This window comes from Myotis myotis, unplaced genomic scaffold (assembly GCF_014108235.1).
Source record: "Myotis myotis isolate mMyoMyo1 unplaced genomic scaffold, mMyoMyo1.p scaffold_m19_p_18, whole genome shotgun sequence".
NCBI lineage: Eukaryota > Metazoa > Chordata > Mammalia > Chiroptera > Vespertilionidae > Myotis > Myotis myotis.
The window spans coordinates 6,247,353-6,308,300 of NW_023416322.1; the positions used below are offsets into that span (position 1 = coordinate 6,247,353).

Sequence of the window (60,948 nt, forward strand, 5' to 3'; positions counted from 1 at the left end):
GAGGGGGCAGTTAGGGGTGACCAGGCAGGCAGGTGAGCGATTAGGAGCCAGCTGTCCAGGATTGTGAGGAGGATGTCTGACTGCTGGTCTAGACCGGCAGTCAGACATCCCCTGAGGGAGCCCGGATTGGAGAGATTGCAGGCTGGGCTGAGGGGACCCCCCCCCCCTCCCACCATCCATGAATTTTGTGCACCGGGCCTCTAGTATGATTATAATTGTCATATTTATGAAGCATCACCATAGAGCAGGTGTTTGCATACATTGGGTTATATCATTTTATCCTCTCAACCATTTTGAAAATCAGGCACTTTTTTCTTTTTTATCGATGAGGGCACTGAGGCTTAGAGAGATGGCAGACTTGCCCAGTGCCTCGCACTTGTGCGAAGGAGCTGGCAGCAAACCCAAGTGGTAGCTCCACACTCTGCTCCTTCGATCAGACACCTGCCTGCCAAGACCTGCCCCTGGTCCCAGTTACACGGGGAAGTCCCCCTTCATGCTCAAAGTTTAGCTTCATCAAGCTGACTCTCAGGCCACTTCTGTTACGGCCACTATTGTCTGACTCAGAGCAAGTGGCTATCCTTACCTGGCAGGACAGGCTTAAGCACATGTGCTGTCCTTGAGCCCTCAAAATATCATTTTATGTCTCATGGTTTATTAAAAACTCTAAATCCGTCTGGTTTTGTTGTTGCCCTTAATGCATGGCAGGCACTATCCCCAGTACTTTATAGACATCATCTCTTTTAGTCTTCAAAAGAAGCCTAAGAATAGATCTTCCTGTAATGACCAGATGAGCGAGCTGGGGCCCAGAGAGTTTAAGAAACACGCCCAGAGTCACATAGCTAGAACAGGATTCAAACTTGAGTTTGTCTGACTATAAACTGCCTTCCCTCTTAGGAGCAGAGAGAAAAGACTTTGTTGTAATTGGAAAATATATAACAGCATCTTGTGTTCCCTGGAATCACAGCTCTGGGCTTGCAAGCTGTCAGGAGAGCCCCGTGATTGCCTGGCTCCCCTCCATCACCCCCACTCTCCCCCCAGCCCCTCAACAGGGACGCTCGACTTGCAGTATTGGGCTGCGGCGGCCATCAACCCGAACAGGCCTCTGCCTCCAGCCTCCTGCACCATCTAAAACATAGTCCCCTGTTGATTTTAAAATGAGTTACATAAGCACTCCTTCCATTACTTTAAAATTTTCTCTGGCTATTACGGATCCAAGGCATACTCCTGAGAAGGCCGCGTGTTTGTCCAAGCAAGCGGAAATCTGAGAGACGCTTTGGTGCACGTCCATGCCTGCAGTTGATGACTTATTTTCAACGTTGATAACTCCGTCCTTTCTGGCAATAAATTGCTTCAACCGCTCTCTCGCCCTGCTTTTTCCTTTACTCATTCTGTTGCCATGGACATTTGATAATGAAAGAAATTGCTGAGGACACCCCTGAGTTTTCACTATGTCTATGGCAAACAGTTCTGGGTTGTTTTCTCCTGGCTTTTATAGTAAACACAACGCTGTTTCTTCACCAGCATATATGGAGTAGCAGCTCTGTTCCATACCCAAGGTGGGCCATACCCAGGTGGCCCTGCTCACCTGCGTGGGTTTTATGTGTCCTTGGGCTCCTCCGAACACACCCCAAGAAAATGTACTGATCTGCATGTTTTCTGTAGGCGCCCTTTGTGAGATCTAGTTGGGGCTGGGTGCAGCCTAGGGCCATGAAATAGAATTAATAAAGTAACCACACTGGGAACAAGCCCACAGGCAGAACTAAGCCATTCTTGACTATCGCTTATAAGGCCCCGAGGAGCCCTTTCCCTTCCTCCAGCTCCTCCCTCGCCTCATGCTCTCCCCACCCCCATCGCCTTCGTTCTCTCTGCTCTACCTGTGTTGAGGTCTCCAAGACCACCCTCGGGTTTGATGATTTGCTAGAAAAACCCACAGAAAAGCTGTTCTACTCTCACTGATGGCTTATTGCAGTGAAAGGATGCACGTTAGAATCAGCAAAGGAGAAAGGCTCACGGGGCAGAGAGTGTCCGGGAGGAGCGGGCAGAGCGTCCAGGGGAGCTGACGGACAGCGCTTCGTTCTCCCAGCAGCAGGGTGTGACCGCGCTTAAAAAACATGGCCAACCAGGGAAGCTCCCCCAGGCCTTGGTGTCCAGGGCTTCTGCTGGGGCCACATAGGATGCAGCACCTGCACGGCTGACCTTAGCTAGTCAGTCTCCATGGAGGTCAGACTGAGAGAGCAGGGCCCCAGCTACCTGTGCACACCAAGTAGGCATTCACCACACCACGCTGTTAGCACAGACGACTGGCCTGGCCCACGCTCTCAGTACAAAGACCCTCCCATCATCAGGCAGGGTATTCTGAGAGCTCAGGAGCTGGTCAGGAGACAGCCCCAAAGGCCTTCGGAACATGGCAGGCCTGGGCAGCCTTTCCAGCACACGGCCAAATGCTCATGCTTTCCCCACTTAGGAGCCCAGCACACGCGATCTCAACTCATTGCCTAGCTCCCAACTCCTACCCCCCAGAGGTGTCAGTTTAACATTATTTCCTGGGAGAAAGGTCTCCCACCACCTCACACACACATATTCCCAAAGCATTTGTCATTCTACTATCTGGTTCTTTGCTCATCTATAATGACCCGTTTAGTTGCTTCATGTCTCTCTTTCCTCCTAGAGTCTTAAGGACCGGGCCCATGCAGGTGGCACCCCGTACAATGTCTGGCACATGGGTGCTCCATAAATATTTGGCAACTGACATGTGACATGCTGTCACCTGGCTGGGTGTCTGCACATCGATGCAGAAATGGGAAGAAAAGAATAAATGTAGTGGGGGAGACATGACACCATGCACCCCTCGAAGTGTGCATGCAAAGATGGGTACATACAGTTAGAAAAGATGCAATACATAAATACTCAGGCAATGCCGGGGTGATTCAAGAGAAATGAGGAGTGTGTCTGGTACAATTCCAAAAGTTGAACTCTCGATGGGATGTGGAGGGTGTGCTCAGATAGCCTAAAGCAGTGGTTCTCAGCCTTCTGGCCCTTTAAATACAGCTCCTCATGTTGTGACCCAACCATAACATTATTTTCGTTGCTACTTCATAACTGTAATGTTGCTACTGTTATGAATCGTAATGTAAATATCTGATATGCAGGATGGTCTTAGGCGACCCCTGTGAAAGGGTCATTCGACCGCCAAAGGGGTCGCGACCCACAGGTTGAGAACCCCTGGTAAGGGATAACAAAATGTTGGATGTGATTAAAATTACTAATATTATGTACTAGGTGCGGAGTCCACAGAGAGGGGCTTGGAAAGAGAGGTGGGCAAGATGAATGGGGGGCAGTGCGGGGAAGAGGAAGATATAAAGAACGTGCGTGCGTGCAGGATGATGGGGCAAATATGTCATCCGGTGGGAACAGAAAACACAGTGAGATAAGCTGGTGAAAGGGCAGCAGAGATTCAGACTAGGTTAGGATCGTATCCGATCAACAGGGTGGCGTTCACAGGCTCTGCGCAGAGGGCATGCCATGAGGCACCATTTTGGTTTGCTTCATTTTGTTTTGTTTGCCTGTTTTTCTTAACTTGCCCTCTGGCAGAATGGCCCCGTGACCTAGCAGCAGTCTGGCACTTCATGGTGTAATGCTGCCTAAAAGACCAGGTCTCATCGCTGCTGGTTGGGGAGACCTTCCAGAAGATGAAAGCTAAGAGACCCTGCTCTCCCTGCTTGCTGGAAGTCAGTGGCTTTAATGCCTTGCAGATGACAGTAAAGGGGTCAAGTTGGACTGCTTGCCCTCTGGACTTGCAGGTTATGACTTTTTCATGCTTTTGACGTGGGAAAGGGTCTCAGGTGAGTGCCACCCGCATGCGCTGGAACTGTGTCCTCCAGCCGGCGCTCCTCCTGCATCCCCGCTGCTCCGGGTGAATCACATTTGGAATCCTGGGCTGTTGCCATAGCCCAGTTGACCTGGTTCATAAGTCTGCAGGGGCGGCGACCCCTGGTGCTGGGTTCAGTCCAGAATCTTGGTATTTCTCCCTATTTTCCCCAAACCGAGGGGTGCCCTGTGGTTGCAAACCTTCTACTTCAGTTGCACTCCCATTCCCCACGCCTCTCTCCCATGATGTCTGACCTCTTACCTTTAAACTTGTCTTCTTTTCTCCAAGTAGTCATCGACGTGTCATGTACAGAGGAGCCAAACAGACCAGACCGTATGTTCTGTAAGTGAAGGGCAGGTGGTGTGTGCCAAGGAGGGACAGTACCAGGGACGCCAAAAACAGCTCCCACCATGAGAGCACGCGCGATATTCATCGGAGTTGAGGCAGCTGCAAATGCCAGAGCACCCTGAACCCCAAGGCTCTCCTGACTGGCACTGTCCAACTGGAGACCCCCAACATGCCCACATGGGCACCAGGGAGCCCTCTCCTGCTCCTCACAGGAGCCTTCAGAGCTCAAGGTGAGGCTGGGCAGGGAGGGTGACCCTGCATCTCCACACTTTGCTCCTCAGTCCTGAGGGCACTGGATCTGGCCTGGCACGTGTCCCCAAGACCCTTTAGGAGGGGAAGGAGGCCAGGAATGCGTGGAGAGCTCCAGGCCCGCACAGGAGTCAGGCTGCACCCCGGACAGTTTGAGAGTGACCCTCCACCCACCCCAACCCACTTCTGCTCATCTGATAACCGGAACCCACAAACCACAAAGGAAGTCAATGGGGTGGGGACAAAAAGGAACTAGGGAAATGGGAAGTAAAGCAACAATAAGAATAAGATACGACTGTATATTCATCAGGTTGGACACATGCACAGGGAAGTTGGTGAAAAAACAGGGAGAACTTCCAGGGTAACTGAATGTTTATTTCTTTTCTTTTCTAGAATAAACACCTTTCTTACATGAGCTAGGATAGGAGGGAAGAGGATTTATGTGCCTTTTCAGGACTTGATGCTCTCGGCTAGGGCTCCAGCTCCTTGCCCTCCGGCACACGGCTGTCCGTCTGCCTGGCCACACTGGCCTGGTGCTGGGGTAATGCGCGCAAGCATCGCTGGAACTGCTCCTCTGGGACACTGCTGATCGTGGCGTTGTTTCCTTTCATCATATTTCTTCTGAATTTTCTTGTATTGTTTTGTTTGTTTTTATTGATTTCAGAGAGGAAGGAAGAGAGAGAGAGACATAGAAACATCAATGATGAGAGAGGCTCATGGATCAGCTGCCTCCTGCAGGCCCCACACTGGGGATCAAGCTCCCAACCTGGGCATGTGGCCTTGACTGGAATAAAACCGTGACCTCCTGGTTCATAGGCCGGCACTCCACCTCTGAACCATGCCAGCCAGGCTCTTGGATTATTTTTTGTTTAAAGTCTCTTCCTCCTCAGCAGTCAGCTTGGCCCCCTTCTTGCGGCCCAGGTGCAGTGCCTACTGGACTCCAGCGCTGTCGGTACCGTGTGCTGTCCGTGACCATGAGGCAGTTCTTTGCTAGGGCCTCTGCATGGACCAGTTTGTTGTTGGATGCACTGTAGACAATGTCAATAATCTTTGTTTTGCACGTACAGCACTCCGAGCCCAGAGAAGTTGTCCAGGTCCAGCCTCAAGACTGGGCACTTGCCTCCCCACATGCAGACATGTATGTGGTGCAAGCCCATCTTAGTGTTGGCAGCAGGCATCCGGGCTCATAGTGGTACGGCTGTCACTTGCCCCTGTTTTCATGGCTTGATGTTGGCTGGAAGGAGTGTATGTTTTATTTCTTAAAAAGAAAACATCTGAAGCAAATATATATGTTAAAATGTTACCATTGTGTATTCTGATGTAAGCATACAGATGTTTGTTTTACCAAGCTGGGTCCTTTTTAGTCTTAGTTCAGGATGGGCAAGTTGTTGTCTTGTATTGTTTTCAAATTTTAAAAAGAGTTGGGTGAGAGGTGGGGTAAGACTACATGTCCCAGTGACCCAGGGGAAGGACCCTGCCCTAAACACATCTCTGGGATTCATTCTCAACAATGACTATCTGCCCAGCCAGTGGACCTCAAGCAAGGAGATAGGTGCCCAAGGAGGTGTATACAAAGGGTCCTTGCAGCGGCGTTTTAATGGTCAAAAATCGAAAATGGGACCATTATCTATCACTATGAGGACAAATAAAGTGAGTCTATATGTATCCCATGAAATACTAAGCCACCGTGGAAATGAGTCATAGCCACATGTGTTAGTATGGATTCAACTCACAAACTGTGCTGAGGAGCAGGATGAATTGCAGAATCCTCCCACAATAAAATGCCATTTACATAAGATTTAAATATGTCAACCTCATTCATTTCCAGCCTCTAGGCAAGGATGTCCTATCTGAACCACAATGGAAAAAAATGTGAACATGCTACATAGGATGATACATGCAAGACAGAAAGTAATTATATGTATAAAATCAAAAGTAAGGAAACAGAGATGGGGGTGGAGTTGTGACTCAAAGGAATGCCATGGATTAAATGGCAGGTCCTCCAAGATATAGTCCAAAGACAATCTCCCAGTGCCACTGAGGAAGGAATAAAGGTACTGAATTATGTGGATCTTAGACTAACTCAGAGTTTTAGGATATTCACCCTAAAATCCATTAATTTACAAATAAGAACATGGGAGGGTGAGAGGGCCTCGAGGAAGGCGGATGAGAATACAATTCAGCAGCCACCCCAGTACCAGGGGCCTCAGCTTCCTCTCAGGCTCCTCCTGCACACACTTGTTGAGCACATATGCTGTGCCGGGCACTGAAGGTTCGGCAAAGAACAAAACAAGCATGGCCGCGCCCTCAGGAAGCTTGAAATTCTGTGTGGGAATTAATGCCCGACGGATGTGCGAGGTGTTAGGACAGGATGTGTGTCCCCTGACCAAGCCCAGTGGAAGAGAGTGGCCACATACAACTGAATATAACGCACGTGGACACAGGTGCACACGCATACACGATGCCTGTTATGAAAAGGGGTCTTATTAATGGGAACATTTTGTTGGGATAATTTGCACTTTGGGGCGAGTCAGAATCATGGAAGCAAGATCTCTGATTGGAGAGGGTGCTGCTGACGAACACAGGAAACACCAGAGAGGACCAGGTCGGAGGCGGCAGAGGCTGGGCTCCGTCTTGACACATTAAGTTGAGGGCGCGTCTGAGACATCCACACGAGCTCTCAGGTGAGCAGTTTCCTACCTGAAACACCCGGTATGGTCTGTGCTGGAAAGGCAACTTTGGGGCAAACTTTTTGACTCGAGGGCCACAATGGGTTCTTAAACTGGACCGGAGGGCCGGAACAAAAGCATGGATGGAGTGTTTGTGTGAACTAATATAAATTCAAAGTAAACATCATTACATAAAAGGGTACGGCCTTTTTTTTCAATAGTTTTATTCATTTCAAACAGGCCGGATCCGGTCCGCGGGCCGTAGTTTGCCCACGGCTGGGCTAAACCATGGGCGCAGATGAGATTATTTAGGGAGAGACTGTAGAGTGAGTGAAAAGAGGAAAGGGCCTGGAATCAGGGACTAAAGAACTTCAAAGCCACTAGAGCAGCGGTTCTCAACCTGTGGGTCGTGACCCCTTTGGCGGTCGAATGACCCTTTCACTGGGGTCGCCTAAGACCATCCTGCATATCAGATATTTACATGACGATTCATAACAGTAGCAACATTACAGTTATGAAGTAGCAACAAAAATAATTTTATGGTTGGGTCACAACATGAGGACCTGTATTTAAAGGGCCAGAAGGTTGAGAACCACCGCACTAGAGGAAGGCAGCTGAATGGCAGAGAGCGGGAAGGAGAACCAGGAGAGGTGTCCTAGGGCAGGGGGCTTAAGGAAGTGAGGAGGAATCCGCAGTAACAATGTAGGCATCCATCAAACAGAATGAGGACCAAACCTGTCCATGGGGTAAATATGCTGGAGACGGGCATGAAGGAGGCTAAAGCCAAACTGGAATGGGTTGAGGAACGGGTGAGGGGGGGCAGATGGAGACAGGGAGTCAGGGAATGAACATTGGTGCTTCCAAACCTTTTCACTTGGTGGCTCATGTAGAAAATTATGTTGAAATGGAACATTGTATTAGAGCAAGGCTGCTTCCAGCTTCAAGTGTGGCCCCAACCAGCTGCCCCAAGGGCTAAGATCAGTATCTTATAACACTTGTAACCATTTGAGGCACAACAGTGAGTCTCAGAGCACCAACTGCTGACGGCCACCAGAGGCCGCTCTCAAGTAGCTCGTCTGTGAATGGGGCTCACGGGGGTGGGGGGGTGGGGGTGGGGTGTGGAGTCCAGAGCAGGGTTGCTGGCAGGGTTTGGTTTGGTTTTCAGATGGAGACTAGAGCATCTTTCAGAATCATCAATGAGAAAGACCCAGTTGAAATGGTGTGACTAAATTCAAAGGAGAGAAAGGTTAGGATAGCACTGGTAGTACTATCAGGCTCCTAAGAAGATACAAGGGTAGAATCCAATTTAACAAGATTCTGTGTGTGCAAAAGAAAAAGAAGTGTAATCCTTCCCATGATACTAGAAATCAGATGTCATTATTATGTCACAAATTTAAAACCTTACGCTAGTGAGATTAAGCCACTAACCCCAGCCCTCCAACTAGGAAGCAGTGAACTGGGATTTGAATCCAGATCTTTCTGACTCCAGAACTCCTAACATTATACTTGGGTGTATCTTAGAGCTCAGAATGTGCTAGGCCTGGAGACGCAAAGATTAATTAGACTTGGCCCTTGCCTTTGAGGAGATCACAAGCTAGAAGTAGAAAAAAGCAATAAAACATACAAGTGTGATAAAATATAATAATGGAGGCAAGAAAAATATTTTATGAAAAGACAATATTGAGTGTATGCCCATCTCTTCCTGAGCTCCTAGAGGCAGGGAGGGGTGGGCATCCAGAAAGAGTTTAAAAAACAACAACAACAAAAAAGCTGGCTGGATTGAGGGGTTGGTAGGGAAATGGAAAATGACATTTCAGTGCATATGAAGAGCACCTCCTTAGGGCAACTGCCGTCCATGAGCCACAAGGGGTCGCACCAGCTCTTTCAAGCGCCCTCCAGTTGTTTTCTAGAAACGAGAGGGAAAGAGGAGGTGAACAGACACCCCCCAGCATTTCCTGCGCCCGCAGGCAAGGCCCGCAACTTCATTCCCAGTCTGGCTCCAGGCCCTCTGGCTCCTGGTCTTTTCAGCTTCTGTCCTAAGTTCTAAGTTTTTGATCTGTTTCCCAGTTTGTTCTTTCCTTTGGACTTAACCCAGAGAAATGGTCTCAGGTCTTTCCTGGAGCCCCCAGTCCCATCTAGGGAGGTGATTCCAATCCCAGCAGGCCTTACGGTTGAGAACCTGTGCACAGATCACTTCCCCTCTCTGGGAGATACTGGGAAAAGCTGAGGTTGGGAGGAAGGCTCTGGTGGCTCAGGGTTTCTGACTCTTCCTCAACCACAGCTACGGTTCATCAAGCACTTTCTACTCGCCCAGCATTGTCAAAGCCTGCAATACCCAATAAGGCAGCCACTTGTCACATTAGCTATTTAAAGTAAGTACAATTAACAACAATGAACATTTTAGTTCCTCCATCCCACTAGCTGATTCAAGTGCTTGATAGCTCCATGTGGCTAGTAGCGACTGGACAGCCCAGACAACATTTCATCATCACAGAAAGTTCTATTAACATGTTTTTATCTCATTTACTTTTATAACAACCTTCTGATGCAGGTGTAATCATTAATCCACGTTAGAGATAAGGGCCTCAGGTGCAGAGAGGTTGGGAACTTAGCCAAACTCTCAGCCGATTAGTGTCCAAAGCAGCCGTGGGCAAACTACGGCCCGCGGGCCGGATCCGGCCGTTTGAAATGAATAAAACTATTGAAAAAAAAGACCATACCCTTTTATGTAATGCTGTTTACTTTGAATTTATATTAGTTCACACAAACACTCCATCCATGCTTTTGTTCCGGCCCTCCGGTCCAGTCTAAGAACCCATTGTGGCGCTCGAGTCAAAAAGTTTGCCCTCCCCTGGTCCAGAGTGAGGGCTCAAGCTCAGGTGGATGGCTCTGGAGCCCGCCATTCTGTGTCTACGCCGGGTGTTGCCCCATAACCCCAGCTACTCAGCTCGCTCTTCTTACCTCTCAGTAGTGGGACTGATTCTTCCCATCCCACAGCCATTGTCCCTCACAGCTCATCCCCTGCAGCTGACCTGAATGATGAGGGCACCTGGGCTTCCAGTCCCTTCTGGAAGAACATCCCCTCTATTGCCCTCCCCACTTCCTGTCAGGCCTGTTTTATTTAGAGCATTAGCATTAAGGGGTTTGATCCCTCTCCTAACACATCCCTGTTAGGTTCACGGAAGGAGGTACACACGAGGCCCAAAGGGTAAAGAATTGTAAATTTACTAGGTCATCTGGGAACCAGATGGGCCGAGCCCCAAAATGGCGCCAGCACCCAGGGACAGGGAGTCAGAGATTTTAAAGGATTCTAGATGGGCTTTGTTGGCGGGGAAATTCTCTGGGCAGGTCCGGATCCTGGGTAAGTCTGGAAGGGAAAGTTACTGGGTTTAGGAATGTGGTCTAAGCCCGTGGTTGGCAAACTGCGGCTCGAGAGCCACATACGGCTCTTTGGCCCCTTGAGTATGGCTCTCCCTAAGCCTTAGGAGTACCCTAATTAAGTTAATAACAATGTACCTACCTATATAGTTTAAGTTTAAAAAATTTGACTCTCAAAAAAAATTTCAATCGTTGTACTGTTAATATTTGGCTCTGTTGACTAATGAGTTTGCCGACCACTGGTCTAAGCGAAAGGGAATGCCGTTTGCGAAATGATCTAAAAGTCAGTTTCTCAGGGGAGTGGGGTATCGATTAGATGATTCAATTACTTTATCAGACCTAACATTCCAGCCTTTTTGTTTTATGGAATAGGGACAGAGGTCATTTCTTCCATAGTTATTTCCTGCTGAGAAGGGACATCGAGATCATAAGGGGATGGACTTTGATTGTAGTCGGCTGGAACGCTGTATCGATTTCTCCTGGTTGGAGTGAGGGGTTGCAGCAGCATGATTCCCTGAGAGACTGGTTGGTGAAGGCTTGCAAGCAGTCCTGTTGAGTGATTTTAGGGGGAAAGCTGGTCCTGAGGCCATCACAGTGTCACTTGTCTGGGCCTGGAGCTAAAATACCACTGAGGCCTCGATGTTATCTTTCGGGAGGAAAAAACAGGGGTCTCAGCTGCCTGACTACTGATATGAAAGGGGAGGATAGGTTACCCTGGGGGCGAGGTTCCCAGTTTTGCTGCTTGCTAGTATTATTGCGGCAAAAGCTAGAATGACAAGAATTTTGACAAATGATCTCATGGAAGGAAAGAGACACTAGTTTGGAGAGTTGTAGCCAAACATTATAAAGTTTATATTTTTAGGTCCATTGTAGAGTTTTAAATATATATATATATTAGAGGCCCAGTGCACGAAATTCATGTGTGGGAGGGGGGTTGTCCCTCAGCCAGGCCTGCTCTCTCTCGCAATCCAGGACCCCTTGGGTAGGGTCCCTAGGCCTGGCCGGTGATCAGGGCCTATCAAGGCTTTCCTTCATCCCCCCACGCCCCTGCTGCCGGCAGCTGGCCCCGGCCATGCCACTGCCACTGCCACTGCTTGCCATCTGTGCAGCACTGCTCCCCACTACCCTGCCACCAGTCGCCTCCCTCTGCAGGCAACAGGCATGGGGTGCTATTGCTTGGCTGGCCTGAGCCTCCCTCTGTGGGGTGATCGCTGGCCGGCCCTGCACACCTGCCACAGCATTGCTAGCCAGTGGCCTGGGCCTCCCTCTGTGGGGTGATGGCTGGCCGGCCCTGCACACCTGCCACAGCATTGCTAGCCAGTGGCCTGAGCCTCCCTCTGTGGGGTGATCGCTGGCCGGCCCTGCACACCTGCCACAACATTGCTAGCCAGTGGCCTGGGCCTCCCTCTGTGGGGTGATCGCTGGCCGCCCTGCACACCTGCCACAGCATTGCTAGCCAGTGGCCTGGGCCTCCCTCTGTGGGGTGATGGCTGGCCGGCCCTGCACACCTGCCACAGCATTGCTAGCCAGTGGCCTGGGCCTCCCTCTGTGAGGTGATCGCTGGCCGCCCTGCACACCTGCCACAGCATTGCTAGCCAGTGGCCTGAGCCTCCCTCTGTGGGGTGATGGCTGGCCGGCCCTGCACACCTGCCACAGCATTGCTAGCCAGTGGCCTGGGCCTCCCTCTGCAGGATGATAGATTGTGGGGTGATCGATTGCAGGGCTCTGCAATCGATCGTCGCACAGAGGGTGGCCTGGGCCTGCGCCTTTGTGGCAATCGCAGAGTCCCCCTTCCCCCCCTTGATCGCCCTGCTGGCCGGTGGTCTGGGCCTCCCTCTTAGGGGAGCTCGAACACGGAATCCCCCATCGATCACCCTGCAGAGGGTGGCCTGGGCCTCCCTCTGTGGGATGATCATGGGGCGATGGTGGCCCCCCGACCAATCACATCACACCCACCTTGGCTGGCCTGGCGCCAGTGGGTGTCATAGTGGGGTCATCCGGAAGGTCGTCCGGATGGTTGTTCTGCTGTTTGGTCGTTTTTCATATTATGCTTTTATTATTATAGATGAGTATGTGTATACATATATACATATATATGTGTGTGTATATATACATATATGTGTGTGTATATATATATATATTAACTGTATACACACACACACACACATATAAAACCCCTGTCCCACATGAGTGGGTACAAGAACTAACATTCATGTGTGTTCAACAGCTGCCTATTGAGCACAGACTGTGTTCTCAGCACAGATCCTGGCCAGAGGTCATATCTGGCCATGAGCAAGACAGGCAGAGTCCCTGCTCTCATGGAGCTTACATTCTAGCCTGAACAGACAGGTGATAATAAGTAGGAAATTTAATAAATAATGTAATTTCAAATAGTGATAAGTGCTCTGATGATAATGCAATTAGAGCTGATGATAGCGACTGGGGAGAATTCTTTTGATTGGGGGTCGCAGGAAGACATGTCTATGGAGGTGACATTTGAACTGATGTACAGCAGAGGATCAACCATAAATGTTGAGTGACTAAGTGGCTGGGTGGCTGGGTATCTGGGTGGCTGGGTATCTGGGTGGTTAGGTGACTGGGTGGCTGATGGCTAAATGGCTGAGTAGCTGAGCAGTTAGGTATCTAGTTGCTTAGATGACTGGGTGGCTAAGTGGCTGGATGGTTGGGTATCTGGGTGGTTGGGTGGCTGGTGGTTAGGTGGTTGGATGATTAGGTGCCTAAGGGGCTAGCAAATTGGATGATTAAATGGACATCAGCACCCACTCTAGGGCCTCTTTGTCAGAAAGTTCTTTCTACTATTTAACATAACTTTCTCATTTTGTTCTCTTGAAGTTCCCTATGTTGGGAAAACTGGTTAGTCTTATCTATGCCTCTTCTATCTCCAAGTGTGTTTCTGGGCCACAAAAAATGAATGGATGGGGACAAAACAGGATTCCAGGCAGTGAGTCAACCATAAAAGTTGAGTGACTAAGTGACTGGGTCTCCCAGAAACAGGTTTAGAGCAATATCAGACTAGGCCCCTCCCGCAGGAGTCTTAACTAATGCCTAGGAAGAGGAGAAACCCAGGACTCCACTAGTCTCAGGTTGAGAGTAATTCTAGGGTAACTCAAGTCCCAGCAGAGTGGCTCTGGGACTCCATCCTGTTTCCTCAGCAGTAGCCGTGGCCTCTGTCTCCTTGCAGTGGCCCTGGCCTCTGTCTCCTTGCAGTGGCCTGGCCTCTGTCTCCCTGCAGTGGACTGGCCTCTGTCTCCCTGCAGTGGCCTGGCCTCTGTCTCCCTGCAGTGGCCTGGCCTCTGTCTCCCTGCAGTGGACTGGCCTCTGTCTCCTTGCAGTGGTCTGGCCTCTGTCTCCCTGCAGTGGCCTGGCCTCTGTCTCCCTGCAGTGGACTGGCCTCTGTCTCCCTGCAGTGGCCTGGCCTCTGTCTCCCTGCAGTGGCCTGGCCTCTGTCTCCCTGCAGTGGCCTGGCCTCTGTCTCCCTGCAGTGGCCTGGCCTCTGTCTCCTCCTTGCAGTGGCCTGGAGCTCCTGTGTTCTCCATTCATCAAAGCCAAGGTCTCCCTTCTCTCCTTTTCATGGTCAGAGAAACAGGTGTGTTGTCTGCAGATCAACCTACTTTCTCCCTCAGCTCCCTGCCCTCCTGTCCATCCTGTTCCACTGGCCTCCACAGAGTTTTCTGTCAAGTAAGAAAAGATTCTGACCTATAATCATTTTTGACCTTCAAGGACATGTTCTGTGACGCCAGGGAGGGAGAATGCCAACCAACAATTGGTGCTGCTAGAAAGAGCAGTCATGGACGCCAGGCACCTCAGTCAGTTACCCTTGAGCATCATTTCTTCCAGGGTGAGGGGAGTGGAACCTAAAGATCCAAGGAGATCCAGGCAAAGGCGGGGTAGCTGGGCCTCTCCGAGGAGCTGATATGGTAAGTCTCCCTATCTGAGTCCTCATCAATATGCTCGGACCATCATCCTGGCGCCTGAGGCCATCTGGGACCCATAGTGTCTGGCTTGTCAAAGAAGAACGGCCAGCCTGGGGCTTCCCTGCAGATGATGCAGGGTCCCCAGGGGCTCTTCTCTCATCCCCCTCAGGGTACAAAATGCGTTTTAGGAATGAGGACAGAAATTATAGAGCCCTTCCCATGACTGTAATGGAAATAAAACTTCCTGCAGGGAGTGGAAATAGCAGCGGGGCCTGGGGAAGCCTGACAAGGGAAGCAGGAGGCAGGAGCCCAGGCTGTGGCGCTTGCTACACACACCTCCAGCACCTCCCTGGAGGCGGCAGGAGCTGTCCTGAGGTAGCCAGGGCCGAAGAACCCAACCTCGGGGAGCGAGCATCAGGTTAGGAGGAATGAGGCAGAGCAATAAGTGGAAAGAATCCAGCTTGACCCAAGCTCGGCCTGGTGGTAGAGGGAAGTAGAATATACAGGGAGACAAGGAGATGGGAGGGAAGACGGCCAGACAGAAGCTGCAGAGAATAGGGAAGGGGAGGGGAAGGGAAGGAATAAAGAGAAGAAGAGGAGAGAAGAGGAAAAGGGAGTAAAGGCACTCAAGGTCCCACCCTGTTCTAGCCTGGCATGAAGGACTGAGGGACAGGGACAGCTGTGGAGTGCTGTCTTGGCCTCCATCCTCAATGGGAGGCCCTCGGCTGAGAGACAGTGAGAGAAAGGATTGAAGGGTCCTGCAGCTCCAGGAGGACATTGTTCCGGTGTCACAGTCCAGCTGTCCCTCCATTTTTGGCCAAACCCCGTGTTTAAAGGAGACATCCTGACTGGGATACCAGGGAAGGAAGAACTCAGCCCTGTCCCAGGTGAAGGTCTACACAGATGAAAACCCCTCCATTTCTTTAGGCTAGCCAGCCTCTGACCATGGGACAGCCACAGTGAGGAACAGTGGCCAGTACAGCTGCACTAGGGCGGCGACGCACTTTCTACACGTGGGCAGACACACCTCAGGGACAGCCATGGCTCAAGTTCAAGGGGAGTCACCAGCTGGGGGATTGAAGGAGAGGAAGGTGCTGCTCTGGGATCTGGTCTCAGAGGTCAGCAGCTCTCTGGGCAGCACCCCTCCCTCTGGCTGCCCCTGATGCAGGGCCAATCCACAGGGCCCTAGCTTGTCCAGGATGCTGTCCACATGCCCTGACACCACCCTCACCTCCCCACCCCACACCTAGGACACATCAGGAGCCAGGGGAAAGAGAGGGGTGGGAAGATGCCCTGAACCAGCTCTGCTACTCACCATCCCCCTCTTGAGACCTGGGCCAGACCAGAGGGGACTAGATGTCCTCTAAGGCCCTTGGCTCTGGGGTGCAGGGGCTGGGGCTGTGTGGGAGTTGCCTCAGAGCCCATGGGGAGGTGAGAGGCCAGATCCTGTCTCCTTCAGCCTCCTGGGGCCTCACTGTGCAGGACTTCCCTCCTGAGCCCTGGGCTAACTTCTCCCCAGAACTCTTCCTGCCCCCTGTGCTGAGCATCGTCCCCTCTCCCAAGCCCCATGAGGGAAGCCCCCTGACCCCGAGATGCCAGACAAAACTCCACCCTCAGAGGACGGCCTCATGGCTCCTCTTCTCCTTCTACAAGGAAGGCTGCACCTTGCAGAGCAGGGGCCTCCACTCAGAGCTCTGCATCCCAGCAGCCAGCAGGGAGACTCTGGATTTACTGGTGTGAGGCAGCCCCTGGGGGTGTCATGGTCCAGAAACAGAGCCCCCAGATGGAGATCAGGATGTAGGGTAAGTGGGGGAGGGATGGAGATATTCCTCAGGGGTCTGGGCATTGGGCAGTGGGGCCCCCTGGGAGTGGGGGAGTGTTCTCTAAGGGAGGTGGAGCCAGGAGTCCTGGTGTTCCAGCTGACCTCTCACCTGGGGTGCTGCCCCAGCTCCTATGTCCTGTTCTCTGCTCACCCTGAGTTCCGGGCCCCCTGGTCTTACTGTGGGAGACATGGTGAAGCTCCTCTGTGAAGCTCAGAGGGGCTCCCTTCCTATTCTGTACTCATTCTACCTGGAGGGAGATTTTGGGGAACTGCTCAGCCCCCCACGGCGAAGCTGTCTCTCTTCTCTTCCCAAGGATGTCAGAGCAGGATGCTGGGAACCACACGTGTGAGGCTGAGAGCAGGGTCTCCATGGAGACAAGTCAGCCTGAGACATTCTCCCTGGATGGTACATCTTATCCCTCACCCATCTCTGAGCCCCATGCTGCCAGGACAGACCCCACTACTCCATGTACCTCCCACCAGGTGGGCACAGTGCTGAGCCCATAGCAAGTACTGCACGATTCAGCATGAACCCTGCTTGGAGTATCTATTCATTGAACCGGGGGTGGGGAGGGGCGCGGTACAATGAAGTCCATGGAGAATGGGCAGCACAGAGCGAGGGCCACATAGTCCTCCATAATAATGGCCCTTCCCTGCTGTCCTCCTCTGAGTCATCCCTGATTCCCATCTCCAGGGCGTGTGCAGGCCAGGCCATGTGCTTGCCCCTCATGCCAGCCATCTGCCTCTTTTGTGCCTGTTCGGAGCACATTTCTGAATCTCATCCTCAACATGCATGGTCACGCCTCCTCATCCCCCAGGACCTCATGCCTTGTCCTCTCCGAGCAGCAGTAACTGTCTGGTTCCTCGGCTGTCTGCAAGTTTGCTTGTTGTGATGGTCATTGCTGCTGCACGTCTGGGTTATTTCAGACCCTGGAGAAAAACTGGTCAGTAACTCTTGTGGAACTTCTTAGGTGATGAGTCCCTATGCCAGACACGGGCCAGCCTTCGGAATGCCAGAGTGTGACAGATCCAGTGCTTTCTTCTCCTGGGTATCGGGTGGGAAGAGGGACTCCTTGTCACATGTCATACATAGAGGGACCCTTAGCAGCTTCTGAAACACATACACAATCACCCAGAGACGCACACAGACAGATGACTGCACACTAGGGCATGGACAGAGGCACACAAAGGACAAAACTCAGACAAGGTGACTAAAAAAACGCCAAGGCCTCCAACTCTCTCATTAAACTCAGCAGAACTCTGGTCTTAGCAGAAGAGAAAGAAGAACTGAGAACTCCAGTGTGTGTGCATACTCACACACACGCACCCTTGGGCAGTGCTGTGCCCTAGGTCAGTGTTCAGTGGGTGTTAACTCATCACAAGGAAACACAAACAAGAGAGAACTGACCAATGACCTGGTCCCAATGCTGCTATTTCCTAATTTCTTACTGGACCAGTCTAGGCTACGCAGGTGACAGGGCAGGTTCCCCAAGAGGCCCTATCTCCTATTCTTCATTCTCTAATTCTTCCAATCAGAGTCATTGAAAAAAAACAAATTTTTGTTAAAATTCGAATGTAGAGGATTCTTTAGAGAAAAAGAGGGTAAATGATTAGATAAATGGCACTTTGGGTAATCTATTGATTTTGATACTCTCTAGACTCTCTTCTTCTTCCTGTCTTGGGCATGATAATTAAGCATCAAATTTGGCTTTCAAATCCATCACCTTGGGTGGCCACATGATTATGCCAACTCTAACCCTTACTTGCTTCAGGCCATGCTTAAGTCTGCCAATGCCAAAGCTATTTGGTGCCAGTTTACTTCTAGGCCTTCAAATCCACCTACAGAGTTTCACATTTACCTACTTACTCCAGGAGCAACATACTTATTTTCCACTTGTCAAGGGCAAAAGTAATGGCTCTCATAGACCTCAGACCCAGATGTATTTATTCAAGCTTGCAGCTCTCTCTATTAAGGAATCTGTGGTGAGTTCTCCAGGAGCTGGGCCAAACTACTCTTGAGAAAGGCCACCAGTCATGCAACCCAAGTATTCCTTCCTGACCATCAGCCAGGACCCCTGAAAGGGTCTCTCCCCAGCTCTAGACCAGTCCCCCACCTCACCGGGCACCTCCGTTAGGGCTTGGGCCAGCCTCCAACTTCCTCTCCCCTTCTTAACTTAGCACTATTTGTCTGTCCAACCGCCCATCCTCACTTCCCTTCCTTCTAGTCTTGAGTCTGACACCTGTGTGGTCAGAGAAAGGTGAGGCAGGTCCAGAGTTAGATGGGAAGGCAGCTGGAGATGGGGCCATGAACTGAAGATCTGTGAGTTCTACCATCCCTGCCTCTATACTAAAGCCTCCTTCCCCTGGCCAACCTGGCCTGGTATTTCTGTGCACTCACCCCTGAGTCAGAGCATTAAAGGCAAAGCAACACGGCACAGCCGGCTCCTTACCAGCCCAGACAAGGTGGTGGAGAAGCAGTCACTGGTGAAAGATCCTCAAGAGGAAGGTGCCTTTCATCGGGAGTAAAGAGCATCCCTCTTCGTGTGAGGATTCTGCCTCCCCACCCATCCCCACCCACACAGGGAGCACCTGTCTCTCATGAAAATAAGACTCCTGGTGATGTCCTCTGACCTCAGAGTCTCAGGGGCACGAAGCCTTCTTTAGAATGTTGCTCTTGTGTACCCTCAGGCCCAGGCCCATAGTACACAAGCAAAATGGTCAGATCAACAGCTTTATTCTCCATACCTGGGTCTGGAAGCCCCTTCACCGTTTCCACGTGGCATATTTATTCCTCCACAAACAAAAATATTTACCACTAAAGATATTCAACAGCCCTAACTGGTTTGGCTCAGTGGATAGAGCGTCGGCCTGAGGACTGAAGGGTCCTAGGTTCGATTCCGGTCAAGGGCATGTACCTTGGTTTCAGGCACATCCCCAGTAGGGAGTGTGCAGGAGGCAGCTGATCGATGTTTCTAACTCTCTATCCCTCTACCTTCCTCTCTGTAAAAAATCAAAATAATATATTTTTTATAAAAGTTAAAAAAAAAAAAGATAGTCAACAGACTGTACCTCTAAAGGCGATTTTCAAAGTGTTTTGACCTAGAGCTAGACTAATAGTATCACCAGAACTAGAATGTGGTCGTGCAAGGAGTCCACTTCCAGTAGCACTTACCTAGGCATAGATATTCTGCTTTCTTTGTTTAAAAGGGTTTCTTTCACTACCTGTTGTTACACTTCCCATAAAACAGACTCCCGTCAAATTCACAGAGCTCCTTATTGAGTGAAGACTCAGAAACAGCCCTGACAGGTGAGCATTAGGGATCTTTAATAATCAGGGGCCTCTCTGAGTCTCCATAAATGTCCTCTTGGTTTTTCAGGAGGCGCCATGTCCACAGATCTTACCCCAGGTAGAGCTAATGACTATTTCTTGGACACTGGCCATGAGCCAAGCGTTCTGGAATCCACATGTGACCCAGTTTCTAACCTGAGAGCTAATGTTTAAAGCTCTGGAAGCATCTTCTACCAGAGGGGCAGCATGTTAGTGGAGAAAAGCATACAAACCTGGATTCCAATTCTGTCCCCACCACTTACTGTTAGATCTTGGAGAAATTACCTCTCTGAGCTTCAGTTTCCTCATCTATAAAATGGAGAAAAGAGTACAGACCTTTGCAAGGTGGTTGCGAAGAATAACAGACACTGAATAATTAGGAAAAGAAGCTTTTTAGACATCCAGCCATGTGCTGGTCACTGGATTAGGAGCTTTGCATGAATTTGAACTCCCTAACCCAGTGTCTGGTATATAATGTACAAAGTTATTAGCTTTTCCTCCTAAAAAGCAGCCCAACTGGTGGGTCTGGGCCCTTTCCATGCAAAGTGTACCCCATCATTTCTGACCCTGCCTCTTACCAGTTTGTGATTTCCCTGGTGCCACCCTACCCTCTAGGGTGTTTTTCAAAGGAAACATCTCATAAAAATTAACCATGTCCAGACCTGTGAATTGGCCCTTATAAACAAACCAGCCTTGGCCCTGCAGCAGCCTCCACTGACATTTTTTTCTCTTAGCCTCTCTGTCTTCACTGTCCAGCCTACTCCCTGAAGGTATTTGGTGAATTGCTGCTTTTGTATTTCCTAGGGCCTCTCTCACCCCTGAATCGGCCCCAGGCCCCAGGTGGAGAGCAGCACCCATTGTATGCCAGCGGTAAGGATTCCAGCAGGACCATGGTCTGCTATGAAGGCCGGGAAGGGTTTCTTAAGGGGAGGAGATGAAGGGAGCCCTGTGAGCCAGAGTTTCAGGATTCAGTCATCCGGGGAAGGAAGCAGATGGCTCTTGAGAAGCGAGTGCTGTGGAGTTGGGATGGGAGAGGGAAGCAAGGAGGGAGCCGACCTCCAGGAGAGAAGGCAGGGGTGGTTAGACTAAGGTTTGGCAAACTGTGGCCATGGGCCAAGCCCTGCCAACATGCATTTTTGTAAAGAAAGTTGTTTTTTGTTTTGTGTCTGGCTGATTTCACACTAGACCCTAGAGGTTGCAACAGAGACTATGGCCCACGAAGCCTAAGATATTTACTATCTCATTTACAGAAAAAGTTTGCCAACCTCTAGTTTGAACAGTGCTGGGCTGGAGTGGCAGCTAGAATCTGCTACAAGGGCCAGGCACCTCCTGCCTAGATGGATATTCCACATTAATGACCACCTCCCACTGCCACAACAGAGCTCCTGACTGGCTTCCCTCCATCATTAACTCAAAGACACTGACTTATATCTTGACATGGGACAGCCAGGCAGATCCTATTTCAGCCTCACTCCTTCTTTCAGTTCATTACCTGAATGAAAGAGATGAAGGCATTATCTACTCTGTGATTCATACAACCCCAAAGAAGAGTGAAGGTGAGTGATCTTGGGCCAAACTTGACATGTTTCCTCATGTAAAGGAGAAATTTGGGTTCTAGGGTGAGGTATCACTACCACTATCATCACCATTACCATTTGTGACCAAAATTACCATCACCGCCACCACTATCTTCACCACCATCATCTCCTCCTTCACCACCGTCATCTCCTTCTTCACCACCATAACCACCACTGTGACCACCATAATCACCACCTCAACATCATCTCCACCACCACTGTTACCATCCTAACTACGGAACGTTTGCCCTTTTCTGAGCACTGTGGAGGAATAAAAAAGAAAATGACACAATTTGTCTTTGCCCCAGAGTCTAAGTTGAAACAGGACATTCTCAGCTATCAGAGGAAGTCATGAAGACCACGGGCTCCAGCCATGCTGCTAGAGCTAGGAAGGCGGGGACAGGGAGCGGCTGGTCCTCTCTCCAGCAGAGGGAGGGAAGATGCGGGTTTCTGAGTCAGGCAGAACTGAGTTCACAACCTGACTCAAGGTACTCACTGTGTGAGTAGGCAAGTTATTTAACCTCCCTAAGCCTAATCCATAAAGTGGAGAGAATGCCTGCTTTGCAAGACTATTATTAATTAATAGGAATAGAACCTGGGTTCTAGAAACCTTAAAGATCCTCTGGTATGTCATAGGCGTTCAGAAAAGGGAGCTTTTTCATAGCTCGCCTGCTCTGAGATTTCCATTCTTGGTCTGTAAAATGGGTTTGAATCAGCCTAGGGTTTCTGCTTCCTCCCATAAATGACACTAGAGCCGTGGTCGGCAAACTGCGGCTCGAGAGCCTCATGCGGCTCTTTGGCCCCTTGAGTGTGGCTCTTCCTAAGCCTTAGGAGTACCCTAATTAAGTTAATAACAATGTACCTACCTATATAGTTTAAGTTGAAAAATTTTGGCTCTCAAAAGAAATTTTAATCGTTGTACTGTTGCTATTTGGCTCTGTTGACTAATGAGTTTGCCAACCACTGGAGAGGAATCTCCTGACTCAGGGGCAGTTACCCCAGGGCAGATGGGAAAGGACAGATGGCCCACGTCCTTCCTGAGAAGAGTAGCAATGAAGACTTAAACCTAAGAAAGGAGAGAAGAAACCAACCTCAGAATATATGGTTCTCACTGGCAAGATAAGGAAATGTGACTGCTTTACTCCTGTTAGGGCAGCAAAGGTGAACGCATGATTTGGGGGGGTGGGGGTGGGGGCGATCTGCTCCCAACTCACGCTCTTGGCTGCTTTCCCTGGCGTGCGGGTGAAGGGATCTGAAACCCAGAGTAGGGAGGGTCATTGGGTCTTTTCTCATTGAGAGGATGTTCCACGTGTGCAAAGGTGCAGTATTTGCATCCAGTTCCACCTCTTAGGGAAGTGACTGTAGAGTGAGTAACCTCGCCAAGCCTTGGTTTTCTCATCTCCGTATGAGAAGGAATTGATACTCCCTACTTTGCAAGACTGATGTGGGATTAATATAATAGCATAATCCTCACTCCTGAAAGAGTTCCTGGTACACACTCAGTATCTAATGTAGTTATTTTTAAAGGAACTCTGACAAGTTCATCACTCTCGGTTCTCACTAAAGTCCGTGTGAGACGGTCATTATTACCTCCACCCCCTGGTGAGGAAGCGGTGACTCAGAGGCCAAGCGACTGGCCTGGGGTCACACAGCTGCTGTGGTTTAACTGGGTGGAGACCCGGGTCTCCCAGCTCCCGGGCCTGCCTGTTCGAAGATTGAGAGTTGGGGTCCCGAGGAGTAAAAGGGGGAACAGTCCCTGGGCTGGTCCATGCTCTCCCCAGGGAGACAGCTGCAAGGAGGTGGGGGGCGATGTGCTGGGAGCACCAATGTCCTGGCCCAAGTGTGCTTCCCTGCTCCCCTCAGCCAGGCCTGTGGAGTCAACCTTGGGGGAAACGGTGAGTGGACTCCTGCCCTTTCCTTATCCTCTTGTTTACATCTGCTTCCTCATCTCGACCCAACTCTCCCACAGGTCATTGCTAACATCTGCACTGAGATGAAATGCTTGCATCTTGGTGAAGTTCCAGCCAAAGGGCTGAATGTAAGAAGCAGGATCCGCAAAGATCCCCTTGGGTACTTCAAGGAGATCCTCTCCTGGTGATGATGTCCTCCCAGCACACAGCCCCCCCCCCCCCCCCAAAGCCTCCTGTGCTCCCCAGGAGGCCAGTGGGGTCCCAGCCCATTCTTTGGGTCCTCCAGCTCCCAGGCCCAGCACTCAGGAAGCCCCTGAGCCCTTTGTCCTGGTCGGGGTTCTGAGGAAACTCAAGGAGCACCTGAACGAACTCTGAGTCCCCCTCTTAGCCGAAGAGCAGGCAAAGGTGTGGGAAGGGCAATCCCCACCACACATCAGGTTCAAGCAGTGAACTGGCCACAGCAGCCACAGATGTGTTATTGCCACACAAGTGCAAGGTCAGAGTCCCTTCTCTCTATATACACTGAGTGGCCAGATTATTATGACCACCCCATCAGTACAGTGAAGTGAATTAGTTATGCAAATAATAATAATAATAAATAATAATAATAATAAAACATTGAGAGTATTTGCTTAGGAAGTTTTCAATATTCAGTATTTTTGGAAGTGTCAATGAAGTCTGATGGGATGGTCATAATAATCTGGCCACTCAATGTATATGTAAATGCTTTCTATTATGGTCCTCCGTCCCTTTGGATGTGCTTGGCCTGACCTGTAAGGAGAGCTCATCAACCTGCACATCCCAGAGGGCTGGCCGTGGGCCGCTCCTGTACAGCATTTCCAACTTTCAAGCTGCTGGTGAGGTCAGGGCTGAGGGGACCCTGAGGTTCAGTGAGACCAAGGGCCAGCACCACGAATGCTGCCTTCACGTGCAAACCCTTCCCGGTTTCCAGGTTGATGGAACCGAGGCTAGTCCAAAGCCTTCGTGTGAGGAGTACGTGAGGAAACTCACTTTGCCCTTACATACTTAAAAAGAGATACATGGCTGTAGAATCTATTTTTTTAAGATTATATAAGCGATTTTTTCATATAGCTCACCAGTGTAAATCATTAGCAGGGCCTGTAGTTTGGTTTGGTTTGTTTAAGGCACCCACATTCCTTATGTCTGAGTGGTCACTGAGGGATCAGTTACACTTGCTCCTCTGGGCCCTGGCCCCAGCCTTTCAGGTCTCTGCGCGGGAATCACAGTGAGTCCCTGTCACCGATGCTGGCCTACACCAAACCCACTCACCTCTCCTAAGAAGAAGTAGGCACTTTCAGAGAACTCCTGGAATGAAAGGAGCTTCAAACATCTAGCATTTCCCCTTGAACTTATTAAAAAGGCAGACACAGACCCCGTACCAGACTGCCGAATCCGAACCTGGTCTCCAGGCAATTTGTATGAACATTAAAGTTTTAAAAGCCTGGTCTACCTCCGAAATACATCCTTCATCAAGCATGAACTACACTCAGCCACTCACCTTTGGAAACTTAATTGCCTGGGGTTCGGCTCTGAGTAAAGACTGTGGATAAGACAGAGAGGCCCAGAGAACTAGTAAGATTAACCCATGCTGGCATTTTTTCTCACTTCTCTTTTATTCCCTTTTCCTCCTTCCCTCCTCCCACTCTAACCCCTCTCCATCCTCTTCTTCCTCCTCCTCATCTTCTCATCACCTGTCCAGTCCACGTCCAGAATGCTTCGGGTCACCATTTCCTGTGCCTCTCTCATTGTGCCAGCATGACTGAGCCACGCACGCCACGTCACCTAGAAGTGCAGGGTCCTCACTGGTCAACCAGGAAGTGCCCGCAGAACCCAAGCCCTTGCCACACCTTCTATAAACAGGTGCCCCTTGTAAAGAGTCAAAACAGACAAGACAGCCCTGACCGGTTTGGCTCAGTGGATAGAGCGTCAGCCTGCGGACTGAAGGGTCCCAGGTTCGATTCCGGCCAAGGGCATGTACGTGGGTTGCAGGCACATCCCCAGTAGGGAGTGTGCAAGAGGCAGCTGATCGATGTTTCTCTCTCATTGATGTTTCTAACTCTCTATCCCTCTCCCTTCCTCTCTGTAAAAAATCAATAAGATATATTTAAAAAAAAACAAACCAGACAAGGCAACTCATGAAAAAAACACTGATGATGGGGACCAGGAAGGAACCAGCCTTTGTGGTTATCCCCAAAGACTGCCTCATGCCTGCGTTTTCATTCCTCTCCGCCCCGCCCCCCCCGACCCCCCCCCCCCCCCCCCCGCCACCCCTACCCTATCCCAGTGACACTCAACAGCTGGTCTGAGGACTGGGGCCGGTCTGTGATTTGTGTCTACCAGTAGAAGATGAGATAAGTAGTGCAACTGAAATAAAAAACTTAGAAACTTTTATAGCAATCCGACAGAGCGGCTTTATGCTTGTTTAATATAATCATAAAAAATTAGGACTTGTATTTTGTAAACCCTTTTTAATTTCATTTTCTTAGTAGTTTGCTTTTATTGTATTCTACAAAAGTAACGCTCCTCAAAGGATTGGAAATTTAAAAAAAAAGAAAGACAGGTTCTTCAACACAAATAGATGAGAAGTCTAAGGAACAGAGTGAAGAAATAAGATGGAGTCACTACAGTCAAACTGCTCAGTTACTAAAATCGGGTAGGCTGAGGCAGGAGGCAACCATTCTATTCTCATTTCAACAACCTGGGAACTTAAAAACGTTTGAACTTTGCAGGCCTGCACCGATGCCTGGATACACATCAGACCCCCAGATAACCCTCTGGTTACCTCCCGAAGGACTCACATATCCAGACCGCCTGGCACCCACCATCCAGACCAACTGATCGGGCTGATACCCGTCCTCCACCAGTCCTACAGCTAAGAATGCAGGACTGACTATTCCCACGAATGCATGTTTTACGGAACTCAACTTTTCTTTCTTCTTTGGAACACTTCTGGGGTTTTGCCTACTTGTCTTTACAGTGTGCAAACTCTAAGACTCTTGAATACATTTTTTATCATTTATTTCTACCAAAGCCTCCATACCCTTTTTTGAGTTCAGTCGACATACCAGGGTATATGGTGTCAGGTGTCATGGGATCCAAAGAAAACTTGGCTTCAATTCCGGTGCTGTTGTTGAATTGAAACGAGGCTTTGTCTTCTCCTCGACAGCTCCAGGATTCCAGTGATGAGTTACCTTGGTTCTAAACCTCCCTCCTTCAGTTAAGATTTAGAGTATTTATTCTTGGATACTCTGATACCAGTTTTTGTGATGGGGTGCCCTCTTTTTAAGTCTGTTACAGAAGGACAACTCCCTTCTAGAAAGTCAGCTGGAATTATGGTCTATCTTCTGCTAAATATTTGTCTCAATGGACTTCTGATAAGAAGAACAATTTAGAATTACAGTGACCACTGTGGGGAACTTTTGAGATTTCAAAAATATTCTATTTAAGTGCACAATTAGAGATTTTAGAAATGCTGAGCAAGCTAAATTGGAGGCATTTTGCAATTGGTATTTAGAGGCCTCTAAGACACTAAATGATTCAAATACACATTTAATGTCTCTTGTTTTTTTGTCTGACCACAGCTTTCAGGGGGATTTATCTTTAACATGAGACCCTGCAAAAGTTCCCAAAAAGTACCCTTCTTGGCAACTCTAGCTATACACACACACACACACACACACACACACATTTTGGTCCTTTCTTTTGTGTCCTTTATTTTTTTATTTATTTTTTAAATGTGTTTTTACTGTTTTTAGAGAGGAAGGGAGAGGGATCGAGAGATAGAAACGTCGATGAGATGAGAGAGAAACATCATGGATTGGCTGCCTCCTCCAGGGGATCCAGTCCACAACCTGGATATGTGCCCTGACCAGGAATGGAACCAGTGACATCTTGGTTCCTGGGCCAACGCTTGGTCACTGAGCCCCACCAGCTGGGCTGTGCACTTTATTTTTAGTTTTCAAATATATTTTTTATTGATTTCAGAGAGGAAGGGAGAGGGGGAGAGAGATAGAAACATCAGTGATTAGAGAGAATCATTGATTGACTGCCTCTTGCACGCCCCCTACTGGGGATCAATCCCGCAACCTGGGTATGTGTCCTTGACCTGAATCAAACCCGGGACCCTCCAGTCCACAGGCCCACGCTCTATTCATTGATAGAGCTGGGCTGTGCCTTTTATTTTTAATAAAATGAACCAACTTAGCCAAAATAATTTAAAATTCTAATGGTCATTGATAAAGACTAGATGAAACCTTAAGAAAGCCCAATGTCCGAGAATTTATGGGAGGAGCTAGGGCTTCTGAAAGTCTTCTAAGCAATTGCGAGAGTCTGCAAGAACTCTACAGGAAAAACTGTATGCTTATAATAAAGCTCTCTGGTTCTAATTTCCCCTTCTCTTAACTTCCTCTTCTCTTGAATAAATACCTCTCCATCTTGGCAGGCCAGGCAGAGAGTGCACGTGGCTTGCCATGCCTGAGGGCACAGGATTGCAACTCTCTTTTTCCTGAATAAATCCTTTTTGGTGATGAAAGACCTACTAGATATTAATTTTCAATCAACACGGCTCAGGAAAAACTTTAAGTCCACACTGAGGGCCCTCCAAACCTCTGGGACAATGCATGCATTCTGTGATTGATATGCAGAAGCCTCTAAAAGGCAAATTGACTTTTAAAAAAATCCTCTAAAAGAAACGTTGGCCATCTGATCAGGTGCTTTAAATTTCTTACTGTTTCTCCTGCCTGAAACCTGGCCGGATATTTCAAAAACGACCAAGTAGGCAATTAGATGGGCATAAGCAAAGCAGGAACAGTAGACCAGGTACCCAATCTCACCAGGGTGGGAAGTCCCAGGTGCCTAGAAACAGGCAAAACTAGAACAAACAAGTATTATAGGCTAGGACCTTCCCCCAAGGTGACCTTTCCTCCCCTAGCATTGCTACTAGACGTGCGCTTTTTCATGTCACTAGTCATGCGGTTTAGACCCCTGTAGAGGAAGAACAAGGGGGACAGAGAATAGCCTCACAGGACTCCCATTCAAGCCCTGGCACAACCACTCCCTTAAGCATTAAGCCCTCAGGACAACAAGGTTTTAACACCCATTGAATAGTCTTGGGAACAGGCCTCAAGGCCTCAGGTCTGTTGACCATGGAGACAGAGTTTTGGTTAAATTGGAAATAACATCGAGGCCTCAGTTGTGTTTCAGCTCCAGGCCCAGAAAAGCAGCCAAACCAGATGAAGTGTTCTATGACTGACATCAGGACCAGATGCAATGACTAATGACCCCCTCCCTTAGCACTGGCCAATCAGTAGAGACATGACCCTGAAAGGACACACCTGGAAAGCTAATACGTATGCTGTTGAGATCCTTCTCCAAGATCTCTCCTGCAATGTCTGCTTTTAGAAAACAGATAAAACCCTTAAGGCAAGTGGTTCTCAACCTTCCTAACGCCGCGACCCTTTAATACAGTCCCTCATGTTGTGGTGACCCCCAATTTCATTGCTACAAATTGAACATAATTAAAGCATAGTGATGAATCACAAAAACAATATGTAATTATATATGTGTTTTCCGATGGTCTTAGGCGACCCCTGTGAAAGGGTTGTTCGACTCCCAAAGGGGTCGCGTCCCACAGGTTGAGAACCACTGCCTTAAGGTAAGGGACCCAGTATGTTCTCTCTCTCTCTCTCTCTCTCTCTCTCTCTCTCTCTCTCTCTCTCTCTCTCCCTCTCCTTTCCTGAGCCCACACAGCCCAGTTGGCTCAATTCTTCTACCTCTGTGATTTTTTTCAATAAACTTCTTGCATTAGAGTTCTTGGCTCTGGATTCTTTTTTAGCAGAACTACGTAACCGAGGTCTAACACCACTGTCAACAAAAGGATTTAATAACTTTTTGAACAGAAATTTGGCAAAATTGGAAGTTGCAGATTTCAAGCCTAATGGGAATTTTTTAAAGCCTCTTCCCCTAAGTTAACATAAAACTATGTACCCAGAGGGAAAGAAGCAAATTAGGAACAGTGTAGTTAGACAGGTAGATCAACCTATGATGTCACTTAAGTCACAACCCAATTCTTTGGGGAATTGAGAATAACTGTTCTAATTTTACAGATCTTTGCAAAACCAGAACTGCAATTCTAGAGGCAGCTCAAAGCCCACCTCTCCTTACTATCCTCAATTCCTCAGACGGACAAAGAAAATAGAAAACAAGTGTCTTCTAAAAAAGCACAAATGGGCACTCTGGCTCCAATTCTCCTTGCCAAGGACAAATATAAATCTTAATTGTCTTCTCCACAAATATGAATTAAAAAACGGCCTTAGCCATCTGAACAAGTGAACTTCACTTATTCGAACTGCTCTAAATTAGTGTGTGTGGTGGGGATGCCTTATTGTCCCTGTTGTGGCTAAAATTTTCAAAAGAAAACTACCAGGTCTCTGATTGTGACTGTCTGTATATGTACATGTACATGTACATGTACATGTACATGTACATGTATATGTATATGTATATGTATATGTATGCCTACCTCCAGCGGATATTACCAGAATTAGTTTGTAAAGAGTTTTGTTTAATTGGCTTAAATAACTTAAGCACTTACATAAAAATTCTCAAAAACACAATAGAAACTAACCCCAATGCTTTTCAGGATCACATGATCGGGGGAAACACTTGATTGTAAAGCTATTTAAGTTTGGTTTGGTTAGTTAGGCATGCCTTTAGAGTTACCAGAAATAAGTACAATACTTTCATTCTACCTGGGTTTAATATCCAAATAAGTTCATGTTGTAAAATTTGTCTGCAAGAAAGATAATTATATGATAAAATTGTCAGGGTAACCTAAACATAATTATTGAGAACAAATAAAATAAATCGATGTCGATGGGATAAAAAGTGTTAGGTGAAGAATATGCATGTTTATGGAATGTCTATTTACACAGTTTTTCAAAATATTTTGGTAACTTGAAACCATAGAGTTTTGTCAAGTTAAGTTAAATGATGAGTCAAATTAAATTTATTGAATATATAGATCATTTCCAAATAAGATAAAACACTGAAACATTAATTGCTAAGTAAGTCTATCTATTTCTGACTTATTACAGAGAAACTAAAAAATAAGTTTGAATCTGTTAATGAATATGTTATGTACTTTGTTGAGGATTTATATGTTTCTAAAAATTATATAGTTTTCAGTGAAAAAGCCTAGATTCTAGAGGTTATAAAGTGTATTCGTGAGTTTGCCAATGTATAAATGTTGATATAATAACTCGTAATTGCTTACTTTTAGTTTTCACTAGAAATTAAGACTCCTAAGGATTAAGAATTCTAATTAATATGGAAGGAATTAATATATGTTTTGGTAAAAGAATGAATTTTAAAAAAGGATGCATTTTTGTTGAGGAAAAGGAAAATAGAGTGTGTTTTTGGATAAGAAAAGATATAAAAGGACATGGGGTTGTTTTTGTTGAAAGAAAAAAAGAAGTAATTCTGTCCTAAAGTAAAGATAGAACAAAAACTGAATGGTATGTGATTATTGTAGAAGGTTTATTAAAGTTGTAAAAGGTTTGTGGAAGCTGCAAAAAGTTCATGGAAAAGCAATCTTAAAAAAAATTTTTTTTTTTACATAGGGTCAAGTTAAGATTGGAATATATTTATTTAAGTTAGCTTTCTTTTAATAGCAAAAGTGCACTGCTATAAAACTATATTTGGTTTTCTCTCTGTTAAAAGGAGATTCTTATTGTACTATTAGTATGTTCTTAATAAAAAGTTATAAAGGGAAAGTAAAGATTTGTGTTTTATTAAGACCATTTTCTATGCACTGTATCCTCAGGTCTTTGATTGCTTAAGTAAACCAAGTCATCTTAATTTTTAAAGATCTAAATTTTGCTTACATCTATTTAACTTTCTGTATTGACTGTGAAGTCTGTACTGTCACAATAATTAAACAGGTAACTAAGTATTATGTCATGGTGACCTATGCTTCTATTTGACCAAGTGTTTTAAAACTCTTGATATACTTGACAAACTTTCCAAGATTCAAAAATTAGAGCCTTTCTCTTACCCTGAACATAATTTTAATATTTTTTCAAAAAGGATCCCTGAAACATCTTCAAAGAAATCTCTTTCTCTCTTTATATAAAAAATAGAGGGTATTACACTAATTAGGCCTATTTTATATGCTAAAATTATATGGGAAACATTGGCAAATAATTATTATGTTGTATTTGTATGCATGATAAATACTATTATTAAAATAAATGTTCTAGAAAGTATATAGAATTTCTAAGAATCTACAATGTCCTGATACGTTTTCATTTGCAATTCTAATTGTTATCTTAAAATGTTGAGTGTTTTAGAGAAAAGCAAATTTCTTTGTCAGCTGCACTGTCATCAGATCTTGAACCTTGTCATTCTAAGTCTTTGCATTTACAGAGATTCATTGTCTTACTCTGATACCTTTTGCAAATATGTTCCATCTTTTGAGAGATTCATGAACAAAAGAACTCTGACACTGACTCTAAAATACAGGTTTCTGATCTACTTTCAGATCATACCATTAAAATGGATGAAAATCTGCAGAACTGAAAAAAAATTGCATTTATGGAATGACATACAAAGGATCAAGATCAATAAAAATTAATAACATAGGACCAAATGAACTGATGGGGATAATTATAATTTTATGATTTTTATTTGAAATATTACTGGTTCTTTACTCTTTTATTTTTCTAGATATAAAGAAACCTTTTTTCTCTTAGATGATCTATGGCTTACAACAATTTGGTAAATTATACCTTTGTAAGCAGAATTAAAACATTTACCTTTTTCTTCCTACCTGTCCCAGAATTTTGAAACTCTCAATGAGTATTCTTCTTTTCATGGCAATATTGTTCTTTGCATAATTTCAATAAAAATCTGTTCTATTTGTAACAGGACACAATTGCAAACTGGTTATATTACCAAGGCTTTGACTGAAATGTCATATTGGGGAGAGCATAGACTCAGATATGACTAGACAGCTTTAAGGAATTAAGATTAATTTCTGAAACCAATAATACCCTTGGAAATATTGAACTGGTACCTTGCTTCCAGGGTTCCCAGCAGCCTTAGCAGGTGAGTGAGGAAGGTCACTTCCTTGCAGGTACAGGAACCAAGGATACTTGGGGGATCTTAAGAAAAAAAAAGGGACTCACCCAAATTCATAGGTATTGCAGGTAAAGACTTGATGGCAAGCTCTTTGAAAGTTCAATCTGGAGTTCTTTAAGAAAAATTTCATCAAAGCAGATTTAAAAGAGCCTATATGGTTAATTACTATACTTGCTACTCCCGTGTAAATATCATGCCAACTTTATTGAAAATAGTTATTTTGCAAACAAACTTCTCTTAATTTGGCTATCTTTGGCAAAATTGAGGGTGATTTTAGAGAGGAAAATTATGTTCCAGTACTATGTCTTCGTGGATATTAGATTCTAGTGCTGTTCGTTATCTTTTGAGATTTTGTTCCTACTTACCAACTGGACTGAATCCTGAAATCTTCTAGTTCCCTCCAAAGTAACACTTGCAATATTTCTCCCATCTTTGAACTTGGAATCATTGAGAACTAAAACTGAACTTTTCTCAAAATAGCTCATCTATGAACAATCTCTGTGCCTGTTGCAGAAATATTACCAGAGACATTCAAATTGCCACCAGGAAAATCTATTAGATCGTCACTGCCTGCCTTCACTCCAAATGCAGATGCTTCAGCCAGACATCTAGAAGTCTTCCTGCCTGACTGCCTTCAGAACTCAGAAACTGGGAGTACAGTCTGCTTCAATCCCTAGCAATTGTTTTTCTTTAGTTTCCATAGAGGTGCCTCTTACGAAATATCTTAGGGCTTGTACCACCACCTAACTTTGGGAGCTCCCTGCACCTTCACCTCCTGAAATGGGAGACAACTGCTTAACTGGACTACCTATTGACAAGACTGAGACTAGATTCTGAAACTGATGATAATGTCTTCATTTATCCTTCCCTAATGCTACAACCTAAAAATTGGCACAAATATTGACTTGACTGTAAACTCAGGTATGGCAAGAATGTCTCTAGCCCATGTCCCCTGTCCAAGGAAGGCATTGCCATTGTGGCCTGAGGGATTTTTAAGTGTTTCCTTTAATCTATAATGTTTTCTGATAGAAAAGTCTTGATCAAAGGGGGAAATGAGGATAGAGTAAAGAAACAAAATGGAGTCACTCTAGTCAAGCTGCTCAATGATTAAAATCAAGTAGGCTTGTTATATTATAAATCAGAAGACGCCTTAATCAATAAGCCAAATTAATTTGGAGTCTTTTATTATTACGCTAGTACTAGCGGTACCTTGGGGATGTCTTCATCTACTCAGAGTAGATAGAGTGTCTCTGTCAAATTCTGGGCCCCAAATAGAGGAAGTCTTTCCTATTTATACTTTTTTCAGTTCTTTGTCTTCCAAATTTGGAATGAGATTTCCAGACCTTCTGAGAAAGAGGTCCTGTGTGCTGGGAAGGGGCCGTGAGACCACATCTCAAGGCCTGGCCTGGCGCCAGCACTGACAACTCTGTCTGGGGCACAGTTGATGGCCTCTCTGGAATGGGAGCCGTCTTATTTTCCTTATTATTTAAGCAAGCAAACGTTTACAGAAGCCAGAATAGCAGGGTTAAAATTTTAAACAGCAGTTTTTACCCAAGATGGAGGTTACTATGCTTCAGGCTGAGGCAGGAGAAAATGATTTTATTATTGTTTTGACAACCGAGAAACTTAAACTTTTGAACTTTCCGGTCCAGCATCGATGCCTGGATCACCCTGTGGTTACCTCCTGAAGGACTCACATACCCAGACCACCTGGCATCCGTCATCCAGACCAACTGATGTGGCTGATAGCCGTCCTCGACCTGTCCTACTGCTAAGAATGCAGGACTGGCTATTCTCACGAATGCAATTTCTATTATAAAAACTCTTAATGTTTTCATCTTTTTTGGAACACTTCTGGATTTTTGCCTTCCTGTGTTCCCATTTGCAAATTCTAAGAGTCTTGAATAGATCTTTATTATTTATTTCTAACGAAGCCCCCAGACTATTTTTTATTTTGTTTGACAAGTTCTGCTAGCGCACACACACACACACACACACACACACACACACACCACTGGCCTGGCCTCTCAGGTGCTTTGCTGTCTCCTAGAATTTTTCCCCAGCCCAGCGGTATTTGCACAACTGAAAACACCCTTTTCCCTTAGTTTAGAGAAGAATGAGCTGGAATTTCTCAAAACAAACAATTATTAAGAAAACGGGGGCGGGGGAGAACCCCATAAAGAACAAAGGGAAAGTGGAGCTTTCAGAGAGACCCGTGGTCTTCAGCCCAGACGTCCTTAAAGCAGGGACCTGAGGACACTCATGGACAATGGGACTTTCCAAGTTCTCGAGGGACTGACCCTGCAGACACCGAGGAAGGGTGCCAGGACACCTGCCTGCCCCAGTGCCACTGTCACGGGACTGCCCACCGCAGCCTCCACAGTCTCAAGACTCTGAGCTATGAAACGTTATTTTTCTCTCCCAGTCAGTCAGCAGGGGTGACCTGGCTTTGCCTCCTCTAGGGACCTGGGCTCTATGGGGTCACCTCCCTACAGGCTAAGAAGAGAGGCAAGAAGTGCATAGCTGGGTTGAGGCTGGAGAGGCAGCCTGGAGCTGCCCCCTTAAGTAGGACAGAGGGTAGCTGAGAGCCTCATGGCTGCCCTCTGGTGGCCATCGTGGGCAGTCAAGAACCTACACACCAGCCTGCACTGTGGTCAGTTCCATTCATTGTAAGAGATCTTTCGCTATTCAGTCCTCGCCTGGTATGCAGCTCTACAGTTTAGATACAGACAATGAAAATAGAGCACAGCTCTTTCCCTGAACCGGGCAGATTTCACATGTTGGGACTTCTTTCCTTTGTAGATTTTTTAATTTAGATCCGGTTAGGAAATAGGGCCTTCTACATTTTTATTTCAATGAGCATCCGCTAAACAGCTCTGAGTCCTTCATCTTTGTATTGACTGTGATAACAGAAACTATAGCCAGGATTGACATGATGGGAAGAGCCAGGCTTTTTCTTCCAACACTGGGAAATGTTGTGCCCTGCACACCTTTCCTGTCTCCCTCCGCCCTGCTGGAAGAGGCTGCCCTTGGCAGGCCCGGAGTGGTCAGCTGTCCCCTGCTTCGGCACCCATTGCTCACTGTGACTCTGATCAGGGGGATCCCCTCTCAAGCTCTTTGAAAGAACAGCCTGTGTTGTACTTGTTTCCAGAATTCTTTCCCACGGGGGTTACAGATGCATAGTTACTTTTATTGTCAGTGTCATGACCGCTGTCATCACCGGTGTGAGCTCCTACCCTCCCAGGGATTACACATGCCAGATGCTCTATAAATGTTTAAAGCGTGCGTGTGCACAAGATGGGAAGCCAGCAACGTGTTTGGTGAATGAGTGAAGGGACAGATGAGTTTCCAGCTCTCCCCTCTCAATGAGGCACAATCCTGGCTTTGTTTCTGTCTTCTGCAGCCTCCCTTCAACTCTCTGGGAATGTGTGTCTTCGCCTGAAAAGCAGACCCGACCCAAGCCTCAGACCCCTCCCACCCCGGCTCCTCCAGGCCATTCCACTGAATTCTCTCTTCGCCCCTCAGTTTCTCCCCCTGCAGTTGTGTGCATCAGGTCACTGGCCCATCAAAGGTCCCACTCCCTCTACCTACACCCAACAGGGCCAGGGCGAGGAGGAGGCAGGAGAGGCACCTGGGGCACAGAATTTAAGGAGGCATCACCCTCAGGGCGGTGTATGTGTGAGAGTGCCATCTTCTTGCGGGGGGAGGTGGGTCCTTTCACGGGATCGCAGGGGCCCACCCACGGGAGATTGTGGTGTGGTGGGATTTATTTTGGGTGGAGATAGAAGGCTGCCCCCAAGTTTCCAGGGTCTCATCTCCATCCATCCCCCTGTGGAAGAAGGCCAGTGTTGTCTTCGTCAAGCCTGATACAAAGGCCAAGGTAAGAAAGTTCTGTGCTTGTCAAAGCATAGTTCGTATCTGTCCCCATCCCGCCAGCACAGTCCGGGCTCAGCTGGCCCTGTGGCCATGTTGGGTCTGCTCAGCTGCCGGCACAGGTGACTGCTAGACCTACATGATCACCACAAAATTCGTGAACAAACAGGACTAGTGAGAGAGAGAGAGAGAGAGAGAGAGAGAGAGCACCCTTTGTCAGGCTGAATATATTACCTCAAGTTTGGGAAAAACCAGGCACTTCTTCAAACTAACCATTCAACTTCCCAGGCTTTCCCAGGCTTCTGATGTGTCCACTCCCTAACCAATCTATTTCCTCGATCTTCCAGGATTTGGGTCCCTTATCCAATCCCATCTTTCCCCAGGCTAGATAGACCGGCCTCTACGGTTGCCATCTGAGCTTTTGCTGCACATGCGCCCAGCAGAGTAATTCTGTTGTTTTTATTCCTCTGGAGGGTGGAGGATGCCTGGGGGGAGGTGGGGGGAGCTGTAATTCTTAGTGAAGCACTCCAAATATTGGATTCTGCTTCCCAGTTTATTATGCTTAATAATGTCTGGTTCCCTTTGCTCTCTGCCTCTATTAATATCTAGTTACCTACACTGACAATCCCAGGGTATTTGAGGTGCATCCAATCCACACATCCAGGCCCTGCCTCAAACCCAGCCTTCCTGCCTCCTCCCAGCACGGCTGCCGGCACTGGCTGGCAGGGGGGTGGGAGGGCTTGGGCTCCCCGCCCCGGGCAGCAGCTTTGGGGCTGGCCAGGCCCTGGTGGCTTGCTGTCGGCCAGCAGCTCGTGCCAGCAGCTTCTCCATTCTATGGAAACGGGAAACCACACAGCTGAAGGCAGACAGGAAGACGGGGTGTAGGTGGGGTTCCTCCTGCGCTCTCAGCCCCCATCCTGAGCACAGCCTTGAAGTTCCGCCAGCGCTCCCCCACGCTGCCCTCCTCCTCACCCCTGCTCCTAAAAGCCTGCTGCGTGCTCCTCCCTTCTATCTGGGCTCTGCCTCTGCCTCCTTCCCTGCCCCACTCTCTCCTCTCCTCTAACAGCCCCCCCCCCTTTTGTCCCTTCCTCACCTCTCCCCCTGGGAGGAAACACAGCCATCAGGCCAGTCCAGGGAGCTAGACGGGGCATCCATGGGCATGGCGCACCTTGCACACCCACCCCAGTGCCCCGGCCCCGAGTCTCTGCCCCCAGCAGCTCTCCAGGTTCATGTGAGCTCAGGCAGCTGCTTGGCCATAGTCACCACCTGCTCCCCGCCCCCAGCCTCCGGCCCTCAGCAGAGATGGGCTGATGGCGCTACTGTGCCTGTCCCGGCTTCCAGAAGGGCCGAGAAGGCTGGGGGCAGCCCACTGGCAGCTGCTCTCTAAGGAATGCAGGAGGCCTTGAACTCACCAGCCAATCGACTCCAGTGCGCTCCCTGGAGCGGGGTAAATGCTGTGGTCTGACCAGTGAATGGCAGTGGGGGAACCTGCCACCGCAGGCTTAACCCTTCCTGCGCCTTCCTGGTCCATTTTCTCTGAAGGTGGGATGTTTTCCTGTTCCCCCCTCCCCCCTCCCTCCTCCCCGTCAGTTTCACCCTGAGGTTTTCCCCCGGGGGGGGGGGGGGGTATTTCCTAGTTCTCCCTGACCCCCTCCTGTGCTGGTGGTGATGACTGGGTTAGCCTGTCTTCTCATCACGACTGCAGACGCCTGGAGGGCAGGCACTGTGCCTTTCACCTGTGTATCTCTAGCCCCTGGCTCAGAGAAGATGCTCAGCCAATCCCTGCTGCGTGAGTGATGGACTTGGCAATGGCTCATCATGGCTGCCTTCCTTTGGCCTCTGCCCAGAGCCAGGCAGCTCTGTCAGGACCCCTGCTCTGCCCTCTCTCTGGAGAGCTCCTTCCTGCTTCGGTCAGCACCATCACAACCGCTGCCCCCAGGGTTTCCCTGCTGCCTCTCTCTCCCCAAGCAGCCCTGATGCCGGCCTCCCTCAGCCAGTTAACGCCCCCTGAGGGGCCCCAGCCCCTCCCTCCACGAGGAGCTGCTCAGAGCCTCCCCGTGGCCACCAGCTCCAGAACCACTCGGAGTGGAGAGCCCCTCCCTGCCCTGCTACCCGGACTCCCTCAGAAGCCTCATATGCCACAGGGGGAAAACCGCTGGTCTCCAGAACCAAAGTCTGATACTAACCCCAGTATTCCAGGCCCCTGGAATCTGGCCCCAACCCTCTCCTCATTCTTACCCACTTCAGCCCTAAGGGATTCCTCCCCGGGTCCGTCGCTTTCCCTGTTGCCCTCTTAGGCCCCCCCAGAGAGTGGGAGGACAGGATGTGGGCTTGTGTGGGGGCCTGTGGCCTGCGACTGCATATCCAGCCAAAGGCGCGGGAAAGGGACTGACTTACAAGAATCGGCTCCTGGAAGAGCCCAGCCAGGCCTGCAGCCAACTTCCACTTTCCTCGGGATGTTCTCAGTTCCGGGGCCTCTTGTTTTGAGTGGAGATTCCTCCTTCTGCATATGGGACTTTCCAGAAGGGTCACAGCTCCTTCGATGCAGCCACGCGGCCTGTCCCCATTCAAGCCTTCCCCGCAGGCAGAGGATGTCCTGGATGCTGGTGGTCTGGGGAGCGCTCCTGGCTCTCCGGAGAAGGGTGGCTGTGTGGTCCCTGTGGATGCCCCTTCTCTGGGCAGGTAAGTGGGGCAGGTGAGTGGCCTGTCCTCAAAGAGCTGCCCCCTCCGGCCGGCCGCCCCTCGCCAGATGTCTGCACAGGGTCCCCCAATCCCAAGTAAGAAACCAGGCACTGGGAGGGGGTCGGCAATACTGATGCAAGCTTTGGGGCAACTTTTTTTTTTTTAATATATTTTTATTGATTTCAGAGAGGAAGAGAGAAACATCCATGATGAGAGAGAATCATGGACTGGCTGCCTTCTGAACGACCCCTACTAGGGGTTGAGCCTGCAACCCAGGCATGTGCCCTTGACCGGGAATCGAACCCAGGACCCTTCAGTCCCCAGGCCGACGCTCTATCCACTGAGCTACACCAGCCAGGGGTTTGGGGCAACTTTTAAAACTAGGCCAGGCAAAGAGATGCAGGGTCCTGGGCGGAAGGAGGCAGCAGCCCTGGGAGAAGTCGGTTTAGTTTGGAGAGGCTGTTAAGACTGAGGCTGGTGGCACCAGTGGTTTGGAAAGAGCTGGCTGTGAGAATGGTGTGGGTCTGGCAGTGCTAACACGTGAGGATTCTAAATACTGTGTGTCTGAGGAGCACAGGGAGGGCAGGGCAGAGCAGGGATCTTTCAATCTGAGGATGTATTTCCAACAGCCTGTGGGAAGCCAGGGCCCGTCAGGAGGTCTGCGTAAGGGGTACTGAGTAGGGATGAGAGGCGAGAGCAAGTTAATGCAGCACATGTGGGCCTGGGGGGCGGATGATCCGGTGATGGCATGCCTGCCTGTTGGTCTCTTCAGCCCCAGGCAATCCCTGCAGTCTGCCTGGTGCCCGACTTCCCTCCCTTGGGTGAGAAGTGCTCAGTATGACGCGGCTCAGCACCGCAAGGCCAGGGCATGGGAGTCCGGGGGTGTAGCCAAGACAGACACCTTTGTCCACCTCAGACTCACAGTGACTTGGAGATGACTCTGTCCAGTGTCCCTCCAGAGTCTCCAAGCTTGAGGGCTCCAATCTCTGCAGATTTCAACATTTCTAGACATGTGAAGGAAATGCCTCACAAAAAAGAAATCTGTTTGGTTCAAAAATCTTTCAAATCCTTGGCCTTGGGAGGCAAAAATAATTTCGCCAAAAGCCTCTTGGTGGTAAACGAAGTGAGTGCAACTGATGGGTGCACCCCTTGCTTTATGGAGGGGACGGTGTGAGCCCAGAAAGGAGCGTAATTGCTGAAGGTCACACGGCTCATTCTGGGCAGAGCGGGGCTGGCTAGGACCCAGGAGTCCTGACGGCCATCCAGTGTTATTTCTCCTCTACGTCCTGTCTCCGCTCTGCATTCCCCTGAAGTCATCGCCAATCAAACTGGAGATGGTTGGCACCAGGGAGTGCAGGGAGGCGTATGAGGGGCTAGGCCAGGGGTGGGCAAACTTTTTGACTCGAGGGCCACAATGGGTTCTTAAACTGGACCGGAGGGCCGGAACAAAAGCATGAATGGAGTGTTTGTGTGAACTAATACATGTTAACGCTGCTGCTGGTGAAGGAGCGGAGGGGAGAGCAAGAGAACCCTCTGCTCTTTTGGCTCCACGGGCCGGATAGAACAGCCGAACGGGCCGGGCCGCGGGCCGTAGTTTGCCCACGGCTGGCTAGAGTTACCAGTGGCTGGCTGAGTGACCATTCAGAGCACGTCTCCTTAACCGAACTCCCAGCGCCTGGGTCAGTCCCGCATCTCCTCTCGTTCTGCCCTGCACCCCTGCAGCCACCACTGTGCCAGGCACTAGGTAAATCAGCAAATCCTGCCATTCGTTCTGTAAAACTTGCTGAGTTTCTACATCCTCCTCCTGAACAGAGTGGGAACTGGGAGTGCAAAGATGGAGAGAGGAACTCACAGGCCAGCGGGAGACACTGACTCATAACCACGCGATAACAACAGAAACAAGGCCAATTCATGGCAAGGATCCCAGGCTGCTGAGGGAACATGGAGGATGAGTGTGTAGCCTGCAGGGATGGACGGGGGAGATTAGGGAACCCTGACGCTTCAAGGATGAGCAGACATTAGCCTGTGAAGGGGGCAGGGCGCACTTGAAGCAGAGGCATCACCCACAGGCCTCAAACTCCACACGTTCCCAGCAACACTCAGCCCCCTGCCGCCTCTCCCCCTTCTGCTTCTCCCCCTGTCCTGGGTCACAGAGAACTGGCACCTTGTGGGTTCCAAGGACCTGGGAGCCATCCTTGACTCCTTGCTCCTTCGCTTCTCAGACCCAATCTACTACCAGGTCCACTGATGACACTTTTTTTAAAAAATATATTTTTTAATTGATTTTTTACAGAGAGGAAGGGAGAGAGATAGTTAGAAACATCGATGAGCCGCCTCCTGCACATCTCCTACTGGGGATGTGCCCGCAACCCAGGTACATGCCCTTGACCGGAATCAAACCTGGGACCTTTCAGTCCACAGGCCGACGCTCCATCCACTGAGCCAAACCGGTTTTGGCTGATTACACTTCTTATCTCTCTCAGTTCCTGTCACCTCTACTCCCCTCTGTTGCTCCCCCTCAATACAAACTTCCATCACTCACCTTTGGATTAAACAGGGGTGGGGAACCTTTTTCGGTTGAGGGCCATTTGGATCTTTATAGCATCATCCGAGGGCCATACGAAATAATCAACGTAAACATTAGCCGGCCATATTGGGCCAGACATTTAGTGAACTCACCCCTCAGGCCTTGGCAGGGCCAGACCCAACGATTTTGCGGTCCTTATACGGCCCGAGGACCGGAAGGTCCCCACCCCTGGGTTAACACAAGCAGCCTCGAGTTTGTCCCACCTACAGGCCTCCTCTGCCCGCTCCAGGAGTGATCTCTCTCACAGGCCTCTAATCCTGTCCCTCTCTTACCTAAAACCTCTTCTAGGGCCCTCTTTGCTTGGAGGACAAAGCCCAGGTGCCAGTGTCACTCTCAGGGCCCTGCACAATCTGGTTCTCTCTGTAAATTCCCTGCGTTTCTACGTCGCAACTCTGCAGCACCATTCTGACTCCCCCGGCAGAGACCTACTTTCAGTTCCCTGTGCACATGCTCTCTCGCCCAGGCCTTCGGACACGCTGTCCCCTCGGCCTGTAACGCTTCCCATCCCCGTGCCAGCCAGCCCTCTGCTTGGCCTGGCAAATTCCGCTTCTCCTTTGGCCTCAGTTTACCTGAACTCTCCAGACCAGGTGAGGTTACACCCTCACGCTACCCGTGTTCTTCCAGAGTCCCCCCCTTTTCCCATGATGGCACTTGGCTTGCTATATTTTAATTGCTATATTTTACTATATGTTAATTGCTTGGCTTCCTCTCTGAGCTCCATGAGCACAGGTATGAATTCTTTTAAATTTTGTTCCCAATCCCTGGGACAGTGCATTCTCAACGTGGGTGAAGGGAGTGGGGGGAGAGGAACCCCAATTTGCTCCGTGCTGCTTGCAGGAGAGATTGGGGAGCCTCGGGCAGGCAGAGTGACATGGCTCTGTTCTTGCAGCACCGCTTCCTGTCGCGGCTACTGGTGCCCACGTGCAGGGCCAGGTGGGGGGCTCGGTGCTGCTGGCGGCAGAGTGCCACCCTGGCTTCCAAGTCCGAGAGGCCATCTGGCTGTCTCTCTGGCCTTCGGAGGAGCTCCTGGCCACGTCTTTCCGGGGCTCCCTGGAGACCCTGTACCACTCCCGCTTCCTGGGCCGCACCCGGCTGCACCACAACCTGAGCCTGGAGCTCGGGCCGCTGGAGCCTGGGGACAGCGGCAACTTCTCCGTGTTGCTCGTGGACACTGAAGGCCGGGCCTGGACCCAGACCCTGCAGCTCAAGGTGTATGGTGAGTGTGCCTGGCACTGGCTCTCTGCCCACCTTCCCTCACACAGTCCTGGAAGGGCACCTTGAGTCCTGGGAGCTGGAGAACTGGGTTCCAGAAACCTTGGGCCTCTGACTTCGTGGCTGATTCAGAGAGTCTCCTGCAGCCGCATCTGAGAACGCTCCTCAGGTTCCCCCAGGGGAGCTTGATCGGGAGCAGCCCAGCTCTACAGTCCTAGTCTGAGCCCCAGGGTGGCATTTTCCGGACTCAGTGGTCTTGGACACAAGGCTGAGCTCCGACATTCGCCATCTCATTAGTAAAGTGGGCATCGGTGATGCTACCACATAGATGCTCATGGCAGTGAAGTGCAGTGGGGCTGGGAAAGCATCTGGAACAGAAGTTGACCTGTGCCTCACCAGTCCAAAGGTATCAGATTAAGACATGCCATTATTTTCTGTGCCACTAAAAGGGAAAATATTGCCAATTAAACTATGGCACTATGTTTTTATTAAAATTTATAATTCAACTATAGTTAAAAGTACAGAATTTTTATTTTATATTTTAAGAGTTATTTCAAATATATTTAGAGATCTTAACTATATATAATATTCATGGGTTCTTTCAGTCATTCGTAGTTGCAAAACGTACCATCTCCAACCTTATTGGCTAAAGACAGCTATTTTATTTCTCACAATTCTGTAGGTTAGCCTGGCTCAGCAGGCAGACCTCTGCTCCGCGTGGGTTTGCAGGGTCATTCATGCAGCCTCGTTCAGCACCTCAGCTCAGGTGTCTGAATTCACTGGGGACAGAAAGGGGCTTTCTTTCCAGCAACTTCACCTTCACCTCCATCACAACCACCTCTACCATAACCTCTACCACTATCACTACCTCCACATCTTCTTCCTCCATCCTCACATCCACCATCACCACCTTCCTCCTTCATCACCTACCACTATCACCGCCTCTACCTCCACCATCACTTCTACCACTAACACTACCTTCACATGTACCTCCACCAGCACCACCTCCACCTTCACTGCCTTCCTCCTTTATCACTCTATCACCACCTCCATCTCCACCCCCACTACCATCTCCACCTCCACCATCACTTCTACCACTATCACTACCTCCACATGTACCTCCACCATCACTATCTCTACCTTCCTCCTTCATCACCCTACCATTACCACCACCTTCACCTCCACCATCATTTCTATCACTATAACTATCCAACTTCACCACTCCACTATCATCTCCACCTCTATCTCCATTACCCCCATCACCTTCACAGCCACCACCACTACCACCTCTACCTCCACCATTACTTCTACCACTATTACTATTTCTACCTCTACCTCCACCCCTCCACCATCACCTCCACCTCTACCACCTTTTCTTCTGGTCAAGAAAAAACAATGGCCTTCCAGCTCTCATTTAGATACCTAGTGGCTTGAAAATGATATGTGAATGACCCCAAAGCACAATTTTAGTAAAACCTTGGAAATTTGGTAGCGTAGAGGGGAGGACAAGGTTCAAATTCAGGAATGGAGAGTAGGGGTGACAGCTAGGAAGAGGGAAACAGTGAGGGAGAGAAAGGCAGTAGCAAATTGGGAGGAGAGAAACACCCCGCCCCCTCCCTGAGACAGCTAACTGGCTGCCACTCAGGGTGCTGATAAGCACTTAGACGGGTGTCCCTCTGGATGCATGCGGCCTTGAACCAGGAGTCCAGTTTGGCAAACAGCGTGCTGGCTGGGTTTCAGCACCCCCACCTTCCCCTGTTGCCCCCTGGCCAAGGCCCTTGTGCAGTGAGTAACCTACACAACCGTACAGGCAGCCCTGGGGCTTCTCCCTTGTTGAGTCTCAGCTGCCGCCCATGGGAGATGAGGACACTGAGTGTGAGAACATATGCAGCACCCACACCGCGAGGCTCCAGAAGGCCTTGTTCTCAGCATCCGAATTACAAATTGTGAGGAAATTGCTGTTTTATTGCTTCCAAATGCATAGCTTGATTAGAACTAATTGCACAAAACTGCCAAACAGCCGTCCTTAGGCGCTCTGCTCTGACAATAGATAAAGAAGGATTTGAATTAGCAGATCAGTTACCAGACATGTCAATATGCTCATCGTGTTTGGAAGCAGCTTGTCCTCCTGAGGAGTATACATATCTCCCCTGTAAACTTTGTTTATATTATTAGTGTGCCCAGCATTTTTTTTTTCTTTTTTCATATTCCAAATCCCAACACACTGAGCTGGCATCCATGAGGTTTTACTCGCTTGGCTTTGGAATGCTGTCTGACACTGAGCCCACATTGTCACCAGCGGGCTCTCCCGCTGGCCGCCCTTGCCAGGGAGACCCGGGACTGACTCATCAACCTGCGGAGGAAAGGGGAGCAGGACACCAGTTTGTTGAATGGCCCAGGCAGCTGAGCACCTAGAGAGAGAGGGTTATGAAGATTACAAGACAGAGCCCCTTCATAGCCCTATTTGCACCATTGTAATTATTTTCTTAATCATTTCTTGTCAGCATTTGTCTGCCTCACCAAACTCTAATCTCCAAAAGTCCAGGCATGTGTATGATGGGCTGCTGCTGCTGCTGTTTTGGTTGTTGTTTTGTTTTTTGCCTGATGTGATAAATGCTCACCATCTCTCTGGTTGATATATCATGGGGGAAGTGCTATGACAAGAGACAGACAGAGGGCTTGGAAAGCTCAGCACCACGCCTGGAGTGTCAGGGAAGGCTTTGCAGTCAGGGCAGCAGGCAGTGTGTCCAAGCTGGGCCCACTGTTTTCTAGGGGGCCGAGAAGATAAAGGTATGTGTGCACTGCTGAGACATTTGAAGCATGGAAGAGCATGACATGTTTGAGAGAACTGGAAATTAGGGAGGACCGGCAGGAGGGATAGCTGGAGAGATGGACATCAACCATTTTATGGAGGATTTGGAATCCCACACTTAGGAATTCAGCTTTGGTCCTGTGGTCAACAGGAAGCCAGACAAGGTTTTGGAACAAGAGTGGACTAGTCAGAGGCATTATCTACCCCAGCGTGGATCCCAGAGCCAGGGCGAGGGCCCTGCCCAGCACCCCAGTAACCCAGACCTGCTCTACTATTTTTGCCCAGATGCAGTACCCAGGCCTACGGTACAAGTGTTCATTGCTGTATCTCAGCCCCCCAAGACCTGCCAGGCTTTCCTGTCCTGTTGGGTCCCCAACATCAGTGACATAACCTATGGCTGGCGACAGGAGGGGACCATGGACTTTGGTATCAAGGCACATGGCCTCTTCACAGATGGACAGGTGTTGAGGGTTTCGCTGGGACCAGAAGACAAGGGCATGGCCTTTTCCTGCATTGTCTCCAACCCCGTCAGCTGGAATTCGACTATAGTCACCCCCTGGGAGAGCTGCCATCATGAGGCAGGTATGCCACGGGCCAAGGGTCAATGTGGGGTAGTGAAGCATCAAGTCCACTTCTGACCCTGCCCCCTCCATGTCCTGCCCCAGGGAAGGCCTCCTACAAGGATGTGCTGCTGGTGGTGGTGCCGGTCTTGCTGCTTCTGATCCTGGCCGGTCTCTCTGCCTGGTACTGGGGCCCCTGCTCAGGTGGGAGTTCTGCACGTGCCTGAGGTGGGTGGGGAGCTAAATCTACTGGAAAGATGGGCAGATTTGGACCTCTTCCTATTTGTCTTCAGATTGTCTTCCCTCTATACCTCTCCCACCTCTTATCTTGGCCCTCTTCCATCTTGCATTCTGGCCTCCAATAAGAATTGAAGTTCTTTTGTAGCTCTTCAAGTGAGCTATTCTCTTACATACATCTTCAGGCCTTTGCACATTCCATTTTCCCTGTCTGGAACACACTTTCCATGATTTCCCACTCAACTCCTTCATTGGATTATCTCCTATAAGATCTATATTTTATCTATGTCAAAGAGGGGGAGGAGAGAGAGATAGAAACATCAATGATGAGAGAGAATCATTGATTGGCTGCCCCTGCACGCCCCACAACAGGGATTAATCCCACAACCTGGGCACATGCCCTGACTGGGAATTGAACTGTGACCTTCTGGTTCATAGGTCGATGCTCAACATTGAGCCACACTGGCTGGCTAATGTTCTGCCTTTAACGCCCATCACTTACCCCACTCACAGAACTGATTGCACTTACTCTCCCACTAAATTCTTAACCCTTTAAAGGCAAATGCTGGGTCACCACTGGGCATCTAGCAATAGTTTCTGTTACATAGCTGTATCAATAAAGTTTGTTGAGTAAAAGTTTAGTCGAATCCCAACCCCTTGTTGCCTAGAAAATATTCTCTGAGCAAAGTTCTCTCTGCCTGGGAGCTGATCATGCCTCTTTGTCAAGGAGAAGAAAGGGGAAACTCAGTGGTCAGCCAGGTTCTGAGCTCTACACCCATCAGCCCTGCCTTTGCCCCGAATGCCCTGCCCCTGAAAGGAGCACCTCCAGTGGCCTGGGCTTCCTGGTTTTGTGCATCGCAGGCTGTGTGGCTTGCTGGCCCAAGATGGAGAGAGCGGGTCAGCAAGGAGAAGGAGGCATGAGACCTGAGTCGCTCAACATAGAAATGGAGCAGAGGACTGGCTCTTGTATGTTCATTCCCTGGGGATGGGGGGAAAGCAGCTGAGGTCACACTCCATCCAGGGGCCCTGTCTGTCCCAGGCGGTCCCCGGGATTTATGTAGAAGCCTGGAAAGAGCAGCTTTTTGTTTTAACAGCTTTATTGAAATATAATTCACATGCCATACAATTCACCCATTTAAACTGCATACAGCCCTGGCCGGCTTGGCTCAGTGGATAGAGCGTCGGCCTGCAGACCGATGGGTCCCGGGTTCGATTCCGGCCAAGGGCACATGCCTGGGTTGTGGGCTCGATCCCCAGTAGGGGGTGTGCAGGAGGCAGCCGATCAATGATTCTCTCTCATCATTGATGTTTCTATCTCTCTCTCCTTCTCCCTTCCTCTTTGAAATCAATAAAGAAATATATTTTTAAAAAATAAAGTGCATACAATTCAGTGGCTTTTATTGTATTCACAGAGTTGTGTATCCATCACCACAATCAATTTTAGAACATTTTCATTACCCCAAAAAGAACCCCCAAACCCCTTGGCCATCCCTCCCTAATCAACCTTCTCTCACTCAGCTTAACGTTGTCAAGGCTCAGAAAAGAGTGGCTTTGGCCACTGAGAAGGACAGAAAGGCTCCTCACAGGGAGTCGAGAGCTGGCTCTGGCTCTGCCATGTGGCTTCTGGCCATTTAATTGGGTCCATCCCAGCTCTAACTTTCTATACTCTTTATAGCTAAATGCATGGCATAGCTGCCGAGGGAGGCTAGACAGTAGGAAGAACTACTTGTCTTTGAAGCATCTCCTTTTCCATGGTCTTGATAAAATGGGGGGCGGGGGGAGGGTTGTGGGTGTGGGGTTTTTTTGCCTGAGATGACCTTGGGCTGGGTCAAGGTTACTAAGATTCTAAACATTGGAGGGGTAACCTTCTATCTTATCTCCTTGCAGGGAGAAAGAAGAAGGAAGTCTGTGCTGATGAAGTCACTCTACAGACAGAGAACCCCCTTGTGTAGGATCTGCCCTGAGGGAGGAGATAAACTGATGTGGGATCATGAGGAACCCCACTGCCCAGGCACATGATGGTCCAGGACCTAGTTGGTGCCTGGAAACTACCATGGTTCTCGTAGCTCCTGTGAGACACCGTTGCACTCTCCAGGGGCAGCCTGGGCAGCTGTCACATTGGGAGGACAGGAAACATTGACACAACCTTCCACACTCTCTCCCTTCCCTCTGGCCGTATTGCATGCCCTGGCTTTGGTCTGGGCAAGATGGGCCTAAGAAGATATTCCCTAAAGGACACTGGACATTCTCCAGGACCCACAGGGACAGTGACTGTGCAGGTCATTCACTTCCCACCATTGCATTTGTTGAAGTCCTAAGCCCAATTTCTCAAAATATGACTATTTGGAAATAGGGCCTTTAAAGATATAGTTAAGGTTAAATGAAGTCATTGGAATAGGGCCCTAATTTACTAGTAATATGCCTGGGGTCCTTATAAGAAGAGGAGCGACACCAGAAATGCACACACAGGGAGAAACAGCCATGGGAGGACACAGAGAGATTGAAGCCAAAGAGTGAGGCCTCAGTAGACACCAACCCAACTGATACAGTGATCTTGGACTTTCGGTCTCCAGAACTGTGAGAAAATAAGTGTCTGCTGTTTAAGTCATCCAGTCAGTGGTACTTTGTTATGATAGCCCTGACAGACGGACCTGCAGCAACGGATTGCCTCCAGCCTGGGTCCCAGGCTTTAAGAGACATTAGTCCTCTGAACTAACTGTGACTCTCTGAATCACCTACTTCCAGCCCCAGTCCCAGCCCTAGCCCAAGCTCCTGCAGTTTGAGATCCTGATGACCAAGGCATTGTCATAAGAAAAGGTCTAGAAATAGGTGAAGGTGGGAGATGAAGGACAAGGGTTTCTCTTTCTGGCCTGAAAGGCTTTCAGGTCATTTGAGTTCATGACCCTCAAAGGTAATTTACAGTTATAGACCATCAAAGGGTGGTTTATATCTCATGGTTGGGATGGGTGCCATTTTATAGGTAACACCTTTTTGTAGATAGCAACTTTTTAGTAGATGACTTCACCCTCTCTGTTAACTATCATGACTCCTATAGGATCTGGAGGTGGGACTTGAGATTCTTGCCTTCAGTGACCAGAAAAAAAAGATATTAAATTTGCCCCAGCCAAAGTTTTTGCACAACTTCAAGAAAAGCAGCTCAGTTTGAGGTAAGTGTCTCTACCTGAGGCTGAGAGAGGAAAGAGCTAGGAAAAGCTAAGAAGAAGAAAAATTTTGAAGGGGACGGGAGCTGAAGCATCCTGGCATCTGGCACACTAATTTTCAAATGCAAGTGCAGAGGATCCACCCAAGTTCAAGGAGAGATGGAAAAGGCCCACAACTCAAAAGGAAGATGGTCAAGGTCACTTTTAAAGAAAAGCTTGTTGGATGAAAGCAATTATTGTGGGCATCTTTGGAAAATACTATCTGCCACTGAGTGATTCTGTCTAGAAAAGCTCTGGGGTATTGCCACTGGAAAAATACTTGATGAGCTAAACTTTGGGATTAGTAGATGATAAGGTGCACAGTTACTCCCTTCCACATATAATTGGACTTTTTTTTTCCTGAGGCCTCAGGAAAAACTCTTGATAATAGAGAGGAAGGAGGCATTGATTAAACAGGGGTAGGTTTTGAAATATTTTCCAGGATGGCTTCGATCATTCCACCCAGGATGTTAGTCGGGTCCAAGGATCTTCCCTCTTCACCTCAATTCCTGTGCAGTCACTTCACCTGAGACACCTGGTCAGTGCAACTGGCCTCCAGATTCATCTTGCCACTCCTCCATGTAACTAGTCCTGGAGTTTCCCTGCCTGTTAGCTCCGCTCAGAGGTGCCCTGCTGGTCAGCTGGCTTCACCTAGTCTTCATGCCTTCCCTGTATCCACTTCTCTCCCATCACCCCCAAGGCCACCTGAGCATGCACAGGGCTACCCAACCTGGCAGCTTATGTTGCCGGCCTCAGTTCCTAAAATTATGTGAAAGAGAAAGCCCAAGATCTAGCAAGGGGCCATGGTAGTTGTATGAAGGGAGTGCGCGCGTGTGCACACACACACACACACACACACACACACACACACACACACCACGCCCCACCTTACTTTCCTTCATCCCCAGAGTCCCATCTCAGATCAGAGCAGCTGCGGATGGTGCGGGGCCCACAGTTCTCCCTTCACAGGGTAACTCTTAGTGACCTCACTTAGACAGTGGTTTGTAGGGCGGCGCAGCAGGACCTTTTTGAACAGATCAATTCTGTTCAAATAAATTGATGTTCCCATCCCCAATGACTTACTTGTCAACGAGTGGACTAATTAACCTCCTTTGAGAAAAACTCAAAGTGCTTCTGTGAGAACAATATGTGTGTTAATGGGCATGTGGATTGATGCTTTAAAAGTCACACAAGAACAAGTATTGATTGAGGGTCAAGTGTGTGCTGGATGCCCTTCAAGACACTAGGAAATCAGCAGTGGACAAAGCAATGCCCTTCCTTTACAGAGTTTATATTCTAGATAATAAATAAGCAAGTAAGTATATGCCAGGTGTTTGTAGATTCTATTAAGAAAGATCAGCCGAGTGAAAGACTAGCGTATGCTATGTTGAGGAGAAGGGGTCCATCTTTGGATACGGCGATTAGAGAACACCTTCTGATGAGGTGATCTTGGAACAGAAACCCAATGAAGTAGAGTGAGCCATGCAGTGTCTGGGAAAAGAGCATTCCAGAGACCAGACGATGGGAAGGCCCTGAAGTGAGAGCATGGCTGGTGTTTATGAGAACTAGAATGGAGGCCAAGGCAGCTGGGTCAAAACAAGAGAGTGAGTTTTGTTTTGTTTGTTTGTTTCTTACTTTTTTGTTGTATTCCACATATGAGTGACATCATATGGCTTTTGTCCTTTTCTGTCTAACTTATTTTACTTAGCATAACACCCACAAGATCCATCCATGTTATTGCAAATGGCAATTTTTATCATTTTTTATGGCTGAGTAATATTCCATTGAATAGACACACCACCTCTTCTTTGTGCTTTTGTCTATCGATGGACACAGGTTGTTTCCATATCTTGTCTATTGTCAATAATGCTGCGATGAACATAGGAGTTTATATATATCTTTTCAAGTTAGTGTTCTCATATTTTTCAAATACCCAGAAGTGAAATTGCTGAGTCATATGATAGTTATATTCTTAAATTTTTTTAGGAACCTCCAAATTGTTTCCACAGTGGCTGCACCAATTTGCAATCCCACCAACAATGCACAGGGTTCCCTTTTCTCCACAACCTCGCCAACACTTGTTATTTCTTGTCCTATTGATAATAGCCATTCTAACAGGTGTGAGGTGGTATCCTATTGTGGTTTTGATTTACATTTTCCTAATAATTAGTGATGTTGAGCATCTTTTTACATGCCCGTTGGCCATCTGTATGTCTTCCTTGGAAAAATGTCTATTCAGATTCTCTGCCCATTTTTTTAATTGAGTTGTTTGGGTTTATTTTTTGTTGAGTTATATAAGTTTTTTATATATTTTGGATATTAACTCCTGGACATAAATATTATTTGTAAATATTTTTTCCATTCAATTGGTTGCCTTTCTGTTTAAAATGAAAATGCAATAGCCCTAACCAGTTTGGTTCAATGGATAGAGCGTCAGCCTGTGGACTGAGGGGTCCCAGGTTTGATTCCAGTCAAGGGCATGTACCTTGGTTGCAGGCACATCCCCAGTGGGAAGTGTGCAGGAGGCAGTTGATTGATGTTTCTAACTCTCTATCCCTCTTTCTTCCTCTCTGTAAAAAATCAATAAAATATATTTTAAAAAAATGAAAATGTAACAAACAAAACAACACAAAAACAAACTCATGGATACAGACCACAGAGTGGTGGTTACGAGAAGGGAAGGGGGGAAGGGAAGGGTGAAATGGGTAAAGGTGAAGAATTATAACATTGTACACCTGAAGTTATTTAATGTTATTAGCCAACTAGAGGCCAGATGCATGAAATTCATGCAAGGGGCTCGGCCCTCGCAGCCCTGGCTTCATCCAGAAGGTCGTCCAGAAGGTCATTTGGCTGTCCAGTCTAATTAGCGTATTACGCTTTTATTATTATAGATGTTACCTCAATTAAAATAAATAAATTAAAAAACAGCCTCAACCGGTTTGGCTCAGTGTATAGAGCGTCGGCCTGCCGACTGAAAGGTCCCAGCTTCAATTCCGGTCAAGGGCATGTACCTTGGTTGCGGGCACATCCCCAGTAGGAGGGGTGTAGGAGGCAGCTGATCGATGTTTCTCTCTCATTGATGTTTCTAATTCTCTATCCCTCTACCTTCCAGTCTATAAAAAAAAATCAATAAAATATATTTTAAAAAAAACAGCAAGGGGCTAAGAGTGGAAGGGGAGTATCAGAGTAATGGTGTTGGGTCACAGCACATGGGACCTTGCAGTCTTCAGAATTCCCCTTCCCTAGGGTGAGCATGGCCAGGAGAGCCCTATGGCAACCTTTGTACTATTATTTCCAGTAGGCTCAAACCAGTCCTCTACAAATCTGTTTTTGTTTTTACTTGTTTTTGTTATATTTTCCTTGAGCAAGACCCTCTGTATCTGTCCTTCTGTGCAAAGGACAAATACAAGAGCTGCTGGGGCAAAGGTGTCATGTGACATGATGTCAGAGAGAATGGAGAGATGGTTAGAGAAAAGGAAAGGGTTAGAGAGACATTATTTTAATCAATGGAGACAGGAGCACCCAGTGCCTTGTTTAAAAACAATGGCTGCAAACATTCATGACATCTCGCAGATCTTCCTTCCACCATTATTAGAAGTAGCACCTGTTCGGTTCATCAGCACTTGGTAACTTACTGGTCTGCAGAGAAACACCATCTCTCTCCAGCTCTGACTCAGTGGCTCCCTGCATCTGTTCTGCATGCAGCCTGAAAGAGGGCCTCTAACACAGCACATCCCCAGATCTGGCACAGTCTCAGCCGGTGCCTCCCCTCGGATTGTGCACGGCTCACGTGGGTCCCATCTGCCAGGAGGGCCAGACCGAGCACATGAGTGAGTAGTGGGGACACTCCCACTGCACAACTGGCCGTCCAGTTCTGGAAGGCACACTTCACTTCGAGGGAGACACTGGAAAACTTCAATGTCCAGAAGAGAATGACCAAGGTGGTGAAGAGTCTAGAAACCTTATCATTCGAGAAATGATTAAAGAAACCGGTCATGTTTCACCTTGAACAAACAGCTTAGACGGCCACAAGTCCCCAGATAGTCGACAGGCTCTCCTGCAAGTCAGGTTGTGTGGCTGAAGCCAGTGGAACGTGACACTGAAAGGCAGATATTGACTCATGAATAATAGTCTTAAAGCTGGAAGGAGACTTTGTGGTTACTCACTTCATTTTTCATTTCTCAGTGGAAAACTGAAGTCCAAATAGAGTGTTACTCCCTAGGGTTACATAATTAGTCGGTGGCAGAGTCAGAATTAACTTTCTAAATCAGTCCAACCCCTTACCAGGGAAGGACTTACTAACAAATGTAGAAATCCAAATAGGAAGTGAGCTGTTTCAATGAATGTGCTTAAGCAGAAATCACCTCAGAATAATGCTATGTAGACTACAGACATTTCACAAGTTAGGTGGGAAGTTGTATCCAATAAAGAACCTGCCTTCAAAGGCCATGTTGAACATAGATAGTTAATTGTGGCACACTCTTCCCACTGAGTCCACATGCAGTACATCAAGTAACCCCAACAATTCATTGAAGTGGGGAGCCAAGATGAAACCAATTTTCCATTCCTGCCCTAGACACCCCACCAGATCCTTCTGACATTGAGAATGAATTATAAATTAAAGAATGAATGCATAGACAGTGGAACAAAAGAGGCCAATGAAGGGATCTGGCCCAGGTGTCAGACACAATCTGTGCTTCCTATAAAGTAGAGTTATTCTAGCTCCCTTTGTTCTGCCATTCTCCTCAGTATATCACTCAGGAAATAGATCAGAACTGGATACACAGGAGAGATTGATGGGGAGTAGTAGTACGAAAGCACAATAGCATAAAAGCAGTCAAATAAATGAATACGATCACAGGGCCATTTAAGAAATCATGTTCTTTAAACATTTCAGAATAACGGGACAACACTTGCATCAGAGTTCTTCAGATGCAAGCAAAGAAGACAACTCTGGTTTTAACTAAAGCAAAAGAAGGAATTATTAGAAAGGTGAGGGTAGAGAAGTGTCTTGGTCAGTTTAGGCTGCTGTAAGAGAATACCATAGTCTAGGAGGCTTATAATCAACAGATATTTATTTCTCCCAGTTCTAGAAGCTGGAAGTCCAAGATCAAGGACCAGCAGATTTAGTGTCTGCTGAGAGCCCACTTTTTGGTTCATAGAGAGCCATCTTCTTGCTGTGTCCTCACACGGTACAGGGGGTGAGGGAAGGCTCCTGGGTTTCTCTTCTATGGGCACTAATCCCACTCATGAAGGCTTCACCCTCAAGACCTAACCCCCCTCCCCCAAAGAGCTCACCTTCAAACACCATCATACTGGGGAGTAGGTTTCAGCATATACATTTTGGGAGCACACAAAAATTCAGCCTATAGCACTCAGAGACCAAAGAAAACTCTGACCAACCAGGCCTCAGAAAGGACACGCCAGGTGGCCTCAGGGATGCAGGCCTCAGGACAACCTCCTCAAGGGCCCCCATGGAATATTTTCTGTTCCCGTGTTGCTCACTGAAGATTAAAATTCCCAACAAACAGATTGAGCTTGACTGGCCTAGCTGGGGTCAAGAGTTCCCCCCTTAGGGGCATAGGGAGGAGTTGCAAGATAGCTTATCACAAGTGGCAGTTGGTCTAACAAAATAAAATACAAAAATAAGTTTGAGCAGGAATCTGTAGAGCAGGAAATGCATGTGTCTGTTCATTCAGGGAGCATTTACTCATCACCTACTGGCCCCCAGTACCAACTTGGGTACAGAGATGTCTAAATAGTGGCATCACCATCCCTGCCCTCAAAGAGGTTACATGCTAATGGAGAAGTGTGTCAATAAGTGATTCCAAGGAGTAAACCATGTCACAGCCCCCGGCCTGTGCTCGGAGCTGTCTCCTGACCTGTGAGACCTCCGGCCCTAAGGAGCACCAGCAGGTCCATGGGGAAGTGGTGACAGGGACAGAGGCGCTGGCTGGGAGTATAGCTTCAGTTGGTAGGAAGTGAAGAAGGTGTGGCATGGTAGTTCCCTGGGGACATCTTCCCATCAGGGGCTTCTTTGTTGACTGAGTTCCCAAAATACCAAGACATCCCAGGCAGGTAGGTTGTCTTCAGAGTTCCCTCTAGGTGGCAGTAAAGAGGGGCAGCAGTCTGCTCAAGGTGGGGCTGGCACCACCCTCGTGGATGCCTGGAGTGAGATTTTTGAAATGCTCAATCCTGTCCTCTGGCCCAGCCTCTTGGCCTCAGGACTGCACCCCTCCCTGGGGCTGTTCAGACCCTCAGGAGTCTTCCAAACTCTTGTTCAGAAATACACTGGGATCCCTCTTGCCCAAACCTGATTAATAACCTTCCGGCTCAACTCTCCCAGAAAATCCCTAACAGTTCCCACTCACACTGGGGGCTGTGAACTCCTCCTGAGCATGGAGTCCAGAGCCCAGAGCCCCATGCATGGTGGTGGCTCAGTATGAGTGTTGGGGTCCAGCCCCAGCAGGTCCAGGGGTTCCCAAAGGTGTGGACGGAGTCGGCGAAGAAGGAATGCCACGGAGGCAGCGTTCAGTTGATCAGCAGCCTAGCCAGGTTCTCTAGCCAGGATCTCTAGCCAAGTTCGTCCAGGATCTCCAGCAAGTTCTGTTTTATTGTCTTGTTACATCTGTATTTATACCAGTTGATCTTAATCCTATCAATTTCTATTCCAAAGGTTAGGGCGTTTCTTATCTCCATTCCAGGGAGTAAAGATTATGTAGCTTAAGGGTGAGTGTTCATAGTTAAAGTGATTAACTACCCTCCTGGCACTTAGTTAAGGGGTTTTATCCCCTCCCTAACTTCAGGGAAAAATCCCTACCTGGGGAAACAACCTTTCTCAGAGAGGTGACCTTGGTTAAAACACATAGCGCCAAGAAGGGGAGCAAACATATTAAGAACAGTATGCCATATACGCCAGGTCCCTTGGAACATAAGCTGTGCAGATGTCTCTTCCCTGCAGCGACTGTGTCAAGCAGCAAGGATGGACCGGCTTCCAGCACATGAGAATGTGAGAGACGAAGATGACAGCAAGCCTGACAGCAGGCCTGGCCACTCCAGGAAGAGGGACAGGAGTGCAGGGATGAGGCTGAGCTCCCGGCTTGCCTGGTACCCTGAGGCCCGAGCACCCAGGAAAAGGAGAAGGTGCGGAGCTGTCTCCCATGCACTCCTGAGAGGGGCTGGGTGCACACCGGAGCCCAGAGGTGCCAGCTAGAGCCTCAGCGAACTCCAGGCAGCAGGTAGTAGAGAGTTTATTCCTCTGGAGACTATGTCCAGAAAGGATGAGCACACAGGATGTCTGTCAGTCCATCCCCTGGCCAGTTACTCCTAGGAGGCCAAAGACAGACAGTACCAGGCTTCCACCAAGGCAAGAGGACCTCTGCCCCGGGCCTGTAACGCACTAAGAATCCAGAATGATGGAATTCCCTGTCCACACGGGAATCTGGAACAAGCCCCTTTCCAAACTACCTATATGTGCACTCCTAGGTCTGAGCGTAGCTAAAGGGCAGCTTTGGGGATCTGCATGGAGCTCAGATATGAAGGCGCTTCACAGTGTGGGAGAGATTTGTGGGTGAAAGAGAAGGGGTCTGGCCTCAGTCCTGGGGCTGGGGAACAGTTCTTCCTATGCTACCAAGCTCTGGTGTGAAATCCAAAGAGTCCAAGATCTCTGAGTGTAATCTGGCCTTCTGGGCCATTGTGAAGGTATATTCGTCAATGTCAGAGGCCAGGACATGTTTTATGTAGCAAACTGTTAGTTTGAGTTATCAGTACCAATGTTAAAGGCAGGGCTGACTATGGGGTCCTCTCCCCTGGCCTTTTTTCTATCATGATTCCCATCTACCTGCTAAACCTGAGATCTTCCCCATCCCCTAAAACGCAGAGCAAGCTCCCAGGACCAACATCCCCTGGTTTCCTGGAGGACTGAGCATCCCCAGCGTTCATCACTCAGCACATCTCTCCCATGTAGCCGATGTGTGCCAGACACACTAGAGCTGCAGCTGTGAGCCACACACGGCACCTAGGAAGCTGGCTGTCTCGTTTGGAGAGACTGACAGTAGACAAATACAAATGTTTAATTAAAAGTGTGCTAAGCTCTATAGAGGAAAAGAACTGAAGGTAGTGAGCAAGGATGACGAGGGAGTAAAACACAGCCGGTGCAGGAGCAACACGGGAACCTCTCTGAGAAGGGGCCAGCAGGGCCTGCCATGCTGAGGGTGAGCCCTTCTGGAATGATCCTGGCAAACATGAACTTCTAAAGGAAGATCCCATGGCCCGAGGGTAGTGAGCAAGGGAGACTCTGGGAAGAGAGAACAGTGGTCAGATCCTGCAGAGTCCAGTAGGATTTAAAGTGGTAAGTTTTAAAATTTATTTACTTATATTTTTTGTTAATCTTCACCCAAGGATATTTTTCCATTGATTTTTAGAGAGAGGGGAAGGGAGGAGGAATGACAGAGAGAGAGAAACATCGATGTGAGAGACACATCGAGTCATTGCCTCCCACAGGGCCGGAGATTGGGCCTGCAACCCAGGTACATGCCCTTGACCGGAATTGAACCTGGGACCCTTCAGTCTGCGGGCCAATAATCTATCCACTGAGCAAACCAGCTAGGGCTAAAATTTAATTCTAAATGTAAAAGAAGGCCAGTGACGAGTGTTAGGAAGGCAAATGAGCCCTAGCTGGTTTGGCTCAGTGGATAGAGCGTCAGCCTGAGGACTGAAAGATTCTGTGTTTTATTCCGGTCAAGGGCACATGCCTGGATTGTGGGTTTGATTCCCAGTGTGGGGCATGCAGGAGGCAGCTGATCAATGATTCTCTCTCATCACTGATGTTTCTATCTGTTGCTCCCTCTCCCTTCCTCTCTGAAATTAATAAAAATATATTATAAAAAAAAGAAACGTACTAATTGATTAACACGTTCAGCTTTTTAAAAAGAAGGCGAATGACATGATCCTCCTTGCATTTATAAATATTCACTCTGGTGGCTGGCTGTGTGGAGAATGGACTGAAGGGGGAGCGAGGGAAAGCAGGAAGATGAAGAAGCAACTGCAGGATCCTAGCAAGATGCAACGACAGCTTGGAACAGTGAGGATGGGGTGAGAAGTGGGTCCATTCAAGAAATATTTAGGAGCTAGAGTAGACAGGACTATTGGTTGTGAGGAGGGGCAGGGGATGATACAGGGCTGTCTGACCTGAGTAACTAGGCAGATGGAGGCGCTGTTTATCAAACTAGAAATACAGAAGGAAGAGCACATTTAGGGTGAAGTCAAGAATTACCTGGCCCTTCGTTATCAGGGAACTGGGCCTTAAAGGAACAAAACATGTTGAGGCTGAACAATGTATGGGGTTGAATCATATGAAAATGGCTCTTTTTAGCCCTAACCGGTTTGGCTCAGTGGATAGAGCGTCAGCCTGCGAACTCAAGGGTCCCAGGTTCGATTCCGGTCAAGGGCATGTACCTTGGTTGCGGGCACATCCCCAGTAGGAGGTGTGCAGGAGGCAGCTGGTCGATGTTTCTCTCTCATCGATGTTTCTAACTCTCTATCCCTCTCCCTTCCTCTCTGTAAAAAATCAATAAAATATATTTAAAATAAAATAAAATAAAATAAAATGTATAGTAATTTAAAAAAAAATGGCTCTTTTTAGAAATAAAAAATGGTCAGAATAAGTAATTTTATATGATGCAACCCAATCATTTAAATCAGTGGTTCTCAACCTTGGCCGCACATTAGAATCACCTGGGAATCTTTTGAAAATCCTGATTTCTGGGCCTCATCCTCCGGAAATTCTGTTTCTTTGTTATGGGGTGGGGCCACAACATTAGTCACAAAGAAACAGAATTTCCAGAGGATGAGGCCCAGAAATCAGGATTTTCAAAAGATTCCCAGGTGATTCTAATGTGCGGCCAAGGTTGAGAACCACTGACTTAAATAAATTGATTTGAGGAAGAAAACCAGTTTCCTCTGCCCCACTCCACCCTCAGGTCAGCTGGTCCACAGCTGTAACCAGATTCAGAATTACATTCCAGGTCCTTCCATCTGCACCTGAGGGTGGGAGGCTTCAGCCCTCCTCCGCCTGGGAGCCCCCCTGCCTGCAGGCACTGGTCTCCATCCCGGAAACCTGAGTCGGGGCTGCAGGTCCTCCACCGCACCCTCGGCCCAAGCTGCTGCAGCCCATCCTGGCCTGGTGCGCGTCTCCCCCGCTGGCCTGACTCCCGTCTGCCCAGCTCCATACAGGGCTCGAGTCTAACGGTGGAGCAGAGCGCTGGGGCTGCCTCAGTGGCCGTGGGGCGTGCGTTTGGCCCCAGCAGCCTCTGAATGCACCCCACCACATGCCCACTCCTGCAGCATTCAGAGTCCCAGAGTTTGTCTGGGTGGAGCTCTCGATGGTGTCTCAGGAGGGACTTCCCAAGCAAAGGAACAGTTTGTGGTCAGACACAGAAGGCCAGCGCATCGGCCACTCACAGAGTGATCGTCCCGGAGAGGTAAGTCACAGGAGCCAGGGCAGAGGCCACGGAATCTCTCTAGGGGGCGTCCTTCCGTGGTGAGGACCTCAAGAGGAGCTGCTGAGGGTCAGCGTGGCTAGTGGAAGGGCTGTGAGGAGGTGCCAGTTTCCGGGATGGAGACCGGTGCCTGCAGGCAGGGGGCCTCCCAGCTGGAGTAGGGCTGTAGCAGAGAATACCTCCGGCTTTGCAGCCACTCTGGGCTAATATGTCCCATATTCAATGAGTTGCCTACAGAAGGGGAGGGCAGGCAGAGAGTCGAGGCAGCAGGAGTCAGGGCCTTCGGGCGGGGGTGTTCTGGGGCCAGCAGAGGGGGGTGCTGGCAGTCTGCTGGGTCCCGCTGCTGGAAGCTGTGGCCATCATCCTCCCTGACCCCAGTGAACATCCCACCCCCTCAGACACAGCCTCAGGGACCAGCACAGCCTCATGCTGCCCCCAGAGAAGGGCCTCATTACTGGAGGGCTGCGTCAGCCGGTCCTTCTGTCCCTTACACTGACGAGAAGAAAAGTGTTCCCTCATTGCCTGGGTCAAGGTCAGGGTCGAGGGAAGGTGAAGAGAAAGGTAGGGAATGAGGCCTCGCTTTAACAGAAGAAATAGGGCCCTTAGCCTGGAACGTGGAGGAAGGAACACCCCCTACACTCTCACCCACACCCCTCACCGGGGACCATTCCAGCCAACATACACACCTTCACTCCCTTCTCCCCCAGCCCCACCCTCGGGAGGCCTGGTGATGGAGATGACTCGGCAGTTAGCAGCCCATTGTAGCTTTTGTCTGTGCCCTGCACCTGACAAACTCATGCCCTTTGTCCCTTTGTCCAGGTTCTTCCCCTACTTCCCAGCCCAGAACATAACCCCTTACCCATCTGTTCTCCAGGCCAAGCTTCAAAGCCCAGCCCTAGGGACTCCTCCCAGAAACCTTCCCCTGGGTGATCACAGCATCAGCGCTCCTGCTCGCATGAAGCTGAATCAGCAGTCGCGTGCATCATCCTTTAATTTTTCCAAATGAGGCTAATAGTGTCCTTAGAGAGGCTGGGAGCTCCCGG

At 48.6% G+C, this 60,948-nt stretch overlaps 2 protein-coding genes across 3 annotated transcripts; both read left to right on the top strand.

Moving 5' to 3' along the window:
* The first annotated feature begins 14,320 nt into the window (after nt 1-14,320).
* FCRL6 (Fc receptor like 6) lies at nt 14,321-17,221 on the top strand. The gene is given in 8 exon segments (XM_036343822.1): nt 14,321-14,339; nt 15,242-15,296; nt 15,298-15,501; nt 15,965-16,159; nt 16,161-16,249; nt 16,396-16,522; nt 16,524-16,675; nt 17,088-17,221. Coding segments are annotated over 8 exon segments (975 nt in total).
* Nucleotides 17,222-38,655: 21,434 nt separating this feature from the next.
* On the top strand, nt 38,656-51,335 carry SLAMF8 (SLAM family member 8). Of its 2 annotated transcripts, none has more exons than XM_036344588.1 (5): nt 38,656-38,798; nt 42,275-42,601; nt 45,695-45,991; nt 46,075-46,197; nt 48,094-51,335. In XM_036344588.1, the coding sequence occupies exons 1-4, from the start codon at nt 38,708-38,710 to the stop codon at nt 46,194-46,196; spliced, it is 837 nt and encodes a 278-aa protein (XP_036200481.1). In that variant the 5' UTR covers nt 38,656-38,707; the 3' UTR covers nt 46,197; nt 48,094-51,335. The 2 variants fall into 2 exon arrangements, with proteins under 2 accessions (XP_036200481.1, XP_036200480.1); XM_036344587.1 differs by having other exon boundaries at nt 46,075-46,173.
* The last annotated feature ends 9,613 nt before the right edge of the window (nt 51,336-60,948 follow it).

Bases quoted from the DNA above. Each gene is read 5' to 3' on its own strand.
- SLAMF8 (XM_036344587.1), top strand. From the start codon at position 38,708: ATGTCCTGGATGCTGGTGGTCTGGGGAGCGCTCCTGGCTCTCCGGAGA. The intron at 38,799-42,274 runs GTAAGTGGGGCA...CTGTTCTTGCAG, and splicing joins GATGCCCCTTCTCTGGGCAG to CACCGCTTCCTGTCGCGGCT. The intron at 42,602-45,694 runs GTGAGTGTGCCT...ATTTTTGCCCAG, and splicing joins CCTGCAGCTCAAGGTGTATG to ATGCAGTACCCAGGCCTACG.